Source organism: Cervus elaphus, chromosome 21 (genome assembly GCF_910594005.1).
Source record: "Cervus elaphus chromosome 21, mCerEla1.1, whole genome shotgun sequence".
Taxonomy (NCBI): Eukaryota; Metazoa; Chordata; class Mammalia; order Artiodactyla; family Cervidae; genus Cervus; species Cervus elaphus.
The window spans coordinates 19,741,309-19,813,397 of NC_057835.1; the positions used below are offsets into that span (position 1 = coordinate 19,741,309).

The 72,089-nt window shown below is 38.2% G+C and overlaps 1 protein-coding gene across 2 annotated transcripts; it reads left to right on the forward strand.

The window, feature by feature from the left end:
• The first annotated feature begins 3,845 nt into the window (after positions 1-3,845).
• On the forward strand, positions 3,846-49,470 carry TMEM65 (transmembrane protein 65). 2 transcript variants are annotated; one of them, XM_043879415.1, is made up of 8 exons: positions 3,846-4,670; positions 20,191-20,271; positions 34,153-34,197; positions 37,195-37,262; positions 41,914-41,968; positions 42,800-42,842; positions 45,149-45,254; positions 46,814-49,470. In XM_043879415.1, exons 1-8 carry the CDS (start codon positions 4,376-4,378, stop codon positions 46,913-46,915), a joined length of 795 nt encoding a protein of 264 aa, XP_043735350.1. In that variant the 5' UTR covers positions 3,846-4,375; the 3' UTR covers positions 46,916-49,470. The 2 variants fall into 2 exon arrangements, with proteins under 2 accessions (XP_043735350.1, XP_043735351.1); XM_043879416.1 differs by lacking the exon at positions 20,191-20,271 and having other exon boundaries at positions 3,849-4,670.
• Positions 49,471-72,089: the final 22,619 nt, after the last annotated feature.

Here is a 72,089-nt window from a genome sequence, read left to right on the forward strand (position 1 = left end):
GGAATTAGGGTAATAATAATGCATTGAGCACTTACATGTTTCAAGTGCTGTTTGGTGCTTTACAGATATTTACTTTCACTATAACTTTCTAAAGCAGATACCCTTACCTCCATTTAACATATAAGCAAACTTAGCAACATCTTATTACCATCAAAGACATGAGCAGTTATACAGCTAGGTTATACAAGGTTATACATTTACAGCTAGTAAGTAGTAGAGTAGGGACTCAAATCCTAGTCTGCCTCCAGAGCAAATGATCTCAACCACTTTGCAATGTTGTCATCTGGGGCTTGACAGGGACTGAATGGTCCAAGATGGCCTCATGTATGTGTCTGGTAGTTAGCTGGGGTTATTGGCTGTCACCTCCTCCTCCACACGGCTTTTCCAGCAGGATACTCCAAAACTCTTTACATGGCAGCTGAATTCCGAGACTGTACCATTGGTCATGGAACAGATAGGCTTATAGACCAAATTAAGATGTGTGAATCACATTGTTAGGTGGCAGCTTTAAAACATGTCCCTAAATTCTCTGATTTCTTCCACTGAGAGATGGAGGTCCATTGTTATTCAGTCTCTTGGTGGTGTCTGACCCCATGGACTGCAGCATGCCAAGCTCCCCTGTTCTTCACCATCTCCCTGTTACATGGGCTGGCCCTAGTGGCTTACTGGTGGCTGGTAGAATAAGTGGAAGTGATACTGCATGATTCCTTAGGATAAGTCATTAAAGGTCATGAACCTGGTATTTTTTCAGACACTTGCTCTCAGGGAAGCCAGCTGCCATGTGAGAAGTCTGACCTGTTGGGGGTGTGTGAAGGTATTCTGGTTCACAGTCCCAGCTGAGCTTCCAGCCAGACAACAATCAGCATCAACTGTCAGCCACTTGACTGTGCCATCTTGGACATCCAGCCTTGATGAGCCTTTAAATGACTGCAGTTGCAGTGACATCTGATAAGAGACTCTAACAAAGAACTGCCCAAGCAATTCCTTCCTGAATTCCTGTTAGTATATCATGAGCAGGATAAACTGCCTAGTTAAGCCACTAAGTTTGGTTTAACGTGTTCACTCAAAGACTAGCAAGAGTAACCCAGTTTATCAACCAATTTAGAACAGAGTGAGAAGCAAGGACAAAGAGATAAACAAGTAGATAAACAAGCTTAGGATGAGACATAAGCAGGGTGGAAGGACCATAGTAAAAACCATTTTGTTTTATGCGATGTTCATATGTGTTAACAGTCTCTGCCAGTCTTCTCTATAGATGGCATAGTTTTAAGAACTAGAGTGGAGAGGAAGTGAGGGGTTTCAGCAGATTGAAGGGGCCTGGAATCAACACAAGGGAAGTGTGTCTTGTCAAAACCATAACTGGCCATCAGCTGGCTAAGTAGCTAGGGATTCATCTGCTAGAATAATTTATCTGCTAGATTTATCTGTGCAGAGACTATATAAGGCTGTAATGTGGGCATAATGGATATCACGAGTTGGTGATAACATAGCTGTCAGTCTAGAGGTAGTATGATCCATGCCTTATTAATATTTAAAGTTCACTTGGTCTATTTCTTTCTATCTAAAGTAGAACTTTATTTATTTGACTGCATTGGGTCTTAGCTGTGGCATGCAGGATCTACGAAGCTTCTCTCTAGTTGCCGTGCACGGGCTTAGCGGCCCCTCAGCATGTGGAATCTTAAGTTTTCCAACTAGGGATTCAACACATGTACCTTGCATTAGAAGGCAGATTCTTGACCACTGGACTACCAGATAAGTCCCTAAAGTATCGTTTTCATTTGTTCCAGCCTTTTTATGTTTAACACATACCCACTCAGTCTATGTGTAACATGTCTTATAAGCAAATTGTGTCTATGTTTTCATTTCTCTTATTCTCTGTAGCAGAGCTGATCACTCATAAAGCATGCAGCAAACACATTTCAGCAAGCCTCAAGGAACAAGCACTTATCGGAACATGGTTGTTATGTCCCACTTACTGCTGAAAGTATCACATGGCCAAGCCCACAATCCTATGGTACAGGTCTACACAAGGAGGTGGCTACCACAAGGCATGATTCATTGGGACCATAATGGAACAATTGAACACTAACACTTAGCTAGGAAGTGATTGATCCAATTATTGAACTTTCAGCAATCTATGCTTTTGCAGCCTACACACAAAACTGATGTCCTGGAGACTGCTGGGAATTCTTACTGAAGAGCTTTTTCAAATCTCTCTTCCCAGGCCCCACCCCAAACCCAATGAATCAGAATCTCTTGGGGGTAGAAGATATATATGGGGGGAGGTGGTAGAAATCTCAAGAATTTGAGACTTAAATAACTCTGTAGAAGATTCCAACACACCATGGGGGATGTAGGAGGTTTCAAAGACAAGAAAGTCTCTTCACTCTTAAGAGCTTGCATTTTCCACAGAGAACATTCTTAATTATCATTACAACAGCAGCATTGCCCTGAAATTTAAAAATTTTAAAAATGCTTTCCCTGTTTAAGTTAGAGCAGTGGTTCTTAAACTTTTGTCTGTGTGTGTGTGTGTGATGTGTTAGTCACTCAGTCATGTTTGACTTTTTGCAACCCTATGGACTGTAGCCCCCTCCAGGCTCCTCTGTCCATGGAATTCTCCAGGCAAGAATACAGGAGTGGGTTGTCATTCCCTTCTCCAGGGGATCTTCCCAACCCAGGGATCAAAGCTGGGTCTCCCGCATTGCAGGCAGATTCTTTACCATCTGAGCCACCAGGGAAGGAATTAGTATTAATTGGAGGACCTGTTAAAACGCAGATGACTGGGTCCAAAACCCAGTTTCAGATTCAGGAAGTCTCTGGTGGAGCACCTGAATTGGCTAGGGACCATACTCTGAGAACCACTGAGTCAGAGCAGTAGAAGGATTTGGTGATAACGTTCCTCCAATGACTCACATTTTTACAGCACATGGACTGCATATATGGTCTTGGACTGGGTGCAGCAGCGGATATAAGGATAGGATTTAGGTCTTGATTACACTTGAGCAGATTTATTCTCTAAGTGGATCTATTCTCTAAGAAGCCAGGAAGCCTAAGTGTCATCAGAGAGTTCAGACAGAGCAGAGATCTCCTCCCTTAGGAAAAGATAAATGAAAGCTCGTAAAAGGAGACCCCGTGACTCCTCCAAAAATGCCTAGGACACGTGCAAATGGTGGAAAATCGCAGAATTCTGTCTCAGCATAGATGAAAAAACCAACCCAACAGACCTGAACAAACACCTGGAAAGGTCTGCGACATTCCTGCCTTGGGCTCCAGCATTAACAATCTGCAAAGTGCTTGCATCAAAACGGGGAAAAGTGTTCTCAGTGTCAAGGTCTCAAAGACTTCTTGGGAAGGGGTAGACATGACTTCGCCTTCCCTTTACAGTTTCCAGAGATCGGGGTCCGGCGGAAGCCTGGGTGTGCGGTAACTTGGCAAACGGCGCGGCTTGAGCGCTTCAATCACCCAAAAGCTGAGCAGCGCTGTGGTGAGGCCCGTGCCAAGCGAAGGGGGCCACACGCTGGACCACCATTCGGAACCAGCCTCAGATACAGGTATGACGCTAGGGCGGGCCGGGTGGCAGTCGGACTACCCAGCCCAGCGAGGGGCTCAAGGCTCTTCTTCCGTACCCCCCAGTCTGGATTCAAACGTGGCGGAGTCCAGGGCCGGCAGCCACGGCCCTCTGGGCACCTTCACGCACCGGAGGGCTGGAGGACGCGCGTGCACTCGCCTCACGCGGGAGAGCGCGCGCGGCCCGCGAGCCTGCGCACTGCGCCTGCGCGGCACCGCCCCCTACCCGCCCCTTTCCTTCGCCCCGCCCCGTTACCCCGTACCCTGCCGCTAGGGGTAGCGGCGGCGGCTGGGGCCCGAGAGCGCGGCTGCTTTGAGGCAGACGTGAGGAGTGAGGACTAGCGCCGGCCAGAGGGTGGGAAAACCGGCGGTAAGGGAGGGCGGTGCCGGAGAAGGGCGGCGCGTGGCTGACTCATCCCTGTGGAAGATAGGACTGACAGACGCAAACCCTTGCCGAACCCGCCCGCCCGCCCGCGCTGCTCCGGGTCGGCTGGGAGGCGCCCGGCCGCGCCGCCCTCCGCTCGCCAGCCAGTCTTCTCCGGGAGCGCTCTCCCGGCCCGGCCGCCTCAGAGAAAGTTTTCGTAGTCGGGAGGGACCGGAGGCGCCGCGGGCCTTCGGGGAAGGAAAGGAGGACGCAAGAGGAGGCTCCTGCCGCGCGGGCCCGGGAAGTGCATGGTGCCCGGCGCCTCGGCCGCCTGTCGGGAGGACGTCGGGGCGGGGTCGGGCTGAGGCCAGCTCCTTCTTTCCCGCGACCTCGTCAGAAATCGCCCTCCCGGACTGCCGCGGGGTCCCCGCTCCTCAGCCCGCCATGTCCCGGCTGCTGCCGCTGCTGAGGAGCCGGACCGCGCGCAGCCTGAGGCCAGGCCCGGCCGCTGTCGCCGCCGCGCCCCGCCCGCCCTCCTGGTGCTGCTGCGGGCGGGGGCTGCTGGCGCTCGCGGCCCCGGGCGGCCCCCGGGCGCTGGGCACCCACCCCAAGAAGGAGCCCATGGAGGCGCTGAACACGGCGCAGGGCGCGCGCGACTTCATCTACAGCCTGCACTCCAGCGAGAGGAGCTGCCTGCTCAAGGAGCTGCACCGCTTCGAGTCCATCGCCATCGCCCAAGGTAAGGGGGACCCGAGGCGGGCGATCCCGGGGGCCCGGCGCCCTCCCTTCCCCCGCCCGCATCTCGGCCTGGGCCCCTGGCCGCCGCTCCCCTCGCCTTCCTGGCCTTGTGCCTGGGACTTTGGAGGAGGGGAACTTTCCGCCTCCTGAGTGCCCTCGGGGCAGGTAGGACAGGCGCGAATAGTGCCAGGCAGCCGGGGCCAACGCTTGGCTGGTTCCTCCCCAGCCTCAGAATCGGAGCTCAGCCCCAGTTACCAACCGACGAGGACCCGATTTTCTTTAGATTTGCCGTGTTCACCGCCCCCCACCCCCCACCCCAGTCCTCCTGTCCCCTAGCTCGTGCTGCTTTTCCTGGGAACGTGCAGCCGTGCAGGTGGCTAAGCCGACAGGCAGGAGGAAACTTTGTTGAATGGTTATCAAAAGAAGATGTGTGGGTTCGAAAGAAGGGATGTTGCTTCTTAAGGCAGAGATACTCTAAGCTGCCTGTTTGCACACACCTCCAGTTGGATTCATCTGAACAGCCGAAGGAAACATTTTCCTAGGAAATGGAAAGAGTGGAGTAGACCAGCAATAGCACATACAGACTGGCAAGTCAGTCCGTCATAGGTTTGGTGCTGCCCAAGTTAAACTCCCCTTTCTGTTGTTTCCCCAGAGGATGAAAGGATGCAGTAGATAGGAAGGTATTTTTTTCTGGAAATCTGTGACTCTACAATAAAAAGCAGACTTCTGCTCAAAAATAATCTGGAATGGTGAAAACCAAGCTATTTTTAAGCTAACATGTTAAAAGAGGATATTTTTAAAACCAGTGCAGAATGCTGGTAGGTCAGAATTTGAGTCCAAGTGAAAAAGCTAAAAAGTCAGAAAACCAGAAGAGGTGAAAGGGACCAGTGATCAATCATTCATTCTTAAAATTCCTTTGCCATTTAAATACCCTAATACAGACAAAATACATTGCTGCTGTTTTATACTACATTCTGGTGTGTTTGAAAGTTGTGGTTTTTTTCCCCTAAATTTACGCCTCCCTTCCTTCAGGGTTGGTAGGTAAATAAACATTCCATAGATTCCTTACGTTAAGAGCCCATTTATTTGGAAAAAGACATTTCATTTGCCTGAGCCACTTGAAAGTGCTTCTTTGACCTGTGGATAGGAATGAAGGAAAGAATTATGTACCTCATAAGCATGATTTTTCTATACTACTTTTTCAGAAACTTTTTGTTAGTTGGGCCTTTAACTGCTTTATTTTCCTCAGTTCAGGGAATTGTGGAACAATTTATGGTATTGGATCATTCCAGACATTGTCTACCCACAGTGCTTCTATAGGAAAAATGTGACATCCCAATCAATTCGATTACTCAATATGTAATCATGATACTATATGAAGTCATAATCAGATATTAGCACATTTGTAAGCTATATGTGCACTCAGTGTGTGATTTTAAAATAATCATTTCCGAAAATGTGACCATTGGAAAAAACTGTAAAGACATCCATGCCAGAGCATTAGTTTTAGGAATCTTTCTCCATGGACAAGACTGTTTGAATGCACATTTGGCCTTTTCTAAGTAATTTCTTAGAAATTCTGCATTAACATTGTTTCAAGATTGGAGGGCCTTCTTAATATGACTTTATGACAGTTCATGAAAAGCATGTACTGTGATACACATGGATAAATTTTACCTTATACCTTATTGTTGTAGCACATGCCAATAGTATTGTGGTAGGAATGCTACATTTTCCAGTGAAGATAATGCTTTAAAATTTAACATGGTTTTAAATATTCTGGAAAGGACCTATAAATTTCAGTCAGTGGAGATCAGTTAGTGCCAAACTTAATAATATGTAAGTTACATGAGAGAGAAATTGGTAATTTAAATTGTGTTTGTTAGCGCCTTCTTAGCGCAGTGGGCAGCGCGTCAGTCTCAAATTGTGTTTGTTCAAGATAAACAAGCAAGGATATAGGAAACAATGTAGTAGTCAAATGCTTATTTGACTTATAAGCTAAACAATTGTAAAGTTTAAGTCAACTAATTTTACCAGTGTTGATGACTAAATTAGTGCCCTTTGACTCATGTGACATTTATTGATGATGATGCTTTAATTTTTAATATAGTCTTAATACTGATACAGTTTTCAATATCAGTCAGTGCATATAGTTTTGAGGGAGATAGCTGGGATCATAAGTAGTAAATTACCCTATTCATTAACCATTTAAGGTAAAGAGATTTCTTATGTCAAGAATGCATACAGCTCAATCCATTGCTGAAATAAATTTTTTCCTCAATCAAATGAAAAATTGTCATGTTTTTCTTTTATTGTTGCTTTTTGAGTGTTTTTAAATACTCAGCCTGTGTTTTAAATGTGTGTGTACTAAGTGCACTTTCTAATGAAATAAATCATTAAAAGAGCTGTTTCTTATAATAGGAAATCTTATATGTTCTTGGAAAGCATGTGCTTGCATGATCTAATGTAGTGTTTTGGATTTGGTGTGGAAACATTACAGGAAAACGTCTATGCTTTGAAATGGAAGTGGGGTCTACTGGTGAAATTTGTCACATTTGTCCTTATCTTTCTTATGTGTTTATCAGTAGGCAATTGATACAGTCTGTGGCAAGATAAAGCCTTAGAATCAATTTGTAATAGATAAAACAGACTTTGTGGGATGTCTTGTTAAGTAAGATATTGTGATTTTTAAATTACAAACTGATTTCCTCCCTAGTTTTAAAAAAGTAGATGTTATGTTCTCAACTTATCTGTTCAACCTGCTTTCTTCCAGAAAGAGTCCATGTTCTTCTGACAGTACATTGTTGTGCTGATATTATTACTATTGCCTTTTAATTTTATCTGAGCTTTTTAAAACCAAATTTGTTTTCAAATTTCTGCAATTACTATTTCTATTTGTAATTATTTTTAAAAACGTTTAAAATATCAATTTGGTTTTTCAAGAATGAGCAGGATTCACTGTATTAGTTATACATTGCTATACAACAAATTACCTCAAAACATAGTGGCTTAAAACAAATATGTATTTCACATGGTTTCTGAGGATTAGGAGTCCTGAGGCAGCTTATGGGGTTATTTCTGGCTCAAGGTCTCTCATGAAGTGTTAATCAAGTTTTCAGCTGGGGCTGCATCATCTGAAGTCTTGACTGGGGCTGGAAGAACCAGTTCCAAGAATACTCGCTTACATAGCTGTTGGCTAGAAGTCTCAGTTCCTTGCCACGTGGGTATCTCCATAGTACTGTCTGACTGTTTCAAGACATGGCAGCTGGCTTCTTCCAGAATGAGTGATTAGAGAGAGACCTAAGCTGGAAGCCACAGTAATTCATAACCGTCTTAGAAGAGCTAGTCCATCCTTTTTTGCCCTAGTCGTACACTGTGGAAAGATACTATATAGGATGTGAATACCAGGAGGTGGAAATAATTGGGGTCATCTTGGAGGCTGCCTTGCATGCTTATTAACTTGTTGTAATTAATGATCATTGGAGAATTACACAGAAAAGTAAGAGCTGGCTTTTGGGGAGGCACAAAGAAAGACGTGATTTGAAAAACCGAGCTTCTTAGGAAAAATTTTTTTTTTAATGTGTACTCATTTTAAAAATGAGATTATATATATATATATATATATATATATGTATACAAATAAACAATGTTTTGAGGGGAACAGGGCAGTGTTTTTTTTAATCAATCTTAGATCCTAATCAACTTGCACTTTTTTGTTTCTCTGTATAAGTGGTAATTGTATATGTTTAAAAAAATTTTTTTAACCACTTATCTGCATTCATATAGATATCTCATATAATTCTAAAGTTAATCTTGTAGTTCTCCACCTTTGTGATTATTTACTTAAGGTATGATAAGGAGTTTTGTTTTGAGAACTTGCCATATAGCATACTTAGAATACATAAAAACAAATATGACTTTTCCTGGAGTTTAAATCCACTAGGGATCTTGGACTCTTAACAAGAGTATTCCCATTTTTGTCAACCCTTTGTATAGGATTATATAAGAAAGTAGCGAAGCTGTTAAGCTGTTGGCCTCTGGGATGAATTGAAGATAATCTTGGCTTTTGCTCAGAGAGAATAAGAAAGAGGGCAAGAAAACATTTCATACTCCAGTTTAACATTTGTGAATAAAGATATTTCAGTGCCTTAGTTGAAACAGTAAAAGAAAGTAAAAGAACAACCGGACCTCCAAGAGGAGAACAGATGAGAATATGAAATGTGGATTGAATCAAGAGGAGTGAGTCATCTCTAATAAGCTGGGAACTTCTATGTCTTGGCCCTGGATAAGTAAATGAAGCTTTGTTACAATCAGTTATTTTTCCAGTGTGGAAGAAACCTGATTATAGCAGTATATTCCAACAACCTTAATTACAAATAGTTTTAGAGTTAATGAGCATATTAGAGTAGCCCTATAACTAGGGTTTCTGCCTAGAAAACAGATAACATAAATAGGTTTCCTTCCATTGTAAAATGGATATATTCTATTAACCATCTTTAATCATCATTTAGCATATAACTTGAGCTCTAGAGTTATTTGTGACATAAAACAGTGACCATTACATTATATCTCATGGTTTTATGGATCAGGAATATAGGCAGGGCTCAGCTGGGTGATTTGTCTCTTTCATGCGGTATCTGTGGGGGTCACGTAGTAAACAGCTGGCAGATGAGCTAGTTACAGGACCCAAGATGGCTTCACTCACTTGTCCGGCACTCTGTTGGACATGACTGGGAGTTTGGACTCACATGGAACTACTGACCAGTGTAGATGCGCTTGATTTCACCAGCATGACAGTCTGAAAAGGAATCAGGACTCCCAGAGAAAGTGTTCCAAGAGAGCTGAGTGGAAGTGGCAAGACTTTGTATCAGTTTCCTATTGCTGCTGTAACAAATTACCACAAATATAGTGGCTTAAAAGGACACAAATTCATTCTGTTGGAGTTCTGGAAGTCTGAAGGCCCAAATTAGACTTAAGGGGCTGAAATAAAAGGATTACCCGATGCTCTGTCCTCCTAGAGGCCCTAGTGGGGAACCCGGTCCTGGTTTCGTCCAGTTTTTGGCACGTGTTCTTCCTGCTCACATTAATCTCCACATCAGCGGCCACATCATTGACCTTTTTACCTTTCTTTTATAAGGGCCCTTGTGATTACATTTAGCACTGACCTGGGTTATTCAGGATAATCTTTCTCTCTCAAAATCCTTAACTTAGTCACATCTGCAAACTCTCCTGTGAACACAGGTTGAAGGATTAGAATGTGGACATATGGTGGGGGATAATATTATTCAGCCAACCACAGATTTATGACCTAGCCTTGGAAGCCCCCAAATGTCATTTCTGCTGCATGCTATTGATCAAGCAAATTGCTAAGGCCAATCTAGATTCAAGGGAAGGAAAATTAGGAGGGGATATGCTGGGAGGGATTGGGGGCAGGAGGAGAAGGGGACAGCAGAGGATGAGATGGCTGGATGGCATCAACGACTCGATGGACATGAGTTTGAGTAAACTCCGGGAGTTGGTGATGGACGGGGAGGCCTGGTGTGCTGCGATTCATGGGGTCGCAAAGAGTTGGATACGACTGAGCGACTGAACTGAACTGAACTGATTCTGTGTAGTAACCATAACTGATAACTGTAGTCTGTTCCTTTTTCTCAGTACATGTAAAAATTAATCGTTTCTATTAGAAATTTTGTATCACATCGTTCTTTATTAATGCACACCAGTAACATTGAATTTTTGTTTAAGACTTTTGAACATTCTGAGTGCCAGTGTAGTGACAGTGATTCCTTTGATTGATAAATATTAATATATTGATTAATACATATATATATATAGAGAGACAGATGTATAAGACCTTTCCTCTATATCAGAATTTCTCAACGTTGGCAGTATTGACATTTTGGACTGAATAATTCTTTGTTGTGGGGGTTGTCCTTCACATAGGATATTTAGCAGCATCCCTGTCTTCTAGCCACTAGATGCCAATAGCCCCCTCCACCCTCCTCACCCCAAGTTTTGTGAACCAAAAATGTCTCTAGATATTGCCAGCTGTCCCTGGAGGAGACATTGAATGGGAGGAAGGGGAGGAATTTAGCAAAATAAAACCAGTCTGATCAACGGCCGTTGCTTCATATGAAATGCTGTATTTCATATAGATATATAAATAGAAAAGACGATTTTTCTTCACTCTTTGTCCCTGTCTCTCCCCTTTTCCTATCAGCCATTGATACTTGGTATTTTCAGTATATTCTCTTTGCTTCTAGCTCATTTCGTTCATTTTACATTTATTTTTCTCTGGATAAGGACAGAAGAGTAATTCCTCACCTCTCTATCAGACTCTTTGGGGCTTCCCAGGTGGATCAGTGGTAAAGAATCTGCCTGCAGTGCAGGAGACTCAAGAGATGTGGGTTTGATCCCTAGGTTGGGAAGATTCCCTGGAATAGGGAATGGCAACCACTCCAGTCTCCTTGCTTGGAAATTCCATAGAGGAGCCTGGTGGGCTACAGTGTGTGGAGTCGCAAAGAGTCAGGCACGACTGAGCGGCTGAGCACATGTTCACTGTCAGACTCTTCACCTCATTATTATAAATGAGCTCTGCAATAGCTGTTTTCCTTGATTGTGATGTCCTTTCACTTCTAAGTTCTTAACTAAATTCTGAGTTAGACACTTAGAAAATAAGGCTTCCAGATAAGTCAAACACTGCTATAGTTGAATTCACCAGTAATTTGGTGGTGGTCCTCTCAGTAGTGACTATTTGCTTACTTTTTATAGTAATTGTGACAAGTAAATTTTTATAAACAAATTTGTAGATAGGGAAATCAAAATAATATAAAGTTTGCAATGTTATAGGGTCATCCAAAGGGTCAGGCAGAACTAACAATAATGGATGACCTTGAAAGTTAGGGATGATCTGTTATTGAACCACTATTAATGGTGACTGTTTAGTTTTTCTAAAAACAGTGATGAGTTTGTGTAACTATACTCTTTTCTGGTTTTCTTTGGTATGTGAGAGTATAAAGCTAACTGGAACAAATAGGGGCTAACTTCCTGAGTGCAGAGTTTATTAGCATTTTGCTAGTCAGCCGAATTTATTAGCAAAGCTCTAGCCTTGTCCTTGACTCGTAGGTTTATGTCTGCTCTAAGTTAATGAAAATAACCACATGAAAGTAAGTAGTTACTTGTTAAAATATAATAATGTAGTTACCTGAAACCATCTGGTAAATGAGAGACTCTTCTACACAAAGGACTTTGCAGGTAGCAAAATGTCATTTCTCTTAACCTCTGAAACGTTTACTTTGACTATTTCTGATGGCAACATATCTGAACATAGTGCATTTTTCTCTGCCTTAGTAAAGTATATTGGGCACAGTTTTGCTTCTACCAGATGTCAGAGTTTTTGTTTACTGTATTTTAGTACAGTGATTCTCTTTGGGGCTACTTACTCCTATTTGTAGGTGCACTGGTCATCACACTCAGCGCCTCCAGAACACTGTGCTGTTTCAGTTGGCGTGCTTTTCAGACTGTGTCATAGTGCTGGTGAAAGGTGTTGGATTTCTTGTGCCACTCTCCCATCCTATCTCCAGTGCCCTCAGACGATGCTACTATATTCTCATTCATCCCTTGTGGTTGTGGTAAACTTTTCTGCTACGTAAGGAGGTCTGCTTCTTGGCATCTCTGTTACGGTTTCTAATGTCTGCTTTTTGTCGCTATTCTGTGGTGTTTTCTTCTTATTATTATTTTTCTTTCATTTTCTCTCTCTCTCTTCACCCTTAAGTTTTTCAGTAGGGTTTAATCTTTTTTTTTAATTTATTTTTTGCTTGAAGGATAAATGCTTCACCAACCTGAATCAGCCACAGGTTTACATATGTCCCCCACTTGAGCCTCTCTCCCGCCTCCTCCCCACCCCACGCCTCTCCGCTCGGTTTGAGTTCCCTGAGGCACACAGCAGATTACCATTGGCTGTTTATTTTACATACGGTAATGTAGGTTTCTGTGTTATTGTCTCCATCCATCCTACCCTCTCCTTGCCCACCCTCACCCCTTGTATCCAAGTCTGTTCTCTATGTCTGTGTTCCCATTGCTGCCCTGCAAATAATTTCATCAGTAGCCTCTTTCTAGATTCCATATATATATATGTTAATATACATTATTTGTTTTTCTCTTTCTAACTTACCTCACTGTAGAAATCTTGATAGATGTTTCAGTGTCACAGACCACTACTGTCTCCTGTCTTTCCAGCTAGCTCATTGTGCCTATCACATTGTTACTGATCTTTGATTCTTCAGATCTCACACTGAAGATCTCGTATTTATGCTAACATTATGATTATGGCCGTTCAAAGGATTGTTGTAAATCTAAAGGATACTTAGCTGAAGTTAGAATGATGTTCTTCTTCTTTTTTTTTTTTCTTTTTCACCCCCGGCCTCTCGTGCCCAACTTAAAGGGGGACCTGCACCCTGAGTCATTCCTTACAACTTGGAGAACTCAGGGGTTCAGCACTCCAGAGACCCTCTTCCTGCACTGAGGCCAGTTGCATTATTTCTTATTTCTTGCCTATTTTCCCAAGTGTTACCTACACATTTCTTGGTCCTCCTGTTAAGACTCCTCATGGAACTTCTCAAGCTTATTGTGGCTTTTGATTACTGCTGGGCCTGGAACCTGCTCAAAAGTGCATCTCAACAAGAGTCCCTGAGTGGGGTTATGTGGAGTGTGCACTGACCAAACTTGAGGTGTAGACAGCTCCATTTCTTAGTTTTAAAGGGCTTCAAGTTAAAAGAATAGACTAATTATAATGGTGACATTCTATTTCTTTAGAATTATGGTCTCGTTACAAATTCATGTACCAGAGTTTATATTTTAACTTTATTTTAATTGGAAATAAACTTTAATTATTTAGAACTGAAAGGTTGTTGCTGAACAATGAGACGCGGGATTCTTGGCCTCCGGAGGAGATGAATTCAACCCGGGGCCAGAGACGAGGCTGGATTGCTCAGAGCTTTTGTGTAATACAGTTTTATTAAAGTATAATGGAGATAGAGAAAGCTTCTGACATAGGCATCAGAAGGGGGCAAAAGAGTACCCTAGAATGATGTTCTTTACTTGGCTTAATTTAGATTTTCTTCTGAGTCTTATTATTTAGGGCACTAGGTTATTAAAACATTTGTGATTTTAAAAATAGCGTGATATTTTTGTAATATATATAGCTTCTGAATTTCTGTTGTATAATGGTTATTACATTTTATAGTAGACATCCCACTGCTCCCCTATTGCTGCTGCTAACACTATTTTCATTACATTACTTAGCAGTTACTGAACATTTACTGTAGACGTACTGAGCTAATTAAGTGAGTTTTCATGTAATTATTCTGTTTACTTCTCTTGGAGAGAGAACGAATTATCTCCATTCTCTGGATTAAGATGCTGAGGCTAAGAGGAGCTTGCCCAAGATCCTTAAACCTGTGTGGCAGAGTAGAGTTTTTAACTTAGCTTTGTTTGACTCATAAAATCCTTGTTTTTATTATTGCACCTTTTTAGATATTCACAGGGATTTCCTGGTGGGTAAAGAATCCGCCTGCAATGCAAGAGACCCGGTTTTGATCCCTTGGTTGGGAAGATCCCCTGGAGAAGGAGATGGCAACCCACACCAGTATTTTTGCCTGGGGAATCCCACGGACAGAGGAACCTGGCAGGCAACAGTCCACGGCGTCACAAAAGAGTTGGACATGGCTTAGGGACTAAATAACAATGACAACAGATATTCATATCTGGGATTTTTAACATGCTGGAAAAAAGATAACAATTCAAATGCTTGTGCTGGTAACATAACTTAGTCTACTTTTTATATGTTTGCATAATATACCCATTCAATACAAAAGCAAATATGGCATTGTTAATTTTAAAATAAGGGAAATCAAAGCAAAGTCAATGTGCAAAAAGTCTGTAAATTGTGGGAGGATTTTGAAAAAGTCAAAAAACTGGTATCTGGGACTTCCAGCTGCCATAATAAATCTCTTAACTTTCAACTTCTGTAATTTTCCTTTAGATTTTTGAATGAGCTTTTAAAAAACATACCTAGCATACTGTTCAAAGAAAACCTTCCTAAACTTTGAAAATTTATTTATGTAACAAATATTTGTTAATCTCCTACCATATCATAAACATGGTACTGGATATTGGGGGTGTGTCAGAGAATTAATTCAGGAAAATATTCTCATGAAACTTACATTTTTGAGAGTGGAAAGATATGAGAAATAAATAATAAAATAATTATAGATAGTGTGTGCTATTAGAAGTATAAACAGAAGGACCTTTACTTAAAGGTGATCTAGGAAGGCTTTTGTTTAGGTAATATTTAAACTGAAAATAAAGGATTGAGAAGAAGCCATTCATTCAGATATAAAGGAAGAGTATTCTCAGAAGGAAAAGCAAGTATCAAGGAAGGGACCTGGAGTGTTGTAGAAATTGAAAGAAGGCAAATATGAGTGGAACTTAATGAACAAAGGGTATGGGATGAGATGTTGGTAGGCAGAAGCCAGATTTCTGGGTGAACCATATGAAGGCCATTTAAACAGGAATGGAGTAATGGTATCTAAAGAGCCCTCTGGCTGCCAGGGTTGCAGTCAGACACGCTGAGTGACTGAGCACACTGGCTGCTGCAAATTGGAGGGCGCAAGGCACGAGCTGGGGGACCACGTAGGAGCTGTCCCAGTGGACTAGGCTGGCAGCCTTGGTGGCTGAGACTAGGAGGCCATGGAAATGAAGAGGAAGAGACAGATTCCAAATAGACTTTTGAGAGTGATCTGATGGGACTTGCTGATGGGAAGGAAATTAAGGGAAAGGAAATAGTAAGTGATGACTTAGGTTTCTGACTATAGTGATTGAGTAAAACATGTTATTATTTACTGCAAGGGAGAAGACTGGGGAAAGAATAGATATGAAATTTTAGATACCTCTGTGAATATAAATGGAGATGTCAAGAGAGTAGGGGTGTGTGTGTGTGCGCGTGCGCTTGTGTGTATGTATGTATTTATACACTTAAATATAGAGCTCATTGAGGTTTAGGCCAAAGATGTAAGTGTAGGTGTCAACAGTTGTATATAGATGGAGGAGATCCAGGATAGAACTCTGAAAAACAGTGATGTTTGTTGGAAGGGAAGACGAAGATCAAGAGACATACATACACCTGTTGCCAATTCATGTTGATATATGGCAGAAGCCAGCACAATATTATAAAGCAGTTATCCTCTAATTAAAAATAAAGAAATTAAAAAGAATGAAAACTAGAGAGAGACTGAGGAATGTCTACAAAGTTAGGAAAAATAACAAGAATAGTGTATTCTAGAAGTTAAGTGAAGATGAGAGCATTTCAAGAAAGAGGGAATGATCTGATGCTTTAGATAGCTCAAGTAAGAGGAAGAGCGGTGAGGGGTGGGTGGTGGGGGTAAAGAAGGTTTATTGGATATAATAGCTTGAAAGAGAGCGATGTATTTGTCAGTTTTGTAAGAATTATGTGGAGAGAAGCTGGATTTTAGTTGACTGCAGCGGAGGGAGTACCAACAAAGAAGGATTCAACTCTTTAAAGGGAACTTTGGACATAGAGGGCAGGGGGTGTTGGGCAGTATCCTGAGTAGTACTGAGGTTCTCTCTTTCCCCATCAGTCAGGAGTCCAAAAGTAATTTAAACATATGTTACCAGTTTACTATGTCCTATGTAGAATTCTAGTTTATCAGAGAAAAATGTAATATCACAGGTAAGCAAAAGCATGCTCTTTTTAGCAGCATGGTGTAGAAAATATCCAGACCATTTAGCAAGTAATGTCTTTTCATTTCCTTTGGTAGGAAGCTTAGAGAAATCAGGAAGTTGATTTGAAACTCAACTTTCAAATCAAAGTACCCAAGGACTAGGGGGAACATTTCTTTTCTTGGAATGTGGGACTTTGAGTGCTAAAACTGAATTAGTCTGAGGCAAAACCTACCCTAAGGGTGACAGTATTTTTGCCCTTTTCATAGATTAAGGCTTTGACTCACAGGAGAGATTGAAAAAGGGATTCAGATAGTTTCCTGTCCCTTCTGCAGCTTTTCCTTTCCTCTAGATCTGAACCACTGAACACTTTCTTAGGGCTCCCTCTGTTATCATTTGTGTCTGGTGGGATTTCTAGTGAAAGAACCTGCAGGAAGGTGCTGGCTCCCACAGAGTATTCATACCTGAATCCTTCACACCGACTCACTGACCATCAGTCTGCCTTCACCTGTTCCCTTACTATTCTATCCGTCCTCTGCTTATGGTGTCCGGTTGCATCTGTCTCAGATAAACATGTGCTAACATCTCCTCTGTCCTTGCAGGGGCCTCTTCTCTTTTGATTTAGGCCCAGCTATTTGTTTTGTGACTTGAGTTCCCTTAAGGCTTAAAAATAAATTATAAATTTGAATTTAGTTTGACATTGTTTCTCTGTAAGGGTGGGAGCAATGCCCTTTGTAGCTCTCTGTATTCCACAGTGAAAACTAGAACCTGCTTCACCAAGGTTAATGTACATATAAAATCATCTGGGAATCTTACTGAAATACAAATGCTGTTTCAATAGATATGGGTTTGAACCTGAGTTCTGTGTTTCTGACAATTCTGTGTTTCTATGTTTCCCAGTGGTTCAGTGCTACAGGTCCAGGGGGGCAATATTTTGAGTAACAATAGAGCAAATGTTTTGTTTTTAAGGTGAGAAAGAGTTAAGGTCATGTAGATAAACTCAGGCATGCTTGCATTTTGAAAGGAAACAGGCAAACAGGTGCGAGAACAATATTGTAAGATATGGCATATTTTGTGAGCTGGCAAAATTTTATGTTTGTGTGTGAGAAAGATCCTATGGTTTCAAAAACATTATTATAGCATTTTTAATACTCAAAAGGGTTTGTGAAGGACATTACAGAAAGTGTGCATTGTTAACACTGATTTTATAGTTATGCAGCAATCACTGAGTAACAAATGCTGTATAATAGATTTATTCCTTGTTGCTCATCTCTTTTTCTTTTGCGTCATTACCTTGAATGTGCTGTTCATTGGTTAGTCTCATTTCTTTGGTAAACCATGCCCTCTGTCATACATTTTTTTTCTGTTTTTCATCAGCCTGTTCTTTCTGTATTTTCCCCACTCAATTTTATATTGCTTTCTTCTTTTTTTAAATTTTATATTACTTTTATTAAAACTTAGAAACAACCTCAAGTTTATAGAAAAGTTTTACATATAGTACAGTATAAGCTTTTTTTTTTTTTGAAGTCTTTCCCTTGAATCATTTGGGATAAATTACTGACATGATGCCCTATCATTCCAGGCACAGGGAAGGTTCCTTGGGAAGCAGTCTCTGAGACAAAGCTTAACATGCAAGGAGTTTATTGGGAATGCTGTCTAAAATCCTCACCAGAAGGATACTTCAATAGTTTAATATCATGAGCTATTTCATGCTATTAAAAATATGAAAGATAAAATGTAAGCTCTTTCAGACTTAGAAAAGAGTATGACAATTCCCCAAGGCATAGGAAAGATACTTGTTCCATACTGTAAGTTACATGATGAGACAGAGTGCTAGCACTGTTGAAGCAACTTTTGATCATTTAACTTTTTTTTTTAACAAGGAATAAAGCACTTTTTTTAAAAGGTCCTTGTTAGTTATTCATGAAGAAAGAGACAAAACCAAATAGAAGTACTGCTTCAACATAACTGGTCTATAATCCTCAAAGTATAATCCTCACCAGAGCCTTGAGTGAGTTGAAGAGCAACGTTCTTCAACTGAGGCAGTCCCCTCACAAGACTGTCACTGAGGAGTGTCTCTGGGAAAGACTTCAGGCAGCTAGGGATCGACTGCATCACAGTGCCCACTACAGCTGGCTTATATTTCCTACAAGAACATTGTTCTGTATAAGCCACAATATAACATGGATAGATTCCTTCCCTCTTACAGTCGTGTCATTCCAGTTTTCACCAGTTGCCCTATTGGTATTCCCCTACATCAAAAAGATCCAGTCCAGAACCACGCACTGCATTTAGATTTCCCTTTATTTGAAAGTTTCCGAAACAGTTTCTCAGGCTTTCTCTTGGCTTTCATGAGGTTGATACTTTTGAGGATTATAGTCTAGTTATGTTGTAGCAGTATTTGGTTTTGTCTCTTTCTTCATGAATGCCTTCCAGTTAAGCATCTTAGGCAAGAATATCACAGAAGTAATTTTATGTTCTTTTTTCCATCCTGTCAGTTGCTCATGATTTTTATTTATTCCTGATGATGTTAACCACTTCTTGGTTAACCATATCCTTTGAACACTGGACGAAAGAGTATCAGTTTGATTTATCCACTGTAGAGTTTCTGTTTCCCTTTTGTGATTAGTATTTTGTGGGGAGGTACTTTGAGTCTATGAAATACCCCATTCCTCATCAACTAGTCAAGTTATGAATTCATATCAATATATGTTCGTGAATTCTTATTCTGTTTAATGGGTTACAGTTCATTACTTTCATTTTTGACCTTCCAGCTGTCCCATGCTTCACATTTAAAAAAAAGATAATCAAAAGAGAATTGACCAAAAAAAGGGTGAAAATGCAGCAAAGAAATTAGAAGTGGTAACGCTGATGTGATATTTTAATCAAATGTAAAAGAGGTTATAGAAGAAATAGCTGACACTGGGAATATTCATACTGTTGTTGAACTGCTGCCATTCAAGAGACTCCGGATACTCAGCCAGAAGGGCTAAGAGAAGGCAAGCGTACGGACGTAAATGAGGACAGTGAGAAGGTTGTGGTGAAAGGAAAGACTTGCAGAGGAAGGGATTCTGGTAAAATTTTCACATTCAAGGAACTCTCTGAGCTATTTCATAGTATTAAAAATATGAAAGGTAAACTGTAAGCAATTTCAGACTTAAAAAGGAACGTGACAGTTCACCAAGGTATAGGAAAGTTGCTTGTTCCATATTGTAAGTTATATGATGAGAAAGTGCTAGCACTATTGAAGCAGCTTTTGATAGTTTAATTATTTTACAAAGAATAAAGCACTTTTTTTTATAAGTTCTTTGTTAGTTATTCATTTTATATATAGCAGTGTGTACCTGTCAATTCCAAACCCTAAATATCCCTTCCCACCACCCTTCCTTGCTGGTTCCCATAAGTTCTTTTTCTAAATCTATGAGTACGAAGAATAAAACACTGTACTGTAATTCTAAACGTGTCTAATATTTTCAGTTACAAATATTTTAGTCAATAGTTTTACTATTTAAAAACTTTCCCTTTATATTTATAACTACCAGTAAGAGAATTTTTTAATGTTTTGAAAAAAAATTTAAAAATCACAGAACAATGGTGATTTTTCCTATCTGTTACTAAGACTGCTTTGCCATTTACATTGTCATTTTTATGTCCCCACCATATTGTACGAAGTGAGGACTGCCCATATACTAGCATGTTTCACTTCAAAATTTCATATACATTTAAAGTTTTATACATATTTGTGTTGTTGCTTGAATACATTGATTTAAAAATATTTTTAGCATGCAGGTATCCCAAACCTGAGATTGCCATTGTGAAGCGAGTGAAGGAGGTATCATCAGCAGAGACCCCTGATAGTTTTGGTACAGTACAGTATTGCAGTATTGATTGTTTGTCAGATGTTTATTGCAAGTGGAAGAGCATCTATTTGACAGGACTTCTTGCTTGTTTGAAATAGAATGGTTTGATTATAGTGATAGTCTTTTTTTGTTTGTTTGCATCAGTGTTTCAGTGTTCCATTGTCTTTGGAACATCTATTTTTATTATCTAACCCTAGACCTGTGGATATGATTGACTAATAATTGCATGTTTAACTGACTGAAAGATTACATTTATGATCTTAACAAAAGACAGAATCACTAATATTTAAATAACATATTTTAAATGTTCTTGAAATAACCACAGCAGAGTGAGACATAAGAAGCAACAAAGATGATGAATTTCTTTAGGATGAAAGTAAGACAGAGGGACCACACACAGGGAAACCTTCAGAATATTCTAAGAGAAACTATGTTTTAGTAACTGAACTTTAGTAAAATATATATTATGAGTATATTCTTGAATAGTTTGAAAGTATGTTCATTGTAAGGCCATTCTTGAACTTTTTTTATAGATTAAGTCTCTATACAGTTTGCTATCTGACTTATATTGTATGCTGTGGTGATGGTAGAGGAGGAGGAGGAATTGTGTTGAGTGTGTGTGTGCGTGGGATGGAGGGAGAAATAAAAATAAATATCTCTGTCCATATTTTATTTTTTGATTACTATTTAATATAGATGAATTGCCTCAGAAGTATAACACAATGTATGGAAAGACATAAGAACTGTTTTATGCACCAATTGAAATTTTGTAAGAAAAAGTTTCTTAGACAGTATATACAGTGTCAAAAGCAAAAGCTAAGCTGAAAGATCCTCTGAGAAATGGGGAGGCATGTAGTGTATATGTACAAACATACACAGTTGTGTATATTTTAACATATCAGTGCAGTGCAAAAATCTTCCAATTTGCTCTACTTTGCCAGTTCTAATGTTATTCTAAAATTAAAAATTTTATCTCAGTGTGTATGCAGAAATTAAACATTTAATGAAAATGTCTTTTGAAAAAATAAAAAAAGAAGAAAATGTCCTTTGAAGAAAAAAGTTTCAATTTTGGATTATTCTGAAGATTGTTTTTAAATAATCCTTGTTTTAAAGACACTGTAGGGAAAAGGAATGATACTTATTCTATAGATAATGGCAAATGATATCACTAGGAGGTAAAGTGCTACTGAACAATAACTAATAGGATTTAACCTGTCAGTGATCACCTTTTGAGACTCAGTCTTTAATTATGTCCCTACTTACTGTAGTGTGCCTCTTCATAAATGTTTATGTGGTACACCTCTATTTTTTTAATCCTACTATTTCTACAATAAGGAGGCAATATAGAGTCAGAATATTAGAGCTAGAAGGGATGCAGAGACCTAAAATCTTTGTTTTATGTAACATGAAACATAGTTTATGATGTACTCAAGCTTTGGTGACTGGTTTTATATGTATATATATGTATATCAGAGCAGGGATTAGTGTGGAGGCTTTTGAGTTTGTTGTTGTTGTTATTATTGATTTGTTTATTTGGCTGCACTGGGACTTGGTTGCATTGTGTGGGCTCTTAGTTGCAGCTTGTGGGATCTTAGCTACCCGATCAGGGATTGAACCTGGGTCCCCCGAATTGGGAGCATGGAGTTCCAACTACTGAACCCCCAGGGAAGTCCCGGCCTTTGGGTTTTTAGTTCAGTGCTTTTTTCATGGTAATAAATTATGTTAGGATTAGCAGGGGAGATTAGTGCTAGATTAGAGGGTATCTGATTTTGATGTTCTTGCAGGAGAAGATGCATGCACATCCTTCTACTCTGCCATCTTGACTTCTGTGCTATGGCATCGCATCTAGTCACATCACATCATGGCAAGTAGAAGGGAAAAAAAATGGAAACAGTGGCATATTTTATTTTCTTGGGTTCCAAAGTCACTGCAGACTGTGACTGCAGCCATGAAGTTAAATGATGCTTGCTCCTTGGAAGAAAGGCTATGACAAACCTAGACAGTGTTTTAAAAAGCAGAGACATCACTTTGCCAACAAAGGTCCATATAGCCAAAGCTGTGGTTTTTCCAGTAGTCATGTACAGATGTGAGAGTTGGACCATAAACGGGGCTGAGTGCTGAAGAATTGATGCTTTCGAACTGTGGTCCTGGAAAAGACTCTTGAGAGTCCCTTGGACAGCAAGGAGATCAAGCCAGTCAGTCCTAAAGGAGATCAACCCTGAATATACATTGGCAAGACTGATGCTGAAGCTCCAATACTTTGGACACCTGATGCAAAGAGCCGACTTATTGGAAAAGACCCTGATGCTGGGAAAGATTGGGCAGGAACAGAAGGGGGCGACAGAATGAGATGGTTGGATGGCATCACCAACTCAATGGACATGAGTTTGAGCAAACTCCAGGATATAGTGAATGACAGGGAGGCCTGGCGTGCTGCAGACCATGGGGTCACAAAGAGCCAGACACAACTCACTGAACAACAGCAACAGCAGAGAGTATCCAGTTCTGAAACCAGCAGAAACTATGTAATTTTCCCATTCAGAAAATGTTTTATTTGGTAACTATAATAGATGAGTTGATTTCTTCCCCTCTCTTTCAACTTTGATGGATTTCTTTTAATGATTTATATGAAAAAGAATGATTTCTTAGAAGAGAAAAAAAGCAATTGGAAAAGGTATTAGTATTTTAGATAATTGCGATTTTACTTCAGTTTTGAATATTAATACTTGACCAATGTTTTTACAGTTAGAACTGGACATGGAACAACAGACTGGTTCCAAATAGGAAAAGGAGTGGTCACGGCTGTATATTGTCACCCTGCTTATTTAACTTATATGCAGAGTACATCATGAGAAACGCTGGGCTGGGAGAAGCACAAGCTGGGATCAAGATTGCCGGGAGAAATATCAATAACCTCAGATATGCAGATGACACCACCCTTATGGCAGAAAGTGAAGAGGAACTAAAACCTCTTGAAGAAAGTGAAAGAGGAGAGTAAAAAAGTTGGCTTAAAGCACAGACCTGGTCAAGGCTGTGGTTTTTCCAGTGGTCATGTATGGATGTGAGAGTTGGACTGTGAAGAAAGCTGAGCGCTGAAAAATTGATGCTTTTGAACTATGGTGTTGGAGAAGACTCTTGAGAGTCCCTTGGACTGCAAGGAGATCCAACCAGTCCATCCTGAAGGAGATCAGTCCTGGGTGTTCATTGGAAGGACTGATGCTGAAGCTGAAACTCCAGTACTTTGGCCACCTCATGTGAAGAGTTGACTCATTGGAAAAGATCCTGATGCTGGGAGGGATTGGGGGCAGGAGGAGAGGGGGACGACAGAGGATGAGATGGTTGAATGGCATCACCGACTTGATGGACATGGGTTTGAGTAAACTCCAGGAGTTGATGGTGGACAGGAGGCCTGGCGTGCTGCGATTCATGGGGTCGCAAAGAGTCGGACACAACTGAGCGACTGAACTGAACTGAACTGAGTACTGTCTCTATACCTAAAACATAAAAGTAAGATCTGCTTTTTTTAAAAACTTGTACTGTTAGTTTACTATCTTAGCCTTTTTAAAAAAGGAAAATCATTATATATAGTAATTGTTTTCTTTGTCTGGTTTCCTTCGGCATGAAAGAAGGAAAGGAATACAGTGTCTGAGTTAAGCAGTGTATATAATTGTTCTAAATAGACAACTTAGACATGTAAAAGCAACCACAGATCGATAGTATGTTTGATTATCCTAAAAAAAAAAAAAAAAGAACTTCATGAAATGATAGATATGAGAGAAATAAATTACTGTATATCTAGTATTTACTATTTTTTAGATTTATTTTTATTTACTTGGCTGTGCTGGTCTTAGTTGCCGCGGTTGGGATCTAGTTCTCCAACCAGGCAGTGAACCCTAGTCCCCCCTGCATTGGGAGCAAGGAGTCTTAGCCATTGGACCACCAGAGAAGTCCCAATATTTACTATTTCTTAACTTTGTTAATGAAGTTAACAAAGGTGATGATCAATTAGGCTCTATCACCTTCCCGGGGCTTCCCTGGTGGCTCAGAGGGTAAAGAATTTGCCTGCAGTGCGGGAGAACTGGGTTTGATCCCTGGGTTGGGAAGATCCCCTGGAGGAGGGCATGGTGACCCCACTCCAGTATTCTTGCCTGGAGAATTCCCATGGACAAAGGAGCTGGGTGGGCTACAGTCAGTGGGGTTGAAAAGAGTCAGACATGACTGAGCCAGTAAGCATGCACGTATCACCTTCCTCATCATTAGTACTGGCCAACTCTTATCTGTTATACCACTGGACTGCCTCAGACCAGGAATTTGTTAGTCTCCCTTAAGTAAACTGCAGTGAAGCCCCAGGTTGCATGCTATGTTCCCCTGAAGTTTAGTGAGTGACAATATTACATGATCTGAGTAAACATTTCTTTGCATGTTGCAGTAAACTTTTAAATGCTAAATAACAAAATCACACTGAAATACTTCTTTTTGGTCTTAGTTAAGGAATGTGTTTAAAAAACTAAACATCGTTTTATAATTAATAGCCATTATTTTAAAAGACAAGACCTGTTAATTGAAATTTACAAAACTAAAAAGTTAAGTTTTTTTCAGTTTCTAAAGTGTTTCAATTTTCATTTCAGAATGTCAGGTTTTGTAAGTAGGTTAAGCAATAGCTTAACCATATTAATTTATTTCTTTTAAAAAATATTGTGTTGTAGCTTTATAAATCCTTTTGGGTGCATGTTTGATTTTTTTGGCACCTGGTATGATTTGCTTTGCTTAAATTATTTTGAACAGCATGATTTGCATCTTAAGTTTGTCTTCTTTAATGCATTATATGTTTATTGTAAATTTAACCTTACCTATTGGAACTTTTGGTTCTGTTAAAAGTCTAAGCAGTTTATGTTTATATGTACACCTATTCTTTTTCAGATTCTTTTCCCTCCTAGATTATTACAAAATATTGAGTTTTAATTAAATAATGTAATATGTCACACTGTAGTCAAGGGGTGTAGTTTTGTTTTCTAGTGAATGTGAAAGTTGCTTGGTCATGTCCGATTCTTTGTTACCCCATGGACTGTAGTCTGCCAGGTCCTCTGTCTGTGGAATTCTCTAGACCATAATACTGGAGTGGGTAGCTTTTCCCTTCTCCAGGGGACCTTCCCAACCCAGGGATCACACCCAGGTCTCCTGCATTGCAGGCAGATTCTTTCCCATCTGAGCCACCATGGAAGCCCACCACTTTATAAACACATTGTTTTATAGTGGAGGCTAAAATAAAGAAACTATAGGTATTCGACTTACTTTTCTTCTACCAAAGTATTTTGATTTTCAGTTTAATATATGTTTCTTGCTAGAATGACTTACAATCCTAAAAGATACTATAGAATCGTTTGTTGATATTGGACTGAAGCTTTTTAAAACTTATTTTTATGGGAAAATATAATTAAGGAAGGACACAGCATGACTTAGTGACTGATCAACGACAACATAATTAAGGAGGGGTATGCAGGTTAATTAAATTTCATAATAAGCTCTGTGAACCTGTCCTCCTTATTCGTTGTGTTGAAGTCTTTTGTCAGTTAAAGTAACTTGGCAGTTGACTGGGGCTTGAAATTTTCTTTCAAGGATTTTGTTTTAATGACATTTTACCTACTTTCTGAGAGCATAAGAATATTTATAGTAAAGGTGTAACATGAAAAAAATTAAAATGTATCAAGATGGGAGTAATTTGGCCTGCTTTTTCTGAGAGAAATTTTGTAAAATTTTAGAAATCCTTAAATTTATGCCTTTTTTGGATTCAGTAATGCCACTTAGGAATAATCTATGTTAAAGAATTTTCAGAGAAACATAAAAAGATTTAGGTACAGGTTTATGTAAGTGTTATTTTAAAAGCCAAACATAATGAAGAATAAATATCTAGTTAAGGGGATTAAACTATTGTGTATCATATAATGAAATAAAATACTACCAAAGCAATTATTGCCTTAAAGAGTTAAAAGGGGAAATGTTCACCATATAATGCTTTGTGAAAATCACAGAATACAATTTTATGTGCACTTCTGTATTGAAAAAGGGCTTCCCATGTGGCACTACTGGTAAAGAACATGCCTGCCAATGCAGGAGATGTAAGAGACCATGGGTTTGATACCTGATCAGGAAGATCCTCTGGTGGAGGAAATGGCAACGCACTCCAGTATTCTTGCCTGGAGAATTCTGTGCACAGAGGAACCTGGTGGGCTACAGTTCATAGGGTCACAAAGAGTTAAACATGACTGAGTGACTAACACACAAACAATTATGAGTAAAGAATGGCTACTTAACAAAGAAATACAGTGGAGAAGAGACTGAAGAAAACCAAGTCCCAGCAACTCCATTCGCCCAGAACTAGAGTTTCCCTCTTGTGTGGCCTTCAATGAGGCTCCTTTCAAAAATTTTCTCTCTCTCCTTTTAAAAAATCTCTACAATTGTTCCTCATCTGTTTTTGTTACGTTGCTCTCTCATTTCTTCCTTTGTCTTTCTCTTTCTAATCTGACCCCCCCCCCACCGCCTCCTTTTAAGTGAATATAGTATGAAGTAATTATTTATACTTATATAGCAAAATATAAAAAACTGCTGGATTAAATACATTTTTATTCTTGAGATAGGAGAAAAAAACCTTACTTTGTGTTTCCTTCTGACTCTCTTTTGACTTTTATATGGCAGTGACCCTCAGTTTTATATTTCCTAAATAGGTAATAGTTGACCATTAAATGATGATTCTGATGCACTGTAATATTCCAATTCATCAAGGAAATATTTCTTTTAAAAATTCAGTGTTAGTTAGTAACAATATTTTGTAAGCTACAACAGGTCTTTGGTTGCTTTTGTTAATTAGAAGACTAACTGGAATTCCTAATTTTTTGTACATCCTAAAAAATCAAAATTTCATTTTGTAAAAGTGAAATTGCATGTTTTAAATTGTTTTCTCTATTCTTCCTGGGTTACTGAAGCAAAACAAAATGTTGAAAGTGTTGAAATTTTTTATATTTAAACATGCAAAGTGTTATAGTTTTCAGGATTTATAATTAATATCTAGGGAGCTTTTAATTAGGAAAAGATTTGTTTATACATTAAAATAATTGAATGTTTATGTTCTCAAGGATAGATTAGAAGGAGAGAAAATCCTACTTAAAATAATTTTCATTTGGTTTGATGCAGTATAAACAAGCAATTTGTAAAAACTATCATGTCTTTCTTACTTTCCTGCCAGTAAAGACTTAAATGTGAAATCAAAAGGAAAAAAAATGTATGTGTAAATATTATCTCATAGACACATACAGATAGTTGTCCTAACCTATATATTTCTTTGTGTGTGTGTGCGTGTGTGTGTGTGTCTTGTTTGGATTTTCATTATCAGTAGATCAATTCAGTCATTTTTAGCTAAAGTTTATTTGCCTTTCTGCCTGTGTACATAAGACTTTTAAGAACAAATTTCAAAAGCACCTAACTTCTTTTACTCCTGTTCGTTAATTTTAATTAAGCTTTTTATTTTGACATAATTGCAGATTCACATGTAATTGCAAGAAATAATACAGGCTACCTACTTTTCCCAAAGGTGACGTCTTGTAAAAACTATCATATGGTGTCACGTGCAGAATATTGACATTGATAGAGTCAACATACAAAAGAGTTACAACCCCACAGGGATGCCTCTTGTTACTTTTTTTTTCTTTTTTTAATTAATTAATTTATTTTAATTGGAGGCTAATTACTTTACAGTATTGTAGTGATTTTAGCCATACATTGACATATATCAGCCATGGGTATACATGTGTCCCCCATCCTGAACCCCCCTCCCACTTCACTCCCCATCCCGTTCCTCAGGGTCATCCCAGTGTGCCGGCCCTGAGTGCCCTTGTCTCATGCATGGAACATGGACTGGCGATCTGTTTCACATATGGTAATATACATGTTTCAATGCTATTCTCTCAAATCATCCCACCTTTGCCTTCTCCCACAGCGTACAAAAGTCTGTTCTTTACATCTGTGTCTCTTTTGCTGTCTCGCATATAGGGTCATCATTACCATCTTTCTAAATTCCATGTGTATGCATTAAAATGCTAACCTATATATTTCTAAATGTGAAACCCTGTTAAGTGCAGCTTCTTCAAACAATGAAAAATATCTGAGAAAAAGAAAAAAATAAGGAAGTCTGGATGTTAGTTATTTTTGCCAGTATTGTGAATAAACACACTTTGGAAAAGCAGTTTCTATTCTGTTATCATTCCGTTAAGTTATTTTTCCACTAAGTTATCATTCTGTTAAGAATTTTTCTGTCTGTGTTCATGAAGGATATTGGTCTGTAGCTTTCTCTTTTTTTGGTAATTTTTTGGTTTGATTTTATTTTTAGTACTCTTCTGACCTTATAAAATAGGAACTATTTCTTCATTTTTTGTTTTTCTGAAGGAACTTGTAAGTTTGTCTGAGATTGGCGTTTGCTTTTCTTTAACTGTTTAATAAAACTCATTAGTGAAACCATCTGGATCTGGAGGGTTGTTTTTTTTTTTTTTAGTGTGAATGTTATGGAAAGGTGCTTGTTAACAAATTTGATTTTGCTACTAGATAGGGCTATTCAGATTTTTTGTTTCAGCTTATATCTTTTGGTAAGTTGTATTTTTCAAGGAATTTGTTCATTTCATCTAAGTTGACTAGGTTGGCATAAAGTTATATGTGATATTCTTATTTTAATGTCTGTAGAATCAGTAGTGATGTCCCCTGTTTTATTCCTGATATTAGTAATTTGTGTTCTCTTTCTAGATTGGTGTACCTAAGGGTTTTTTCATTTTGTTAATCTTTTCAAAGAATCAACTTTTGGCTTTGTCTGTTTCCGTTATTGTTTGCTTTTTATTTCATTGATTTCAGCTGTTTTTGTTGTTATAGCCTTCATTCTACGACTTACTTTTCATTACCTTGCTCTCTTTTTTTGGTAGCTTTTTCAGATAGAACCATGCATCATTTATTTTAGGCCTTTCTTCTTCTTAATATTAGTACTTAAAACTCCTCTAAGCATTCATTGAGCTGTCCTGACAAATTTCAGTATGCTGTATTTTCATTGTGATTCATTTGAAAAGTATTTTCTAATTTCCTCTTTGATTTCTTCTTCGGCTTGTGTATTTAGAAGATGTTACTTAATTTCCACTTTCTTCCCTAGATATCTTATTATGAGTTGTATTTTGGTCAGAGAACATATTCTTTACAATTGTAATCATTAACTTATTAACACTTGTTTTGTGGATCAGTATGGATCAGCATATGGTCTCTTGATAAATGTTATCATCTGCACTTGAAAAAAATATGCATTCTGTCGTTGTTGAGTATGGATGTTTAAATATTAGTTGAATGAAGATGATTGGTAGTGCTGTTCAGATAATCTGTTTCTTAGTGATAATTTCCCCTGGTTTTCTATCAGTTGCTGAGAGAGAAGCTTTTGTATCTTCAAGTATAATTGTAGAAATGTTTATTTTCCCTTTAATTTTGTCAGATTTTGCATCATGCATTTTGAAGCTTTGTTACTGCTGCTGCTGCTAAGTCGCTTCAGTCGTGTCCGACTCTGTGCGACCCCATAGACGGAAGCCCACCAGGCTCCCTCATCCCTGGGATTCTCCAGGCAAGAACACTCTAAACATAAGCAAATTGTTATTATGCCTTTTGATGAGTTGACTCTTCACATTTTGAAATGTCCCTGGTTCTGGTAATACTCTTTAAATCCACTTTATCTGTTTTTAACATCGCCTTTCCAGTTTTTGCCAACAAAGGTCCATGTAGTCAAAGCTGTGGTTTTTCTGGTATTCATGTACAGATGTGAGAGTTGGACCATAAAGAAGGCTGAGCACCCGAAGAATTGATGCTTTAGAAATGTGGTGCTGGAGAAGACTCTTCAGAATCCCTTGAACTGCAAGGATATCAAACCAGTCAATCCTAAAGGAAGTTAATCCTGAATATTCATTTGAAGGACTGATGCTGGAGTTCCAGTACTTTGGCCACCTGATGAGAAGAGCTGACTCACTGGAAAAGACCCTGATGCTGGGAAAGATAGGAGGCAGGAGGAGAAGGGGGTGACAGAGGATGAGATGATTGGAAGGCATCACTGACTCAATTGACATGAGTTTGAGGAAACTCTGGGAGATAGTAAAGGACAGGGAAACCTGGTGTGCTGCAGTCCATGGGGTGCAAAGAGTTGGACACGTCTTAGCAACTGAACAACTCCAGCCTTAGGGGCTTCCCAGGTGGTAAAGAATCCACCTGCCAATGCAGGAGACACAAGAGATGCAGGTTTGATCCCTGGGTCAGGAAGACCCCCTGGAGGAGGATATGGCAACCACTCCAGTATTCTTGCCTGGGAAATCCCATAGACAGAAGAGCCTGGCGAGCCACAGCCCAGGGGGTCACAAAGAGTCAGATGTGCCTGAGCAGCTCAGCACAGCACTGCCGCAGCTCCAGTCTTACAAGCTTACTGTTTGTGTAATATGTCTTTTGCCATTTATTTACTTTTAATCTATTGAAGTGTAATTCTTGCAGATATCGTATAGTTGGGTCTTGCCTTTTTGTCCGTTTTAACAACCTCTGCCTTTTAATTGGATTGTTTAGTCCTTTAACATTGAAAGTAATTATTGATATAGTTGGATGTAGGTTTACTATTTTACTGTTTGGTTCTCTTTTCTTTCTTCTGTTCTCATTTCCTGCGTTCTTTTGACTTAATATTTTTTGCAATCTCCTTCACATTATTTAGCTTTTTAACTGTGTCCTTGATGCATTTTGTCTGTATGTGATCCTTTAACTTTGCATACTGCTTAGAGCTGCTTCTACTTAGAACCTTGTACCATGTCACATACATTGTGGAAATATTGCAGTCATATTTCCAAATTGGTCCATTTGTGACCTCCTTCATCCTTTATGCTTTGATGTCAAATGTATTATATCTACATACATTATAAACTCCACATGGCAGTGTTGCAATTTTTGGACAATCAGGTTTATTTAAATTACTAGGGAGAAAGTAGTCTTTTATATTTACTCAGTATTTACCATTCGTGATGCTCTTCATTCTTTTTATTTTCTTTCTATTTTACCTTAAGCTGGGATTTTTGTGGTTTTCCCTGCACAGGCGCGGTTCACACAGAAGCCGTATGTTTGAACTGAATGTGTATCAGGATTGAAGGCTCCTCCTTTCTGACTCTGCTCTTTTCTCTCACTTTGCAGTGGCTTTGGTTATCTTGCACCTTGCCCACTGCTTCTTTAGGCCAGAAAGACTGAAGGGTTCTTTCTTCTTTTTTTAAGAGCTGGTTTAGGCCAAAATCTTCATGAAATGGGTAACTCACTTAGTTCCATTCTTCTTTGTAATTGTTGATTCCTCTCCACAATCAACCTGCTTTTTGGTCATTTTCCAGAGCTCTCAAATATTTATTTATAGTTATTCTGTATAGGATTAGTCTGATAGAGGATAATTCAGCCTGTACTGGAAGTAGAACCAGGACTTTTTAAGCTAAAAATGGTTGGAAAATATGGTGTGGTAATGTACAGTCTTTGGAGAAGGAAATGGCAGCCCACTCCAGTATTCTTGCCTGGCGAATCCCATGGACAGAGGAGCCTGGCAGGCTACAGTTCATGGGGTCGCAAGAGTCGGATACAACTTAGCAACTAGATCAATAGTCTTCTTATTTTAAAATATTTAGAAAAAGAGAGAAATTGTGATGCATGTAATGCACACTCACACTGAAACAGAAAGAACTAGTTTTTCTAACTCGAGTCTGCTTAATAAAAGATTAGATTGGAGTACATTTCCATGTAAGTGTACATAGTTTACTGTGCGTCAGAAGAAAAAATTTAAGGTTAAGATATGTATGTAGGGATATAAAGCTTTGGGATTTACTATGATTATTTTCAAGGGGATTATATTAGCTCCCCTCACATTTTAAAATTGGTACAGACTGCTGAAACCTTGGGCTTATTTCAAAGATTGAGTTTTATTGTGTGTTATACACCTAATGTTTTTTCACTTCTGATATGTATTTGTCTTCTTTCTGTTAATGTAGTAAAGAAGATATAGTGTCAGAATCCTCAAAATGGTCAGCTTATGAGTCACAATTTTTGATGGGTACTTTCCAATAAAATTTCCACTCTCTAGGAAATGTTCCTTTCCTGTTTCCTCTTATTACTCCTTGGGTTCTTTATAAGGCAGGAGGCAAAGCTCTGTGCTTTGATTTTGCTTTAACCTCTGTGCCAGTGGTTTTCCTCCCTGCTGTGTCTCCTTTACTTTGTATTATTTTCTTTTTCTTTCTTTTAAAAAGAGTTATTTTTCATTACCTTTAATTTTTTAATCCTTGTATGTACTTAGAAAGACAGATTCGAAATATTGCTTACATTATTTGATTTTTTCCCCCTCATTACTTTTACACATTATACATTTGCCTTGCTCTTATCTTTTCATCCTAGGAGTTGTAAAATATTTTAAAATACTTTGCTCAGTATGTAGAGAATTTGAAGAAGTAAAAGCAAGGACTCTATATATTCTCATTACATTGGGAAGGTCCTGCTTGTTGAATTTTTAGGTATTTCAAGATGTTCCAGTCAACTGACAAGGACTTCTCCTCACAGTGTCAGAACTGTAGTGATGGTGAGAGTAATGCAACTAGGAAATAGTTCTGGTATGTAACCACTTGTGCATGTTTACTTCACCAGAAAACTCTGGAGTACAGTGGTGTCTTATATTCCTTGTTAAAAATTTGGGAAACTATTTGCATGCTTTCAAAGTAGATTTTGAGGTAATAGTACTAGTCAAAGAATAGAGATTATATTCTAAGCAGATACAAAATACTGCAAAGTTTTAGATATCTTCATTTCTTTACTGTCCTAGAAAAGGAAAAACAAAACTTAAATTTGCATTCTTAGAATTTCTTAATGATCCAATAATTGCCTAAACTCTAGGTTTTAGCACATTTCTTATTATAAAGTCATTATGATACTATATGCTTTTTTAGTAAAATAACATTTACAAATATGTCATACTCCTTTTTATGTAGCTTATTGATGGAGATTCATTGGCTTTTCACTTTTTAAAAACTAAACTCTTCAGTTCTTATGTTGTCATAGATTATAAATATTTTAGAAAATATATATCCAGTTTGTAATGTATTTCTTTGGACACTTTGGTTATACTAGATCTTAATTGCAGAGTGACCCATGGTTTGGGTTCTTCTGTATAGTATATCAGTTAATCCTGTTGGATTGAATGAGAATAAAGAAGGTGGAATTCTCTGCCATTTTACTGTAATTTACTCTTATACAAATGATGAGTTGGTTATTATGAGATTACATAGGTAGCATTTTTGTAATTGTTAATTTTTAGATTTAATGATGGCACTTGAATATACTTTGATAAAATATACTTGAGAAAACTTTTTGTGTTTATTATGACATATAAGTAATGTTGCTATTTAGTGAATCACACCCTACTCTCTGGGGTCATTTTGTTGTGTAAATGTTCTTTATTATCCTGTAGTATATTTTTCAAAACTCAAAATATTCAGTATATTATCAAGGGATATTAATTAGTCTCATTGTAGAGATACAAAGACGTATTTACAAAAAGCCAAAAACAAGTGATTTGCCCAGGGATATAGGGTTATAGTAGGCCTGTAATTAAAGCTCAATTTGTTTTTCTAGCCTTGTAATTTAATCTATACCAAGAAATATTTCCTGTATGGATAACTTTGGTTCATTCACCTAAAGATAATTTATGAATAAACTCTGCTGTTCTCTCATTTTGTAATTCTGCTACTGTTTTCTTCATTGTAATAAAAAAGAAATCTTGCTATAGTAACTAATTCTTGACCACACCCTCTCTTTCCCCTTCAGAAAAGTTGGAAGCTCAACCACCAACCCCAGGACAGCTGAGATATGGTAATGGTTCTATAATTATTTGTGCATCTGTCTTTTACTTGAAATAGCTATGTTATTCATTAATAATACAGAAGAGTCAACAAATTAATTCATTCCAGATAGAATAGATTATCCTATTTATTATGCTAAAGCAAAAGGTTTGTAAATTTGGTTTAAAACATAGTATTATAGAATTTCTAAGATTGTTAACCATGTCTGTTAGTGTTTAAATATTGTTACCATCTAGAGATAAAATTGTAGTAGAGGTTTTCTTAGTTCCTGGATAAAAGGATATGTTTACTTTAGTTTGGATTTAAGTTGGGTTATTTCAGAACTGGAATTTCTAGGCTATTTTCTTTGGTGGAGAAAATGCTCTGTCTTGTTTCTAATAATGAAGAAAGTAAAGTTCATTTTAAGCCACCCCAAAGAAGAACCTTTTAATGCTGCTGGTCTGCTCTCTTTACTGTATTGTGATTGGAGTAACTGTTCAAGGGCTAACACCAAAGGAATGTAAAACAGTTCAGGGTCTTCTTACAAAGACAGTGGAAGAAGAGAAGTATTCAGCAGTGCAGTGAATTTGAACTGGTTGCAAGTTAAAGCTAAATATTAGATATGGTTTGCTGATAACTGCTGAGTTATAGAATAATATTTTCCAAAGGAAACTGAAGAAATCACAAATTGGTAGTCTGTCATTACATACTGGAGAGCAGACATATAATTAAAATGTAGTAGCTAGTTCCTTTTTTTCTCTCAGAGGTAGAATGTAAATTGCCTTAGAAATTAGTAGCTTTTCCCAGGTATCAAAACAATTTAAGAATTCTTTAAGATTTTTCTTTCCCTGGTAATCTTTTCTGATGCTTCTAGGCTGGGTTCACATACTCTATATCCATAGCACTGTATAATGCTATCACCAGTTACGGAGTCATATTGACATTAACTATATGGCTCTGTTATCATTCCCAGACTTCTTGAGGGCTGGGATCAACTATCTCTGTTTCTCAAGTGCCCAGCGGAGTGTCCAGTACATGTTATGTAATTTTTTGAAACTTATATTTTTCCTTTGGGTTGAAAATAAATTTTTATTTATAGGACACATTTATTTACATCTAAGCATCAAAACATGATAAATTTTACAGTTGCAGGTAATTATTATGCAATGTAGCAACATGCTTTGGTTTTACTGACCAAGTTTCTACTAAGATAACTATTAGCTTAATCTTAGTTTAGTAACCTTGACACCTAATTTTAAGATATTTATAACTAGCTAGTTTTAGAGATGCCATCAGATTAACCCCAAAATATTTAGTAATTCCAAAAGTTTCATATTTTACCATATTTACTTTTCAAAGATGATTGAGAAGGTGTTTGGGAGTCTTCTCTTCAAATATATATATCTAAGTAGCAGCTCTCTCTTCTCTGTAAGTGTTTCATATAGTGAACTATTAGAATTTCATTATATTCCTTTGACTTACCAATTTGTAGTATTTTTTGAAATTCTGTATGTGTTTTAGAAGCTGATTATTATAAAATTTCAAATGTCTGGTCATTAAGCTCCTGAACCCAGGCAAAAAGTTGAAGAATTAAGACAGCCCTTTAATGAAGAAACGCTGTTTCATTAATGTCATTTGATTTTTTATTATCTTTTAAAATAATATACTTTGTAATTAAAAAGATGCTGCTTTTTACCTGGGACATTCTTATGTGGTAACAAGAGCTCTGAAATGACCTAGAATATGTACCATTTCCCCCCTTGATTCTTAGTCTTTGGTAGTGCTTATGGGTAGAAATGTTTCTTGTTTTACTGTTTATTAGCCTTCCCTTATTGGTGCAGAACTCACCATAGTAGTATCAAATTTTCATAATTTCTGGATTATATTTTAATTGTATTTTCTGTGGACTTAACTACGTTAAAAGAAAAAAGATGTAAAGTCACTGAACACTAAATACATAACTAACCAATTGATTTAAGGGACAATTTTTTGGATGTGGTATAAAACTGAATGCTTTGATGCCTATTTTTAAAAAGTCCTCAGTTGGACGGATGTTGACTATACCTTGGCAGATTTATAGATTAATTAAAATAAAGTCTTAACTGTCCTCAGCTTTTAATCTGTTTCACAGTCTTCCCTCAATTGTCTTAGTCTGGAATTTTCTTCCTTTCCAAGGTAGATGTCCTCAACTTAATTAACTAATGTTTGTTGAGCATCTACTATGCACTACGCATTCTGCAATGTGCTGAAGATGCAAATAGGAAAAAAAGATGAAGCAAAATATATTTAAAAAATAGTTATTAGCTCTTCCTAGTTACATTTCTGTTTTCTCAGGTCATCCAGATTATGTACTTGGTAGATAAGATATGGTGTGCTTTTGGTAGGAAGAGGCCAAGTTACATTTTTATTTAAATCAAATATTATTTGTTTTAGTTTGTGAAAGCAATCAGGGATACTGATGTGTCGAGGAAGGAAAGAGGACTTTGAATCCAGATGTCTAATAGAAATGACATAATCACAGTTTCCTAACAGTGTTTAAAAAATTGTTTGATAAGTAAATGTGACCAGATAACTTCCCTGAAATTTGATTCAAACATTTTTTATTATTTCTAATATGGAGATCAATTTTATGATATCAATCTTTAGGTCTAAGAGAGAAAAAGATTGATGTCAATAGTTATTTAACAGGTAAAATATGGTACTCATAAAATGTATTTATTTATTGTTCTGTCATTAACTGTATGTAATTTGTACATGTGTGTGTGTGTGTTGCCAGTAAGAAAGCACAAAAGCCTAACACAATTAATTTTACATGTTATGTGTTTTTTATTTTGTTTTTTCCCCATTATAGCTTCTACCAAGTATATAAACATAGCAGAAGCAGAATCTTTTGGCTGTGGGGAATGGAAAGCAAATTCTAAAACTTAAATCATATCTACTTATGAGACTTTAATCATATGATCTGTTTTTGTCATTTTAAAATTATAGAAATCTTAAAATATATTTTTCTGTTTTTGATGTTTTTCAGTATTCATCCACAATGCGATACCTTTCATAGGGTTTGGCTTTTTGGATAATGCAATTATGATTGTTGCAGTAAGTTCTTTCAACCCTTCTATTTTGAATTAATAAAGAAATGTGGTCTAAATTTTCCTAATAATTTATATATTATAGTTGTAAAGCTTTAATTAACAAATGAATGACTATTTTTAGCTGTATTTCATGTTAATTAGACTGTACCTCAATTTTAAGGCATTATATCTATTAATCAGGACTTTTGGTAAAGCATTGACAATAATAAACAGATATTCATTGAGTCTATATTATTCTGTTCTAGTTTCAACATTATTAAAGAAAAAAGTTTGTAAAATTTTCTGATGTCCTTTAATTTTATCAGCAGTTCTCATATGTGTATGCTATTAATTAGTTCTTTGTCCAGTTTTCCCATACAAAAATGTTTACAAGAGTGTTTTGATATTCAGTCTATCCATTTAACTCAAAGATGATTTAAGTTTCAATTCAGAATACTGTAAATGATAGGGCCTTCAGTCTGTTCCATCAGTGTTAAAAATTCTCTTTTGCTGAAGTCATTTTCATTTAAGGTTGTTTCTTAAAGGTATTGTTTAGTCTTGCTGCTGTTTAGTCTTAGGAATGGTCAATTGACCTTTCTTACTCTTCTATGACATCTTTTGTCAATAGATGTCAACCCAATTTGGGGTTTAGATTAGAAAGTCATGATGAAAATACATGTCCATCATTAGTCCACGAGGAAAATGCAGGTCTTCTGAAACTGCCTAGTCCTGTATCCAATTCTCCTCACTGACTTGAAGTTTTAAAAAGTCTAAAAATTCTAGATATTGTGTAGGAAACTGCTCAAAAAAAAAAAAAAGAAGGATTTTAGAATTATCAAATATAAGGAAAAAATATTTGAAAGATGCCAGGGTTTTGTTTTTTTTTTTTTGGTCATCGTTTGTTTTGTTTTTTTGTTTCAGTTTTTTGACAGTCACATGTACTGTAGGTGGGTAGCGATAGAATATTTGGTTTTAAAATAGGGATGAAAGTATAGTTTACATTGTATAGATTATAAAATTTGCTTGAAGACTATCAAATTGGTTCGCTCAAGAATGGTTTTCTCTGCTATGTAGTCTTAGTTTATGTCCAGATTGATGGGGATCAGATATCCAGAGATTGTAGCCATTCAGCTGGTTGAAGAAACACAAGGTTTACACATCAGGAAGGTATCTCGCTTGGTAAACAGTCATAGAAGATACTGTAGCATGTACATAATTTGAAAGTGATAAGCACCCATTGGATGGATAATTCTTGAGCAGAGTAGTCTGGTAAGAGCATCTAAAATATAATTTCAAAATGCTAGCTTTCTGGCTGATTATGATATTTTCCTAATATGTATACAAGAATCAAGATGATTAATTTATATATCTGTGAATAAAAGAAACTTTTTCAACCATGCCATACTACCTTTCTGAAATAAGTAAGCCTTTAGTAAGCCTTGAGTTGGTTAGATTATTTAAATTGTTAATGTAAATAAAATTAATTTTATTTATTATTTATAGAAAAAACCCACTATGATTAAATTATGAACTGTCGTTTAAAACTTGGTATATTCCTGAATAGATTGTATTAAAGCTTCTCTGTGACAATTTTACACTCAGTATTTAAATTCTGTATTGAAAGCAGGTATCCCCCCATTCTACCATCTTAATAATCTTTTTATTTTTTTGGCCTCAGTTGAACAAACCTTAGATACTCAAATGATGAAAAACTATCCTTGCTAAAGGGAAGTGTTGAGATGATATATTTTGCTTAAAGAGGGGGGCAAGGAGATTTTGAAGAGGGAACAGAATAGGGAAACTGGGTAGTTTCTTAGGTCCTGAATAAGACCTTCACAGTATGGTCTTGGGGATTCCCTGGTAGCTCAGCTGGTAAAGAAACCACCTGCAATGCAGGAGATTCCGGTTCAATTCCTGGGTCAGAAAGATCCCCTGGAGAAGGGAATGGCTACCCACTCCAGTATTCTGACTTGGAGAATTCCATGGACTGTATAGTCCATGGGGTCACAAACAGTCAGACACGACTGAGTGACTTTCACTTTCATCAACTTTCAGTATGGTCTTACTATTTCTTTGAAATAAATATCTCCAGTAACAGATGTGCTGCGCTGAGTCGCTCATTTGTGCCCGACTCTGTGACCCAATGGACTGCAGCCCGCCAGGCTCCTCTGTTCATGAGGATTCTCCAGGCAAGAATACTGGAGTGGGTAGCCTATCCCTTCTCCAGGGGATCTTCCCAACCCAGGAATTGAACTGGAATCTCCCACATTGCAGGCAGATTTTTTATCAGTTGAGCTACCAGGGAAGCCCCAAGAAACAGATATCTGTGTTTAAATACAGTTACTCCCAGCAGTCCAAAGTAAAGTAGTGCTATTAGGAACCAGCAACTTCACAGCAAATATCTTTCAGATGCATAAATAAGCAAACCCCCCCCCCCCAAAAAAAAAATAAATAAATAAATACAGTTACCAATTAAGACAGAACAACCACACCCACATTCTAAAGTCAAATTATTGTAATGTTGTTCCTATCTTGTGTTACTCAGGCCTGTGTCTAATTATTAGTGTGACTAGAGTGGACTGTTTTTCTAGGCCTGAGATGATTGACTCTAACTCAGTAAAATTTGTTTTTCTGGTTTATGTTGAAATCCAGTTTCACAGACATCACCAGTTTATTTATATAGTACTGAAATAAGTATTTAAACTACTGGCTTAAAACTGATTAAGAATAAGAGGTGTGGCAAAAATATCCTGTGATAATTGCAGAATAATTCAGAAACAGTTAAATTTTTCCAGAGAGACTTTTTTAATAGACTGTTAAGACTAAAAATCCATAAATAATATAACTATAGAATCTATGAAAAGGCAAATAAGTGAACATTGTTATCTTAAGAATGTTTTTCACCTTTTTTAGTTAAACACTAACTGCCATTGTAGGATAGCTATGATTGTTTGAAGATAGCTAGTTAAGAAAACCTTCTTTTTAATGTTTAATTTTTAACTGATTCTTTTTTTTGTATTGTGCCATTTGATGCTTTTTCCTGTTAGGTATACTGTCTTGACTTCTACCCTAATTGCAATCATGTAAACAAATTCCTATATAATTTCTCATAGTAGATTTGACTTTTATTCTTGGCTGCTGTTCATACTAAGCTTGTGATTTCATAGTTTTTTATTTTTGTGTTGTTGGATTGCTTTTTATAACTTAGATTTTAGTGGGTAGGGGGGAATTCTTTTCCTTACAATTTAATTAGGATAGAATTGATTAGAATTCTAGAATAGATGAATAAGATTAAGGTGACGAACCAAGTACAACTTTAAGACAACTAGTACTAGATTTATTTATAATTTCTACCCCACCTGTTAACATGAAATTTGATGTTATATGGGAAAAAGGAAAAGAGTGGAGATTTCATTGCCTTCAAACCAACTTTGAGTTTACATGAAGCTTTTCATGCTATTAAAATCATCTTCAGGTTTCTTAAATTCAACCAAGTGATTAAGCATGTAAATGCTTTATAAATACATGTGTTGGCAGACAGATTAATTTTAGGTAATTTCCAATGATTCATTGCTGTTAAAGATGCTGTATTTATTTTTTATACATTGTAGCTATCGGGTGCTTCTCTCCTATATTAATACTCCTTAATACTCCAGGGTATTTTGCATCCATGGATAAAGATATTTCTTTGTGCCAGTTTTCTTTTTCTTCAGAAATCTGTTTCTTTGCGTTCCTTTACAACCTTGTAACTTTAATGCCTGGGAGACCTTTACATCAGGCTATTTGGTCCATACTCTATAGGAATTATATTTTAAAGGAGTGGAATCAAAAGGCTTAGGGGAAGGAAAATTGAGGAAGTTAAACTTAACTTCTCTTCAGTTTTGTAAATAAATGCGTAATGCCATATTACTGTATACCAGATAGGGCATTCTCTTTTGTTTTTCCTCAACAAATACTGAGATTTGTAGGGCGTTTTTTTTTTTTTCCTCTATAAGTATCATTGAGATTTAAAAAAATTTTTTTGGAAATTTTCAACCATCAATATTTAAGAGAACTTTCGAGAAGTCCATTTTTGGCAGTATTGCATAAGGGCTAGAGCTGAATTAGCACAATAGGTTCTAGGATTTCTTTTTTGCTGTATCTCTATTGTATTAAATGCTATTGTTGCTTGTAAATGAATTATGTAGTCTCATTATCTAGTGATTAAAGAGCTAAATGTTTTAAGGATAATTTTTGAAGTCTGATTTTTTGGGTCCTTAGAAACTGGTCTAGTCTTTTAAATCTTTTATAAGGTAGATACCAATAGTATATAATTGTATCATTCAGAATTTAAAATTTAGATGAGTTGGTTGTCTTTGTGTTCAAAAGCATTAAAGTACCTTTCTGTAGTAAGAAAATATAAATTCTAGATTATTAATGATGAATTGCATTGCTCTGTGTGTTGCTATTTTTTATTTTTATGAAGGCTTAATTGTAATGAATAAAATATTGATGTTATTTCTGCATGAATGCATATATTTAATAAGTGATTTGCTATAGTATATGCATTTTATGTATATTATATATAACTTTGCTGTAATAACATTGTTTTATCTGTTTTATTAATGCTTTGCTATTCTTTTATAGTCACTTCAGTTTTAATTTTTAAGATTAATTTCTTTGTAATTGTTTTTCAGGGAACCCATATTGAATTGTCTATTGGAATTATTTTTGGAATTTCAACTATGGCAGGTATTTAATAATAGTAGTGTTATTATTCCATTGTATATTTATGAAACATTTTAGTAGATTAAGTATAGAAGAAGATACTTCATTTGAATGAATTTACTCACTGAGATGTCTGTCATTAATAGTTTATCTCCTTAATCCTATCTTAATCCTCCTTAATTTTGTACAGGTAGTATGCATTTTTCTGAGAAAGTTTGGGTACTTTATGTTAGTTAATGAGTAACAATAATCTACTATATTGACTGTGTTAAAAAATTTTTTTTCTCTTAATTCAGTGTTACCCTAAAACCTTCCTACCCATTTTCTCTATCAAATTATTTATTTTCAAGTTGGGAAGAAAAATCAAGGAAGGAAACACAAGATCAAAAATCTGATTTGGTTCTTTCTCCTTCTTTCCCCACAAATACCACTCTACTCTTCATGATGGTGGGATTTGGGAACAATTCTGTGTTGTGTTATTATGGAACATGTGAAGTAGATGAGTAATGAATGAGACATTTCTTCTCCTTGATTTTCTTGAATGTCATAGCTGTACATATAGCTTTACTCTTTAACTTTCAAGTATCCAAATTCCCTTAAATATTGTCTGAAAGTTGAACTACAGAATGTTATGCAGATGTTTTAATATTGAAACCAAACTGGAAACTGGCTGCCACATCAGGAAAAAAACTACTAATTGATGGAGGTTTATGAGTTACTTTGGATATAGTCATTGTAGCTTAGAAAGGTGGTAACTCTTCCAGACTAGTGCTTTATTGATTACACGGTGATCTACTATAGTGATTTTTCTGACTTTTATGTAGTAATTCACTTGTCCATTTTTCATTTTTTTAGCTGCTGCTTTGGGAAACCTTGTGTCAGATTTAGCTGGTCTTGGGTAGGTTCACTTGTGCATGTGTATACTTACTCTCTATTCTCCATTCTCCTTTAATTGGGAAGGATTTTGAAAAGGGACACTTATTTTTGCATGTGTGTTTTAGAACTAAGTTTTCAAAATTAATGTTTCTAAATCAGCAGCACTAAATCTTTGGTGTGCATCAAATATAGATGCCTAGCTCACATCTCAGTCTTGCAGAATTAGTGTCTCTAGGGATGGGGCCCTGACATTTGTGTTAAAGAATCTTCTCAAGCAATTCTGATATGTGTAAAATTTTTTTCTAAAACTACTGTAAGGTAAGCAGAGTTGAATTTTTCATTTCCTGAAATGTTTATATGTATTTTATAAATATTTCTAAGGATGAGACAGGACTAAAAGTAAGAAACCCTATCATTATTTCACACCCCCCCCATCCTCCCACTAAGTCCAAAGATAAGAAATATGGCTCAAATATGAGGATACTGACTGGGCATGTTCTCTAGAGAGAGTAATTTTCAAAGCAAATAATGGCCAAATCTTACATGGACTTGGCTAATTTTTGCTCGTTTTATTCCATGTGGCAAGAAGGAATGATGAAACAAACTGAGGGCGCCTACTCAGAAAAGGCCAGCTTTCTCCTTCTGTTGTTACATTTTCTCTTCTAAGCAGCAGATGGCCTGGGCTATTCCCTGAGCTTGGGGAAGCCTAGGAAGTATGAATTAGACAGAGTTGGCATTAATTATTGTGATAAACATGCTCTGTCTTGCTCAGTCTTTGGTTCTGTTTCTTCCTCTTTTTTTTGGTTCATTTTGATGGTAAGTTTTGAGATTTGAATTTGCGTCTAGGAGCAGTCTACTTAGCCCTATAATCTAGGGAAAGGCAGCTTTATTCATGATCTAACTCTGTATGTTAGACATCTGCACTTGAGTATGGGGCCACAGCTACTGTTCAAAACACAGTTTCTTTGTTCTGGGCCAAAGCAGAAATTTTGTATTCCTGGAATTTCTGATGTAAACCTACAGTGATATTATCCCTTAAACATTCCATTTCCCAGTTTCCAACATTAACGTTTATAATGATAATATTATAGATTTGTTGGGACTCTTCCATCTAAGAACTATTTCTCCTCTGCCTTAAAAAAATACCATTATGTAGTAAATACCACATTTTATCAATCTTAGTTGCATAGGTTTTTAGAATTTAACATATCTAATATTGGGATCCATTTATAATTGATGATATGCATAATTTAATCAGCAAATTTTTTCTTTCTTCCAGTTCTGAAAGTAAGATTGTATCCAATAAGCAATGGCCACTTAGAGAATAACTTGAAATTACCCTGAAAATTATAGGCTGTTTTTCTTAGTATATCAGTCTGATAAATTTTAAGAAAACTTTTTTTCTGGTGACAGTTATTAAATTGTATGTTAAAGTGCTTTGCTTTGAATTTGGATTAAATGCGTTAATTGTAATTGTAAAATTTTTATATACCTTGAATTGTTCTTTTTAAAGCAGTGGTAGAGAGTAATTACTCTTAAGTCAGTTAATTTACCTTATTAAATATGTCAATCTGGAAAATATTAAACCAAATATATGTATATACAATAAAGATGAAAATTGTAAAAGAATGTTCACAGCATTTCTGGAGTATACAGATATAGAATTATCTTTGTTGTAGTCATGAGTTTTTCATATGTGAGGACATAGTTTTTCATATGTGTCTCTTTAAAAACTTATTTTCTGTCCTCTTGTATTATTTATTTTAATTGGAGGCTAATTACTTTACAGTATTGTGGTGGTTTTTGCCATACATTGACATGAATCAGCCATGGGTGTACATGTGTTCCCCATCCTGAACCCCTCTCCCACCTCCCTCCCCATCCCATCCCTCAGGGTCATCCCAGTGCACCAGCCCTGAACACCCTGTCTCATGCATCGAACCTGGAGTGGCAATCTATTTCACATATGATAATATACGTGTTTCAATGCTATTCTCTCAAATCATCCCATCCTCACCTTCTCCCACAGAGTCCAAAAGTCTGTTCTTTACATCTGTGTCTCTTTTGCTGTCTCACATATAGGGTTGGATGGCATCACCAACTCAACGGACATGGGTTTGGGTGGACTCTGGGAATTGGTGATGGATAGGGAGGCCTGGCATTCTGCAGTCCATGGGGTCGCAAAGAGTCAGACATGACTAAGAGACTGAACTGAACTGAACTGATACAGGGTCATCGTTACCATGTTTCTAATTTCCATATATATGCTTTAATATACTGTGTTGGTGTTTCTCTTTCTGACTTACTTGTCCTCTTGTATTTTTAAAGACTTGCAGGCTATGTTGAAGCTTTGGCTTCCAGGTTAGGCCTATCAATTCCTGATCTCTCACCAAAGCAAGTTGACATGTGGCAAACACGTGTTAGTTCACATTTGGTGAGTACTTTGTGTGGTTTATGATAATGAATTTGGGTAGCCAGAGCAAGACACTGTATATAATTCAGTCCCTTGAGAAATTTGAGATTAAAATTTATTTGAGTGGAGTTTTTAACAAAAACTGTCCAAACCTTAGTAGGTTTCAGAAAAACTAATCATTGACTTTTTTTTGTAAGCATACTTGATTTTTGAAAAAATCTTTATATGATTCAGTTACTGTTGAGGAGTATCAGTTATGTACTGAGACTGAAGGACATAAAATGAGTAATAAACTATAGTTCTTTTTGAGCATTGTATAGGTAAAGAATCAGACATATTAGAACAAATTATAATTTAGTGTGACATATTCAGTAATAGAAATGTACACCGGATATAGCAGAAGCACCAGGAGAAGAATTAAGTCTTTGTGGAAAGAAATTTCTTTTAGTGGGGAGATTTCTTGGTGTATATTAGATCTAAACTTATTTTTAAATTATTGATGAGACATTTATTAGGTGGGAGAGAGAATTCCAAGTATATTGATTAGCAAGTAGAAAGATATGATGATAACTAACTGGAAGTTCCTGGCAGAGAGAGGGACTGCATCTGACTGATCTCTGTCTCCCTGGTACCTGCCATAGAGTTTGGTACTTTGTAGATTCTCAGTAAATGTCTGTATGAAGATGTAAAACTTAATTGGTAAGTATTTTAACCTTAATAGTCATCATAAGAATGCAACATTTAAAAATCATTTACAAAAATTAAATAAATTTTTCATAATATAGGTGAGGTCACAGAAAAATTGTGTGTATGTAGGCATATAAATATATTGCGGTGGGTATATACATATATTTGCAGTTTTGTCTAGAATAGACAGCAAAGCAGTATAATTATGCACAGATATTCATATTATTTGATTTTTAGATAAATCATTCAGGAAGAACTATACACTGAAATGTTTATTGTTCTATCACTGACAATAGCAATGATTTTTAACGGTAAGAAGAGCTTTAACATTTATTATAGGCCCATCAATTCAGTGGAATTTAGAAGTTTTTGTATTAAGTTTATGAAACAGTTTGAAAAAGAGGTTTTCATAACATGTGTGACTGGTGGAGGGGGAGGCGGAAAGCAGTAAACAAAGTTATGTTTACATAATGATTAGCCCTACATATATAATTAGGTGTACATGGGGATAAATACTGAAAAGGAATATATACAAAGGACAGCAAATCCAAATATGTTGAGAGTACTGGGTGAGATTTTTCGTTCCTTTCTATCTTCTGACTTTAAAATATATGTGCATTTTTAAGGTATTTTCTATTTGAATACTTCTCTAATGTTATTTTTATGGCAATTTGAAAAAAATTTTTTTTTCCTGGTTGCCTTGAACTTTACATATTATTTGTTCTAGAACCTTTTTGTATGTTATTTTTTAATTTAAGTTAGCATGATCAAAAGAAATATCGTAACAGTTGAATTATATAGTACATAGTAATTTTTATCATAGATACTTAGGCAGATGTTCCTCTTACAGGGATAAAATAACTTTGAAAAAATGTTTTCTTTTGTTCCCGTAGGGTAAAGCTGTCGGAGTGACTATTGGCTGCATTCTAGGAATGTTCCCTTTGATCTTCTTTGGAGGAGGTGAAGATGATGAAAAACTGGAAAAGAAAAATTAACTCACGTAGAATACCTTTAAAAAGATGTAAACTAATGTACCTCAGTTATCAAATATGCTGTCAACAGCATTTAGGAATTAAGACAGTAACAGTGTATAGATAACGGGATCAAATAATTCAGCATGTATTATGGAAAACACTAACTTATTGTGGCTTGGTTTTCTTAGGACATCTTTTTAAAAAATTTTTGTGTAAATTGGTAAAATGCTTTTTCATCAATGGCAGTCAATACTTTACCTTTTCTTTTTCTTTATATACCAAAATACCATTTAAGTATCAGTTGATGTACCGTGCTAACTTGAGATTTACCTGTTTGTTACTTACCATGTGTACACGCATGAAAGCATTTTCTGTCGTCGTTGTCCCCTACAGTTACAATTCAACCTTAAAATTCTTTCCAAATTACTTAAGATGTTTAATATCAGTTGAATATTTCTTTTTTACTCTCTTTTTGGCAACATCAATTTTGTACTGTTTCACAGTAAACATTTACAATCATCTAGTTTCAGTCATTTTTTTTAAAACTCTCACATCTATTCAAAATGAACAGACTTTAAGTACTTATCACTCATTTTAATTTTCTGACCTCTCAGTCTCAAGAGCCAGAGATTAATTAGGATGAACAATTATTTTTAGTCTCCCTACTACATAAGAACATATATGTTAAGAAGTGCATTATTTTGAGTTGGTTTTTATACTTTTATTTTCTCAACTTTGAATAATTCTGTAGCGGTTTTTGACTCCTATGGGAAAGGAAGTCATTAGAGTGCTTTTAATGGGGATTGTGAGATTTAGGTCAACTAAGAGGTTTCACATGCCACTTGGAAAGTTATGAGGCTAAAAAAGTTTTTTTCACAGAAGTATAAAATGGAAACTGTTAAGAAGGTCTGTGGTATGATTGGTGAAGTTGAGGTGATGTGTGTAAGGTTAATAAGTACAAATAATATTGTTTGGGATTGCTCCTCCCCTCCAAATGTCTTCTTATCTGAGTTGAATGAATTTGAATCCTAATGTTATATCTTCTTTAGCAGATTTTATTTCTGGATAACTTCTTTTGAGGTGAAAAATAAATATTTTGTATTTTACTTTTTGCTATATATATATAGCCTAGTAATCAAAAGATGTATGAGGAAAAATTTTTTTCTCCCATTTTTTGTTCCCTTTCTTTTTTTGTGGCGTTTAAATCATATTCTAGATTGAAGTTCCTTATGTCCAGTCTTGTGTATCTGACCTAAGCGTAGCTAGAATTCACATCTATATTTGTGAGTCATAAATTTTAATTTTATGAACCTGTAAAGTTTGTTAGCATGTGATCTGTTAACACATGCTAAAAAATTACTCTTAATTGTAAGAGTACTTAAATGTATCACAGAGGAGAAAAACAAATTAAAATTACTGTTTGGGCCACTGAAACTATTTACTTTGCTAAATAGATGAAAAAGAAGGGAAGCTTAAAGATGGCTGTATTTACAGCTACCTTATTTTAAAGTTTTATTTGCACATTTGCTTTGAACTCTTATTTTCAGAGGAGCTGGTTTCTCTCACAAGACAGTTTGTGATAAGTTCTTTTCTGTTTACTTCAAAATTATTTTAGAGCTATCCTGTAGTCATAGATTTTTGAGGGAAAAATAGATCATATGCTATAAAGATAAATATATAATGTTCTTATTATGTACAAATAATGTGACAGTTTCATTTAATCAAATTAAAATCATAAAACTTAACATCTTAAATAGAATTGTGGTTTGTATTTCCCACATAACATCACAGACACCAAAAAAATTTTTTTTTATTTCAGTTGATAGGATTAGAGTGATTATTTAAAAAAATTTTTTTTGGTAAATGTTTAAGTGTTTTTGTGCCTAACTTGTATTGCCAGCCCTGTCTGTTCTCTAAAAACATATGTTATTGTGGTGCTTAAATTTTCTTTTTATTAAGTCCTATATCCAAAAACCTTGCCTGTGAGTTTAGAAAGGGCTTTTGATTTTACTTTCTTTTTTGCTCATGAAAATAACCCAGTCCTATAGAATCTTTTAGTTTAACTGAGCATCTGTGGAGTTATTTAAGATTTCAAAATATGGAATATACAGCCTTCATATTGAAAAGTACTTTAATTTATGGTTATAATAAAATTTGCACAATTCAGGTAATTAGTTTAAAAGAATGGAGCTCTTTCGTCCTTAACCTAAGGTACACGTTTTTTTCCTAGTATGGTGCTTTGCACAAAGTGACTTCTGAAAAATGGTTCCCTTTAAGATAATGACTTCATATAATCATTGTTTTATGTTACTTGTTATGAAGAATGTTATTTCAGGTTGAAACTGGAGTTCTTATTTCTCACATTAACTATTTCTTTATTGGGAGCAACTATAACTATGGTTAAATGCAACGTGAGCTGTGTCAATACTGTTCATGTGAAATCATGTTGTCTGTGTATTATGATTTATTGACTTATTTATGCATGTAAATTGGGTGCATTTTGTTGCCACTGTATGTTAAACGGTGACCAATGTTTTTACAAAGGAATTGAACAAAGAAAAATACCTTTTAAGAAATTTTGGAATGTGGTTTTGATTTTGAAATTTGATTTTCTTTCTAATCTCAGAAAATCCTGGTTATTCTGTAGCTTAAAGGAAATAGTATAAATAAATGCAGACACGACTGAAGCGACTTAGCAGCAGCAGCAGCAGAAGAGATATCCAAGCCTTCTATATAAGAATGTGTCATTTACTTTACTCCTTTTCTCCAGAAAATGAATTTTGAAAGTAATAGAAGTTTATCTTCTATTCCAAAAGCTTGTGCCAACCATTTTGAAGTAAATTTTCCCAGTTTTAGAATTATAGTTTCTTGCCATCTTAAGAGTGTATTAAATGTAATATAATCTTTTTCTTGACCAATTGGTATCTTACCTAGGATTCAGTAGTGGGTCAATGTAAGGGGGTCAATCATTGTAATACACTGCATTAATAGAATGAAGCAGAAAAGACCACATCATCATCTCAATTCTTGCAGAAAAGTGATTTGACAAAATACAACATCTTTTTTTGTGTGGAAAAAAACAATCAGAAAACTAGGTATATATCTGGTTTTTATAGTTTTTTCATCCCCCCTGCCCCCCCCGTCCCCCATTTTTTGCTACTCTCTCTGGAAATTGCTTGCTGTCTCTAAGTTGCTGTTTTTTGGCTGTGTGCACTTAGAAACTTGATAGTCAGTCTTACCATAAATTATTTGAGAAATATTAGAAAATAGGCTGTGGAGCCTGAGTGAGATGATGGTGGTGGTGATGATGATAAATATAATGTTAGTTCCCTTTTGTTAAGCACTTACTGGTTGCTTTGTACTGTAGTATTTTACACACATTTCCACACTTAATCTCTGTAATAGCAATGTTAAGTTGGTACTGTTATTGTCCTTATTTCATATTGAGCAAATGGAGACATGGAGAGGTTAGTTTGCACAGGGCATCACTATTAATAAGTGGACTAAAGTCTGGCTTTGTCCAAGCATGAAGTCTGTGTTCTTAACTACTTACTATGCAGTCGGGACAGCAGTTGCAGGGATCTATAATGTCTGTTCTCTGCTCAGTCTTCTTTTTGCCTGTATATTTATGGAGTTATTTTCTCACTTATACCTTAAGGGAATTGTACTAAAACTCTCCAAGTTCATTTAAGAAAACTTGTTTTTGACTATATATTATGTACTAGGAACTGTTCAAGTCTCTGAATGAACAGCCAGAACATCCATATATCCTTAGGAAGTTTATTCTGTGGGGGAGTGGAAGTGAGGGAGGAGAATACAGGAAAGCAGTTGTACCCTTAAATAAGTGGTGATAAGTTCTTTAGAAATAAATGAAACGAGAAGGCTAGAAAGTTCCAGTGGTCATATGTGGGGGGTTATTTTTATACAGAGTGGTCAGGGAGCACCTGAAAGAAGTAAGAAATAAGCAATACATATATCAGGGAAGAGAAGGTATTATGCTAGGTTCCAGAAGGTTGATGTTTAGAGAATCTCTACTATATGAAATATTTTCGTATTTCACTTTGGAATGCATTATATGATTTTTTTCTTTTAAAAATTGAAGTGTAGTTATATACAGTACTATGTTAGTTTCAGATATGCAGCACAGTGAGTTATATATATATTTATATGTATTTTTTTTTTCAGATTCTCTCCCCTTACTGTTTATTATAAAATATTGCGTATAGTTCCCATGCTGTACAGTAGGTCCTTGTTGGTTATCTATTTTATATATAGTGGTGTGTTTATGTTCACCTCAAATTCCTAATTTATCTCTCTCTGTTCTCTTTCTGCCTTGGTAACCATAGTTTGTTTTCTGTGTCTGTGGGTCTATTTAAGTTCATTTGTATCTTTTTCTTTAGATTACACATATCAGTAATATCATATGATATTTGTCTTTCTCTGTTTAATTCACTTAGTATGATAATCTCTAGATCCATCCCTGTTACTGCAAATGGCATTATTTCACTCTTTTTATATGACTGAATAATATTCCATTGTATATATGTGCCACATCTTCTTTATCTGTTCACCTGTTGATGGACATTTAGGTTGCTTCCATGTCTTGGTATTGTAAATAGTGCTGCAATGAACATTGGGGTGTGCATGTAAATTTTCATAATTGATTTTCTCCAGATACATGCCCAGGAGTTGGATTGTGTGTAAAAAATTTCCTTGTTTGTTTTGCAGTATTCATGTTTTCAGAATTAAGCCTGAATATTAATATTTAAGTTTTAAGATTGATACTCCCTGCATATTTATTGACAACAGTAAAGGGAAATGACTTGGAAGCATGGAGAAGCTACCTTGGGATTCATAAAGTCAGTGGGTGACCAATCTATCAGCAAATGGTTTAGGGTTTATTATGTACTCATAATGAAACCTTGTAATGTTTTTTTACCAAGGTAGTAAATGCTATTGGTGTATGAGTTTTAACACTGAGATAAGTTTTTTTCCTCTAAATTTTAGGACTGAAATAGTAATTAAAGCAGGAACTTGTAACATTTTAACATTGAAGCTTTAGAACTTTCAGGATCTATTGATCTTATGCTGATAGCTGTATGAAGCACATGGTGTTTTTTATTGGTATTTGTATGAAATTTTATAACATCATACATAGGTTAATGCTATTGATGAGTTTATGAATGAAAGAAATTTCAGCAAATTTTTTGTTGACTTCTGAGATTAAAAAGATGGAATAAGCATAGGATAGATTATAATTTCTCCACAACTACAAGTCAAGCCTTTAGATGAGTAAATTGTGAGAATGATAACTGAGGAGTTAACAAAAAAAACTACTTTGCGGGGAGATGAGGGGAATGTTCAAAAACTGTAGGATAAAGAAATTTTCTGTGAGAACTGTAAAAGTCAGTAAAGATTTGATATCTGCTAATAATATGAGAGCTATGCATTTATATAGTGCTTTACCATTTATAAAATATTTATGCATATGCAAGCTGTAAATGGAGTTTCAGAGAGAGAGTTGAGTCAAAGAAAGCTGTTGAGCACATTTCTGTGGATTGGCTGTGCAACTAGTCTGCTGGTTTTGCCTGGGTTCAGTCATGTGACTGTAGTCCAACTGGTGAGTTGGCAGAAGCTAGAGGGTTTAAGATGGTTTTGACATGAACAGAGGGAGGACTAGGATCTCTCACCATGTGGTCTCTGATCATTTCATAGTCTATGACCAAATCTTAGCATGGCAGTTGGGTTCCAAGAGAGTAAAAGTAGAAATCATGAGGTCTCACAGTGCCTACACTCTGGACCTTCTACAGTGTATCTTCGGCCATCTTCCCTTGGCTAGGACAAGTTACAAAACCAGCCCAAATTCAAAGGAGTGGAGAAACTGACTCCATCCTTCTGAGGGGAGGATCAACAGTGGCCTATTGCAAAGGGGCATGGACATAGGGGAGCATTGTTAATTGGAGGCCATTATAACATCTCTATCCTTCCAGATTATGCTTTATCATGGGCATATTTTTGGGTACCCATATCCCTTCTGTTATATTGTGAGTTCTTGAAAGTAGGATTTTATTCATTTTTTATTTCCCTTTGCAACCATCACAGACCTCGAACACTGTCGTCAGTGCTGAGTTTCTCGTGGATGATGAGATGAGAAAAGTAAAAGGAGAGTGGGAAAAAACTAAAATTGAAAATCTGTCTTTGTCATGGTAGGGTGAAAAAGATCCCAAGGTGTTTAAAATGATAATTTCCATAGCCAGCAAAAGCAAATCACAGCTATTGATAAGCCATTTAGTATATCCTAATAATCACAGCATTTTGTAGCAAAATAGGTAAGGGCAATGCAATCCTTAATTTTATAGATGAGAAGAGTTAAACTGTTTTTAAGTAATTAGATCTTACATAAATACAACTCTTTTGATTCGAAATTCTAGTTTTTCTTCAAATTTTATAGAATTACATTTTTAGATAATTGGAGAGCAGGTGGATAACTTTGGGATTTTAAACTTACAGAAAAAACATTCTGGTGGCTAGTACCTTGCTTTTTGTGTTTATATTTTTCTGTGTAGATGAAAGATTTTAGAACAATGCTTGAGGTGCTTAAAATAAACGTTGTTCATTTATTCCAAGTCCTTTGTATTTCTAAGCGCTTAGATTTCAAGAGACAAAGTATGTTGCAGAGCAGCTCTGCCAAAAGCTTAGGCCAAGTTCTTTAGTCTTTTCTAGAAACTGCAGCCAATGTTTTGCCTATCTGCTATTAACACATTACCCTTTTCTTGCCATCTGATATCTGGCATGTTTTGTAAACAAGCTGAAAACTCTAGGCTGGATCCCGGCTACGTTTTAGGTTTTATAATTATATCTTCCTGCAATATTCTCCCCACTCAGACATCTAATAAATAGTTTAACTAATGCAAGATTCACCCTTTCTCCTTGTCTCTAAAATACAGAAATTGAAAATGCAATTCAGAGAAAAACATCTTCTGTATTCACTCCTATTATGAGTTTGGTGTCCAGTAAGGAACCAGGTTATGAGGGAGGTAGATCAACAGAATCATGAGACCCGATCCCTTCCCTGGAGGATCATCTGGTATCAGACAGATGGACAGTCTTTGGGTGTCTGCAAGCTCTGGAGTTCTGTGATTCTAAGTGCGTGATCCACGTGGTTCACAGTATTGCTGTTTAGTTCTTGCAATGCATTATATTATAGATTTTTTAAGAATTTATATTTATTTGGCTGCACCAGGTCTTAGTTGCAGCATGCAGGATCTTCAATCATCATTGTGGCATGTAGGATCTTTTTTTTCCTTTTTTTTTTTTTTTAAGTTGCAGCATATGGGATCTAGTTCTCTGACCAGGGATCAGTCCTGGGCACCCTGCATTGGGAGTGCACAGTCTTAGCCACTGGACCACCAGGGAAGTTGCTATTAGAAGTTTTTTGTTTTTATATAATTCAACATATCGGGCAATAAAGTCACTTTGACACTATTCATATTCATCTTTACTCTGAAGTAAGACTTAATATAACCTTTTAAATAAAAACACTGAATTATTCCAATTCAGGAAAAATATAAATGAAACACAGTGATCTTAGAGGGCAAGACATCAATTTAGTTTGAATTATTGAGTTAAAAATCTCCACGATCCCATGGCTCTCTGTGAATACCATTAATTCACATCCATTGTATGATGCCTCAGCACTGAGGCCAAGGCTGTATCTAATTCATTCTTGTCTTTGATATTTACCACGATAGTATATTATAGGTTTTCCTTCTTTCTATATTTTTTATTAGTCTTGGTATCAATTATGAACTTCTGAAGGCTTGGTAAGATAGTTGGAAATTCATTAAAAATACATAATTAGATTGAAATTCTGCACCCATCTCTGATGTTCATTTTAAGCCTCAGCCTCTGAATCTCTTAGTAGAGTGGCTCCTGCTGATCCATCTGGCAGTCTTTGTAGAGGAAGATCTCCTTTCACAGCTGAAGTCCTTTGCTTTTCTGAAGCCATGTGAATAGCATCGATCATTTGGCATCCACACCTCTAAGCTCATCAGTTCATAGCTCTGGGAACTTACATACCCATGAGGACTAATCTCTCTGAACTCTCACAGTGTCTGCATTATAAAATTGAGACAGTAATACCTCCTTACAGGATTGTGATTGCATATGTATCATGCCTGGTGGAATGCTTGGCATATAGAAAGTGCTCAGTTGATGGTCATAGTGAAGATAGTATTTTTCAGAACTCTTACTCCTGTCTTCAATTTGGTGGTTAAATCTTTGGGAAAAAATAGAATCTGTGGAATATCTCTGAGCTGAGAAATACTGGGAATGTGAAAACATTCCACTTTCTCTTTGGTCATTTACAGTGTGATTGTAAGTATTGAAATCTCAGTCCATCAGACACATCTTTGATGAAAATTAAGCAACCAAAAGATAACCCAGATCAAACACGTGGTTTTGTAGTTATTTTCCCACTGCTACCCCTAAAATAACTGCACTGAAGTGCAATGATTTGGAGCCTTCCAGTATTTTTCTGGTGTTGTGGAAGGCTGCTAAGGGCCTATGAAACTCCTGTAGTTTTACTGAAATAATGTTTAAACCTAAGTTCTCAGGTCTTTTGTTTACTAGCTGTTTGGTCCTAAGCAAGTCAATCAGCTCATCTGCAGATTGAGTACTAGACACACTTCTTTATCTCACAGGTTTAAGATTGAATGAGACATTTCATGGGGAATGACTCTGTCATTGGGATGGCTGTTAAGCTGTAATCATTCTAAAGACCTATTGGGGTGAAATGGGACTCCATTTAATGGAATACTTCAGAAATACCTTTCTCATGTGAAACAAGACTGACTACAGTTCACTGGATTCTTACATAGATACTTAATCTCATAGCGCTAAATTCTCAATGGGCCATCAACTTTAACAATTCTAGCCTTTCTCAATCACTAACCTGGCTAATTCTCTCTCATAGGTTGTATGTATCTACCATATTTTGCTTATGATTGTTGGACTTGGGGGGAACTTGTCATTTCCTGGGTCCCCTTTGGTATCTGCCTCTCTGCAGAGAAATTGGCCACTTGATAAAATTATTAGAAAACATTTTGCTCCTGCCGAAAAAGTCCCGAGTTTACAAAAGACACATGTGACTTGGTAGCTAGTCTGCCTAGTTCTGGAGTGCAGACTTATGGAGCCCATTTTTTCTGTACACCATATTTTCACCCTAGGCTTTATCAGCAGTAAGGCTGCTATTTTTATCTTCAACTGTCTGGCTTATTTGTTTCTCAAAATGTTAAGAATTTAACTGGGAAAGAGAAGTGTTCTTTATTACTCTACTGAAAATTAAGGGCTGACTTAACCCAAGACTGACTCCTCACATGGTGGCCTCTGAAAAACTCCATACAAACTAGCTACAGCTGAGAGTTTAAGACAAACCAACATAGGGCCTGGTGAAATCTGCGTGGCAGTTTAGTTGGACTGATGTTCCCACAGCCAGGGATGGACTTCTTAGGTGGCTCGGTGATAAAGAATCAGACTGCCAGACTGGGCTTCAATCCTTCGGTCAGGAAGATACCCTGGAAAAGGAAATGGCAACCCACTCCAGTATTCTTACCTGGATAATCCCATGGACAGAGGAGCCTGGCAAGCGATATAGTTTATGGGGTTGCAAAGAGGCAGACACGACTGAGCGTGCAACACTCATTCACACATTTCAACCAGGGATACCAAGGTGGCAGATCTGGGCTGCATACTGAGGTTCTGCCATGTTATACAGCTGTGACCCCCCAGATGTGACCAACCTCTTGGTTTTGATAACTGATGATTACTGGTGTTATGACATCAGGGTGGAGTCAAGGTTCTGCCCCATCATAGCTGGGGTCACAAGTTTTAGACCCCATATCAATGTGTGTTTGTGTGCCTATGTGTGTGTGTGCATGCACATACACCTTGCTAGGTCATTCATCTTTGGTTGCTGTCACCTCTAAACTTCAGCATTGTCTGCTCAAAAGCAATGATTATAATTTATCTAGAGCTCTCTGGTTGGCAAATTTCATACTGATTATCTCATTTGGCCATCACAATAACCTTGAAGACATAGATATCCCTTCAGTCAGGCAGTTCAGTCACTTAGCTGTGTCCGACTCTTTGTGACCCCATGGACTGCAGCATGCCAGACTTCCCTGTCCGTCACCAGCTCCCGGAGCTTGCTCAAACTCATGACCATGGAGTCGGTGATGCCATCCAACCATCTCATCCTCTGTCGTCCCCTTCTCCTCCTGCCTTCAATCTTTCCCAACATCAGGGTCTTTTCCAGTGAGTCAGCTCTTCACATCATGTGGCCAAAGTATTGGAGTTTCAGCTTCAACATAAGTCCTTCATATGAACACCCAGGACTGATTTCCTTTAAGATGGACTGGTTGGATCTCCTTGCAGTCCAAGGGATGCTCAAGAGTCTTCTCCAACACCACAGTTCAAAAGCAGCAATTATTTGGCACTCAGGTTTCTTTATGATGCAACTCTTACATCCATACGTGACTACTGGAAAAACCATAGTTTTGACTAGATGGACCTTTGTTGGCAAAGTAATGTCTCTGGTTTTTAATATGCTGTCTAGGTTGGTCATAACTTTTCTTCCAAGGAGCAAGCATCTTTTAATTTCGTGGCTGCAATCACCATCTGCAGTAATTTTGGGGGCCCAAGAAAATGAAGTCTGTCACTGTTTCCATTGTTTCCCCATCTATTTATCTTGAAGTGATGTGACTGGATGCCATGGTCTTTGCTTTTTAAATGTTGAGTTTAAGCTAGGTTTTTCACTCTCCTCCTTCACTTTCATCAAGAGGCTGTTTAGTTCCTCTTCGCTCTCTGCCATAAGGGTGGTATCACCTGCATATCTGAGATATCCCTTACCCCATTTCATAAGCAAGGAACTTGACTTCTGACAACTTCAAGGTCACATACAGTGAATGAACAGAGGTGGTTCTCTGGTACCCACGTCTTTGGCCTCTAAATCCTGTGCTCTTTGCTTTATAACCCTTTCTAGAAGTCAGTAGTTTTATAAACATCTACTGGGTCATGTCGAAAAGCCTGATTCCCTTGTTGCTATGGGAATAGTTGAATGCTTTGTTTTCCAAGAGCCTTTTTCTTTATCCCAGATAGCAGTTCCAGTAATGGATTTAGCTTTAAATAAAATAAAAAATAGCCCATCTCTGTTCTCTAGAGCTTATTTTTCAGCTAATTTTTCAAAGTTGCACAAGAGCTAAAGAAAAGAGAATAGAGAGTGAAATCTCTCACACCCAGATGCTGCTGAGGTGGTACTGCAGGTGAAAAAGAAAAGAATACCAGATTGGGATGCATGTGTTCAGAGCCTACAGGGAAGATTAGATGATAGCCAAGGAAAGGTGGAAACATCAGATGAAAGGAGGTGTTAGATAAAAGAGAAGAATGCACACCCAACTTTTTAAATTGTGTCTCTGCACATTGGTAAATCACATTGTTACACCTATTGCTTTGTCCCAGCGAAAGTTCTGGACGTGCCGGGCAGTCAGGCCACTTTCAGCCCTGAAGGGACCAGGAGGAGTTACAGCCGTGATAATGGCTGATTGGTAGAAGTGGGGTCAAACAAGAAGGGTAATCCAATAGATGGAGTCTAAGTTAGGAGAAAACTTAGAGCCTCAAAGGACCGTGAAGATGCAGGAATGTTGTAATCAGAACTTCAAAGAGGGTAAGACTTGATCTCTTCTAATGAGCTTGCAACCAAACATGGCACACAAGGCCTGACAAATACATTTTCTACCCAGAAGTGTCTAGAGACACGATGGTTTAGAAAACAGATGAGCAATGAAAATATAACTCAGGAATCAGAACTGTCCCTGGAGCAGGGGAGAAATTCATAATATAGGCCCAGAATATAGCAGTTCAGAATTGCTGTGGGCCAGCAATTACCATGTGCTGCCATTCCTTTCTATGTTGAATGGGAATGTCTATTATGATTACCCTATCTCTTTCTTACCAGTATGTGGGAAAAACCTGTTTGTCTCTTAAGTTCACAGGTTTTCAGATCTACAGGAAAATAGACCTGAGGGAGTCTTACCTACACTTGACCCTGTGTTAGATAAAAGATCTTAGAGCCTGAGACTGGTGCTGTCATAGGGTGCAACTCCTAGAGGTCTTGGAATATGGGAGGACTGTGAGCCATCCAGGATCAGAGAGCGAAGTACTGCTGTCTGTCTGATCAGCGGCCACAGGAAACAATGCCTCCTGGCATTCACAGTCTTGTGTGGTCTCCTTGCCATGAGTCTGGCCTAGGCTTATGACTAGCTTTAACTAGTGGAATGTGGCAGAAGTGGCAGCATGTCAGGTCCACCTTGTCGGGTCTATGCTGACATATAAGGAGTCTGACAATTGTGCCAGAGGGTATGTGGAGTGACCTGAGAGAAATTCTGCCATCCCAGAGTATCAACTCCGCCCAGCCCCCAGCCAACCCACAGCTCAATTCAGCCAGGGAGTGACCACCATCAAAATCAGCAGAGGGTTTGTCCAGCTAAGCCCAGTCTGGATTTCAGAATAGAGAGCTAATACAAAGTGAGTTGTTTTAAGCCACTCAACCTGGGGGAGGGTCTGTCTATAAGCAATAGACATATGAAATAGGACCAACTTGAAAAGTGGATTGATCTATGAGCATTTGATTAAAATAATTATGTAATAACAATACTCATAAGAATGGAAAATAAATATCTGGTTTGACTGAAGTTAATTGACTAAGTTAATGCAGTCATAGTCTGAGCATAAATCACAATTGAAAAGACTGACACTGCAGAGTAAATGCAGCAGGTTCAGAATGCTGACTGTATTCAGCATCTTGGGATTTGGTGTAGGATGTGTGTGCATTTTAAAATCAGGAAAAGGGGGGAAAAATCAAGTCCTAGTAGAGCCTAGAGATTTGTTTATGCTTTTTAATGCCAGAAACTTGAGATGGTTTTCCTCCCCTGAGGAAGGAAGGTCCAATTTGTAATCCTGCACAGCTGAGAAAACATATTTCCGTTTTCCCTCCTCAAGTCTCACTTGTTGAATGCTGAGTGCTTAGTCTCAGTTGTGTCTGACTCTTTGTGACCCCATGGACTATTGCCTGCCAGGCTCCTCTGTCCATGGGATTTCCCAGGCAAGAAAACTGGAGTGGGTTGCCATTTCCTCCTCCAAGGGATCTTACCGACCCAGGGATTGAACCGGTGTTCCTTGCATCTTCTGCATTGGCAGGCAGATTCTTTACCACTGTGCCACCTGGGAAGCTCCTAAGAATCATTGCAGCCCCTCAGATATGCTAGGGGCTCTCACATCTCTCTGCCTTGTTCACGTTATTCTTCCTGCTTCTGTGCCCTGTCCCCAAATCATCCATCAACCTCTATCCTCCACTCACCTTTTAAATATATAAATTTGGCTTCTTACATATATAAGCAAGTGGGTAAATGAAGAGAGACATAAAGGCTTATATCTTCATCTTTCTTTTAAGTGAAGAGGATTTCATGATGTAGAGTCCTTGACAATTTGGATTTGTTCTTCACGCTATGCACTGACTCTCTGGGATTCCTGATTTTTTCTTCCAGACACAAACCATCTGCTTCATGACCGACCACAGACTGCCTCTTCAACACTATCTTATCTCTTCCCCTTACTCTTGATGCTCCCGCCACGCTGGCCTTCTTTCTGTGTCTCACACTCAGCAGACTTTTCGCCTCAAAGTCTTTGTCATGCTGTTTCCTCTGGGGAAAATGCCTTTTCGATGTGCTTATAGGACTGGACCCTTCTCGATATTCATACCTCAGCCCCAAATTCTCAGAAAGGTCTTTCCTGAATTCTCAGTCTAATCTTCTTTCTTGTCCTGCCACAAATCCATCTATCATGGGAGGTTTTGCAGTTTTTTGTTTTGTTTTGCTTTTACCTTAATTAAAAATAGCTTATTGCTAAAATTCTAACCATCATCTGAGTCTTCAGCTAGTCAGAATCTTTTTGATGGTGGTACACTTCATCCACTTTGTCCCCCTGGAAAAAGTACAGGGAAAGCTTCCACTTGGGAAAGAACTGCGTGACAACTGTCCTCTGTGTCCCCAACAGGCTGACCTCTCCCACCCCCATATTTGGTTTTATCTCCATTATTTATGGTTTGTTTGCTTATGTTTTGCTCCTTCTAGACCATGCATTTCTACCGGAGACATGGAGAAATCCTACTGAGATGACACATGCATAATATGGGGCAATAATGGCATGGTTACACTTGGCCTGAGATCAGTGGTTTTCAAAGTTCTGGTTGCATCAAAAGTGCTTGTTAGAGATGTGTACTTTCAATCCCCAATCCACATAGTCTCATTCATTTTGAGGCTGGGAGATCTGCATTTTAACAACCCTGGTAACCCTGATGCAATAGATCAGGTGACTCTATTTTACAAAATACAACCTGGGTTCCTCTAGTCTCCTCTGGCCTCTTACTACTTTGGGCTGATTCCCTCCAGCAAAGGAGGAGCCTAGGATGGTATTTGGTGAAACTCAAATCAGGGGGACACATTTGGGTAAAATGTCCTGTCCTAAAGTCAAAGGCACAGGCTAAAATAATAATTATTTGTTGATGTTATTTATATCCACTTGCTTTAACATACTTTTCCACTAACAGTCAAGAACTAGCCATATTTAAAGGTGTGCTGGTTGATTTTTTTTTTGTCAAGGCACACTGTGAATAACTCCTCAAAGCTAGAAAAGTTCGTGCATTTGATAATTGAATTGTGAGGAGCTTATCTGTCAGCTGCATGGTGTTTCTGCAGTCTTCCTGTTCTGGGCAATAAACCCATCATTATTGAAGGCAAGAGCTATTCATTAGTTATGTTCATACAGTCCAGTTGGAAGGCCCAGATTATCCAAATTGACAGTAATTACAACAGCCGGGTTGCAGAGTGGTAAAGAATCCACCTGCCAATGCATGAGATGCAGGAAACCCAGGAAATACTGGTTCAATCCCTGGGTGGGGAAGATCCCTGGAGTAGGAAATGGCAACCCTCTACAGTATTCTTGCCTGGAAAATTCCATGGCCAAAGGAGCCTGGTGGGCTATCATCCATGGGGTCACAAAGAGTTGGACATGACTGAGCATTAAGCATGCACCATTTATCTACCTATTGCTTTGTATCAAGGCTGTGCTCAGAGTTTTATATCCATTTTATTCTTTAATCTTCATTAATACTTTTGAAACAGGTTTTATAAATGAGGGAAGTGGGGCTCAAAGAAATTTAAATAACTGGCCCAAGGGACAGAGCAGGGATTAATACAAGGTCTGCTTGACTCTAGGACCTAGGTTTCCATATTACACCACAGGCTCACTCCTTAGAGCAAACCTCTGTAGGTTACAGATGGGAGAATGGCCATTTAGTATCAGAGTAGAACTTAGGACCCAGGCCTCCTGACCCTCAGCATAATTTCCTATTCATGACCTTATATATGGGGGAAATGAAAGAGGGAAACTGGGACTATTAATGATTAGTTCTAGGAAAAAAGAGAGGAAAAAATCCTCTGATTGTCCTTTACTTGCTTAGATAATTTGGGAAATTCTTGACTCCTCCAGAAAGTGTGGTTTTACAGAAATACTTACCAAAGTCTAAATTCGCTATTATACATGGAATTGGAACGGATGATCTGGGCCCTGGCCCAGTTTCCACAAACTGCTATTCCCTTAACTTTGTGGAAATGCTAAAACCATCACATAATCTTCTCCGTCCATTCTGAAGATTCTCAAAACCTCTGAAGGCCTTGTTAGACCCATTCAGCCATTACAGAGCTTTTCACGGAGAACTGGCAAAGGATAATAGCTAAGTCACGAGGCGGGTATTTGAGACTGAGAGCAGGCTGGTTTTATGAAAACCCAGCAGCTTTTGTGAATATTAACAGAAGAAGCAGAAAGCAGCACAGGCACTGCCATGAGCAGCCAAGACTGTGGCTCCATGTGACCAAGACCCACGGCATGGCCAAGGAGACCCCAGATCAGCCTCGGGCCCCTCTGTTTACTCTCAGCCCTGCCTGTGGCTGGTGAGAGCGTTAGCTGTTCAGTCGTGTCCGACTCTGCAACCGTGTGGACTATAGCCCACCAGGCTCCTCTGTCCATGGGTCTCCAGGCAAGAATACTGGAGTGGGTTATCATTCCCTTCTCCAGGGCATCTTCCTGACCCAGGGATCTAACCCCGGTCTTCCGCATTGCAGGCAGATTCTATACCATCTGAGCCACCAGGTGAGACAGGCAAACCTCTCAACTCAGGCGGGCTTTTTGTTTTAAGTTATTATCTAAAGTATCTATGCTGCTGGTGGAGGTGAGAATTGGGCAAAATGTCAAAAAACTCACCACAGCTCATTTCTCTGTGTTTTTGTTTGGTTTGGGTTGTTCACTTATTTATTGTTTATTAGTTTTGTAAATTCCACATGTGAGTGAAACCAAACAGCACTTGCATTTCCTCCTCTGACTTAAGTCACTTTGCATGATATGCCCAAAGTCCATCCACGTTGTCACAAAATTTCATTTTTTGTTATGGCTGAGTAGTATTGTGTGTGTATCTGTGTATATATATATATATATATATATATGCACCCACACTACATCTTTATCTACCTATCTGTTGATGGATACTTAGGCTTTTCTAAAGTGGGGAGGGATGGGGAGCAAAATAGATAAAGGGGATCAACTGTACAGTGACCAATGGATACTAAATCTTTGGTGGTGAGCACATTATACGGTACACAGAAGTAGAAATGGCATGTACACATGAAACTTATATAATGTTGTAAATCAATATTGCCTTACTAGAACAATTTTTTTAAATTTTATTTTAAACAAAAAAATGTAATCAGGACTTCCCTGGTGGCACAGTGATTAAGAATCCATATGATATACACACCAAGGAAACCAGATCTGAGAGAGACACGTGCACCCCAGTGTTCATTGCAGCACTGTTTACAATAGCCAGGACATGGAAGCAACCTAGATGTCCATCAGCAGACGAATGGATAAGAAAGCTGTGGTACATATACACCATGGAATATTACTCAGCCATTAAAAAGAATACATTTGAATCAGTTCTAATGAGATGGATAAAACTGGAGCCCATTATACAGAGTGAAGTAAGCCAGAAAGATAAAGACCATTACAGTATACTAACATATATATATGGAATTTAGAAAGATGGTAACAATAACCCTATGTGCAAAACAGAAAAAGGGACACAGATGTACAGAACAGACATTTGGACTCTATGGGAGAAGGCGAGGGTGGGATGATCTGAGAGAACAGCATCAAAACATGTATATTATCAAGTGTGAAACAGATCTCCAGTCCAGGTTGGATGCATGAGACAAGTGCTCGGGGCTGGTGCACTGGGATGACCCAGAGGGATCGGGTAGAGAGGGAGGTGGGAGGGGGGATCGGGATGGGGAATACATGTAAATCCATGGCTGATTCATGTCAATGTATGGCAAAAACCACTACAATATTGTAAAGTATTTAGTCTCCGAATAATAAAAATAAATGGAAAAAAATAAAAAAATTTTAAAAATGTAATAAAAAAAAAGAAAAGATGCCAATGCAGGGAATATGGGTTTAATTCCTGATCCAGGAAAATCCTATGTGCGGTGGAGCAACTAAACCCCTGTGCCACACCTGCTGAGCCTGTGGTCTAGAGCCCGTACTCCTCAGCAAGAGAAGCCACTGCAATGCGAAGCCCGTGCACCGCAAGGAAGGTAGCCCCCACTCACCGCCACTAGAGAAAGCCTGTGCAAAGCAACGACCCAGCGCAGAAAAAAAAAAAAAAAAAATGCAAGCAACCATATACACACAAAAATAACTCACCCCATGTAAGCTGCTGGGAAGTTTAGAGTCATCTGCCATCTTTGCTGGCCGTTCTGTGGTTTTTCAATATGACTTCACAGTTGATGTGATCAAAATTACTGCGCACAGCAGGAGTGCAGCCAGTACTTGGTGGGATCAAGCTGCTGGATGTTTATGATAATTGAGAACTTCAAAGATGAGTTTGAATCCCACAGATGTCACCTTGTCCCTTGTCTTCTGGAAATTCAAGAGCTAACGGGTTGTGCTGGTTGGAGATCACCGTTGCCTAGAGTGTGGGATGTGTTCTGTCACTATCACATGCAGGATGTTTCACAGGGTAGACAAATGTTTTAAATGTGTAGTTAGATATTTAATTTACTGTGTATATTGTTAAATATTCATTTGAAAAATGAAGTTAAAAGTTATCACTTAAAAATATATAAAGCAAACAGTAAGGATATGACAAAAATCATGAAAGTGGCACACATATGACTACAATTTAGGGTCTCCTAGAATATTGTCCAAGTCTTTGCAACCCCATGGACTATATAGCCTGCTAGGCTCCTTTGTCCATGGGACTTCCGAGGCAAGATTACTGGAGTGGGTTGCCATTTCCTTCTCCAGGAGATCTTCCCAATCCAGGGATTGAACCCAGGTCTCCTGCATTTCAGGCAGATTCTTTACCATCTGAGCTACCAGAGAAGCCCCAGAATATAATTCCTTAAGCCAAACTCTTGGAGCCAGATGTGTTCTAGAATTCAGAATATTTCATGCATTACTTGATACCAGCAGAGGTAAGTGGAACAGCACTCTCAAATCAAACACATTGTTAGTTCTGCAGTAAAGCATGTGAATAGGATAAGTAAAGTCTATAAATAGACTTACACTAATTCAGGTCAAGTATTGCAGTCAAATGAATTACAAAAAATACTGCTTTTCAGATATAAAAATGTAAAAGCATTTTGTAATTGAGAGATTTGTAACCTATGGCAAGAATACTGGAGTGGGTAGTCATTTGCTTTTGAGAGGATCTTCCCATCCCAGGGACTGAACCTGGGTCTCCTGTATTACAGACAGATTCTTTACCATCTGAGCCACCAGGGAAGCCCATTGTAAAACAGATCTAGGGGAAAAAGAGATATATCCAAGAACCTTTCACATGAACTATACTTTGTAGTTTATAAAACACTTTCCCTCTCATTATCTTATTGGTGAAGTATAATACCTCATATTATAGATGAGGAATCTGATGCCCAGAGAGGCTAAGTGACTTAGACAAGATCACACAGCTCAGCTAGTAACCAATCATGTCAGGACTGAAATCCAGGTCCACTGGCTCCAGGTTTCTGGATCTTCCCATACCATAACCCCCACATTAAATAAATCTGAAGAGTCAGAGTTGCAGAGGCTGAATTCTTGAACACATTCTCTGGAGCACAAAAATGCTTTCCCCTAGGGAAGTGTCTTATCAGACTGCAATTTCCACAGGGAGGCTTCTGGAAGGAAGAATGAGAGAGGAAGATGAAACTTTGACCTTTTAATGTTGAGCTACAGATGCATCCAAGGTATTTGGTTCAGTCTCTTTGGGCAATGCATAAAACCCAGCCCAGGGACTTCCCTGGCTGTGCAGTGGTAAAGACTACACTTTCGGTGCAGGGGGCGCAGGTTCTATCCCTGGTGGAGGAACTAAGATCCTGCATGCTACATGGCATGGCCAACCACCGCCCCCAGCCCCGCCACCGCCCCACGAAAACAAAACAAAAAACCCCAAACTGAAACAAACAGCAAAACAAACAAACAAGAAACCCAGCCCAAATGCTTGTTAAGGTTCAGTGGTATTTCAGAGGAATCATTGCCTGCTACTTCCAGGAATTCTAAAACTAGTTATTTATTGACACCTGCTATATGCCAGGCCCTCTTCATCATAACATTTTGGGGTGTTTTTACTACTCCCATCCCCCAGAAGAAGAAATGAAGGTTCAGAGACATGGTCAAGGTCCCATAGCAGCCAAATGACAAGTGAGGGTTGAGCCAGGTCTGGTTCTGCCTGGGGGCACAGTCTTACCAGATACTTGCACAGAGCAATGGCAGTGCTCGGCATTTCCCATCCAGCCCTGGGAGAGATGCCTTTTCCTGTGACCTAAGGCTGCTGGCATGCGTGCAGGCAGGATAGGTGGGGGAGTAAGGACCAAAAGCACATCTCCCATGGTCGTCCTGAAGGAGGCTTCAGACAAACTCTAGGAGTGTTCTCTTTGCAAGACACAGATGCAAAGATCCTCGAGGATTATGGGTGTGCTCTAACTTGATCTTGTGTTTTGCAAGCCTAGAGTCTCAGAAATCCAGGTACAAATGGGTTCAGCCTCCTGATTTTGATGGTATAGTCTCCTACAGTAGGGAAGTTTGAGGGAGTTTGCTGTATTCACAGTGGAAATCACAGTGGAAGTCACAGTGGGTGCATATGAATGGAAGTAAAAGGAGGGTGGAGTTTGAGGGAGGGCTGGGGACAAAGGTTAAATCGTAAAGGGCCTTATTGTTCTCACTAAAGAGATTAGAGTTTGTTCTCTAAGCAATGGAGAGTCATTGGTTTGGAGGAGGTGAACTACGCGGTCATATTTCCATGTGTGATATCTCATTTGACTTGGAAATCAGGGACTGTTTTCTTGAAGAGGTATCAGTTACCCTAGGACTGAATGGACCAGCAGAGATGGCCTTTCATCCAGGGCAGAAGTCACTGTGACAGCCAGATGTATCCAGGGTTCACAGTGATGTGACTCAAAAGAAACCATTTCCATGTGTTGAGTACCTACTATGTGCACCAGCATACACACACGTCTCTTTAATCATGGCAGAATCCCTGCAAGGAAAGCCATCGCTCCTAGGACACAGAAGTGGAATTCAGACCTATCCCTGTCAGACCCCAAAGTCCACTCTCTCCCCATCCCACAAGCTGCCTCTCCTGTGGAGTTCAGTCTGGGCACAGAGACAGAAGAAGGAGAGAACAGAGGCTCAGACAGAAATGAAAGTTGGAACTATATGTATATATACATATAATATATATGTATATTTAAAATATATATGTAATATGTATAATAATATATATATAATTGTTCTTATTGTTCAGTCACTCAGTTGTGTCTGACTCTTTGTGACCCTACGAACTGCAGCATGCCAGGCTTCCCTGACCTGCACTATCTCCTGGAGTTTGCTCAGATTCATGTCTATTTAGTCAGTGATGCCATCCAACTATCTCATCCTTTGTTGCCCTCTTCTCCTCTTTCCCTCAATCTTTCCCAGCATCAGGGTCTTTTCCAATGAGTTGACTCTTCGCACCAGGAGGCCAGAGTATTGGAGCTTCAGCTTCAGTATCAGTCTTTCCAATGAATATTCAGGATTGATTTCCCTTAGGATTAACTAGTTTGATCTCCTTGCTGTCCAAGGGACTCTCAAGGGTCTTTTTCCAGCCCCACAGTTCAGCCCCACAGTTCAAAAGTATCAATTCTTTGGCGCTGAGCCTTCTTTATAATCCAACTCTCATATCCATACATGACTACTGGAAAAACCATATATAAAATTACAATAAAATTATTCTGTCTAATCTCTTGCATTGTCTGTTGCCAGTTTGATAAAAATGGTGCCTTCCAATGAGAAATTCCACCATTACTTGATTTGTGTTTAATTTCATATGTATAGCTTTTGTTTTGCTTGCCTATCTATGTTTCTTTTCTCTCTCTTTTCTGAACCAAACTCCTCTGTTTTTTTATATTAAGAAACAGTGTACAGAAGGAAATTCTTGCCCTTTGTGTAGATTCTTTAATAAATTTGAGCCAGAATACTTTCCACTGTCTTCTTGGCAATTTCGGGATTTCTTAATGCTGCTATATGGAGGGATTCTGTGAATGGAAATTTTAAAGAAAGTTCCTAAATTATGTATCATTCTTGAAGGTCATGGGTACCTAGTGTGAAACTGTGAAGCTGTATTTCTGAACCTGGAATAAATGATAACATTTGAAGGACAAAATATATATACATATAAATATATTAAATATATGTTAAACATATGTATATATATTTTATATATAATATATATATGTATGTATGTATTTTTTGGCCATGCCATGCAGCGTGCAGGATCTTAGTTCCCCCACCAGGGATGGAACTCAGGTCCCTGCACTGGAAGCATGGAGTCTTAAAAACTGGACAGCCACGGAAGTCCCAGAAGTAGGGATCAAACTTTAAAGAACCTTAACAACTTAGCAACTGTTCCAAACTTGGTCTCTCCAGATACCATGCTGCTTTCAAATATACCTGTGCCCCTAATAAGGCCGTGTTCATCAAAGTGAGATTATTATGTACCAGAGGAGTGTTCCAAGGGAACTAGTTTTAATCCAGGATTCATTTCCCTAGCCTGCTCCTTTGTGTGCTTTTCTCTTTTTATTTTTCAGAGTCTGTATACTCTAGGTGAAAACAGAAGTCATGAGAAAGAATTCAGGGAGCAGGCCACATTGCAGCTGACACTGTTCAGAAGGCGGTGTTGAGGATCTAGAGAAATTGCAGAGTTGGCTAAGATGTGAATGCGAGTTGGATACTGGATTAAGGAAGGCTGTGGGGGATATAAGCATCTTTAGGGCAACCTTCCTGCTCCCCTCCACCCCATGAACATCAAGGAAAATACCATAGGAGTCAAGGATGTACCTTTGAAGCAGTCAGAAACGATGGCATGCTTACGTGTTAGGTAATGGCTGAGAGAGGGGTTGGTGATGGGACAAGTGTGGGGATATCGTGAATGGTGACAGGCAGGGAAGGCAAGGCCCTGCGTCTTGAAAGCGCTGGAGCCTGGATGCTGGCTGTCTCTGACTGAGGGGCCCAGGCGGGGGCAGCATGCAGATGAGTTATTCCCTGGCATGAACACATTCAATGAAAGCTGACTCACTGAGAGCACTGGGGCCTCCACACACCAGTAGCCCCAAAGATTAACCCTGGGGCTGAGGTGGTTACCACTACATTTCCCAAGGGATAGATATATTATTGGCCACCAAACCTGCCTCCCCAAGCCCTCGGGGCTCATATGAATTAAATAAGCCTGGGTGAGGAGGCGAGATCAGCACCCAAAGGACAAAGGTTACCTGAGTGTGGTTTCCTTTGGCCCAGCCTCCGACCAGGTATTTATAGGATAAAAGCAACCCGAGGGGCTCTATGTGCGAGACAGCAGAAGAGACACAGATATAAAGAACAGACTTTTGGACTCTGTGGGAGAAGGCAGGGGTGGGATGGTTTGAGAGAATAGCGTTGAAACATGTATATTACCATGTGAAATAGATGACTAGTCCAAGTTCCATGCATGAAACAGGGCACTCAGAGCCGGTGCACTGGGACAGCCCTGGGGGGTGGGATGGGGAGGGAGGTGGGAGGGGGCTTCAGGATGGGGGACACATGTACATTCCTGGCTGATTCATGTCAATGTATGGCAAAAACCACCACAATATTGTAAAGTAATTAGCCTCCAATTAAAATAAATAAATTTTAATGAATCACAAAAAAAAATATTCTCTCAATACAGAAGTTTTTAATTCTTTAAAAATAAAAAGCAACCTGAGGGGCTTTTTATAAAATGGTATTGTCACAATCTAGGGAACACTACTTTTTCTGAAAAAGGATAGACACTTTGCATATGTGCCATGCCAAAGTCCATGAAATAGCCAGGGCCCCCAGTTATCAATGTAACTATGACCCTGTGTTCTTTACCTAAAGATTTCTTTATTTACATCTTTGGGAGCCAGCCTGAGTCTGTCTTACCATGAAGCCCCTGGGATATAGCTTTTCCTGGCCTGATTCCTAGGAGCTCCCCCTTTCTGTCTTTCCAAAGGCTCTAGAATCTCACCCTGTTCCCCACTCTGGCCCCACTGATCACCAGAAATTTCTCTCAACTTTGTTGTCTCTAAGAACCAGCAGATGGGCTCCTCTTGTTTGAAAGTTCTTTATTCTCCACTAATCATACTGGAAGCACACATAGCAGAGAGACCAAAATCAAAATAACAAGCCCAGGGAGGTCATAAAGTTTAGGAAATCTTAGAGAATTCATGCTGTCATGGAGTTTCTCTGGAGGTGCTGACAATGTGGCCAAGCGGAAAGGGGTCCAAATCTTGGTCTAGCCACTTACCAGCTGATGACCTCAATGAATCAACTACTTATCCCCACCGAGCCTCAGTCTTCCCTCTGGAAAATGGGGACAGAAGCACCAGCTCCTGGTGCTGATCTAGAAACAGAAAAGATCATACACATGCAGCATGACAGCTAATGCCCTGCATGTAATAGGTGCTCCACAAGGAACTGTTTTTCCTGCTAGTGTTTGGGAAGACCCCTGGGTCCAGCTCTCTGTCTTCATTTCTGGAGGGGATGGTCATCCCCTCTGCCATGATGACCTCTTCTCAAGCTTATAGGCTGCAGATGGACTATCCGGAATCATGGGCGTCACCCAGTCCCTCCAGCTGCCTCCGCCCTGCCTATGGGGATTGACTTGAAGTTCGGAGAATGCGGGATGGGCTGGTGCCCTCCTCACCAGGCCCCTAAACTGTCCCCTAAGAGGAGCTCCTGGTACTTCTCCTTTCTTACTAAAAAGGAAATGTCAGCTGTTCCATTTCCTTTTCACAATCTCTGCTCCATCTCAAAGCAGTGAACATCAGGCCTTATCTTTGCTCAAGAGGTCAGGAGGCTAAGGTATCCAGCCATGTTCATCATCTTGGTGTGTCTGTTAGTGTCTCAGTCATGTCCAACTCTTTGTGACCCCATGGACTGTAACCTGCCAGACTCCTCTGTCCATGGAATTCTTTAGGCTGGAATACTGGAGTGGGTTGCCACTCCCTTCTCTAGGGCATCTTCCCAACCCAGGGATCAATCTCGGGTCTCCTGCACTGCAGGCAGATTCTTTACCATCTGAGCTGCTAGGGAAGCTCACCATCAATGTGCTTCACATCAAAGTTGAATTTCCCCTGGGTCCTTGACCCTCTCTGTAGGTCTGTACTAGAGGTTTTCTTAGAGATCAACCTGGGCAAAACTTCATCATCAGCTTGGAGAGTCAATCACTGTCCCCAGCAGGTTGACTATCAGTCAGGCCAACAAGGTTCTAGCGCTGCCCTCCACTGAGGACCCACATCCGTGGCTGGCCTGCCACTCCCACAGTCTCCCTCAAGGTGTTCCCACACCTTGAATCCCATCAAGGTTTGGCGTTTGGCTAGGGTGTGGATTCCCACCATCACTCAGTGGAAGATCTCTGGGAAGTGCACATCTGTCTCCTTGCCCTGTGATGGCGTGATTGGATATGCAGAGCTACACAACTTGCTTCACCACT

Excerpts from the sequence above, each read along its gene's own strand:
- TMEM65 (XM_043879415.1), top strand. The coding sequence starts at position 4,376 with ATGTCCCGGCTGCTGCCGCTGCTGAGGAGCCGGACCGCGCGCAGCCTG. Across the intron at positions 34,198-37,194 it reads CCCAGGACAGCTGAGATATG|TATTCATCCACAATGCGATA; the intron begins GTAATGGTTCTA and ends GATGTTTTTCAG. Across the intron at positions 37,263-41,913 it reads ATGCAATTATGATTGTTGCA|GGAACCCATATTGAATTGTC; the intron begins GTAAGTTCTTTC and ends ATTGTTTTTCAG.